Source organism: Jaculus jaculus, chromosome 4 (genome assembly GCF_020740685.1).
Source record: "Jaculus jaculus isolate mJacJac1 chromosome 4, mJacJac1.mat.Y.cur, whole genome shotgun sequence".
In the NCBI taxonomy this organism is placed as follows: domain Eukaryota; kingdom Metazoa; phylum Chordata; class Mammalia; order Rodentia; family Dipodidae; genus Jaculus; species Jaculus jaculus.
This window is the reverse complement of record NC_059105.1, coordinates 41,765,843-41,837,931: the sequence shown is the minus strand read 5'-3', so window position 1 is coordinate 41,837,931 and position 72,089 is coordinate 41,765,843. Positions and strand designations below refer to the sequence as shown.

The following is a 72,089-nucleotide window of genomic DNA, read 5'->3' as shown; positions in this document are numbered from 1 at the left end:
AACCATTACCCTAAGCTAACTATATATGTATACGTCCAAACACACACGCATTCCTTTTCCCTCTCTCTCTCTCTCTCTCTCTCAAACTGGACCTCTAAATAAATGACAGTAGAAACAGGGATTCATTTTTGAGAAGTGAAGTAAGAGGATGACATTTAGTGGCATTCAGTGATTGCCATACTTCTGCCAGTGGATAAAAGTACAACTACTCTGGCCATTGACACATGACTAGGAATGTTCTAGAATTCCTGTTATTTCTAATTGGACACCTTTCTAAAAGAGGCTGACATAAATAGCACCAGATCTCTATTTCAGCCACTGCTTTCTGGCTTAAACTCCATCAGTACTCCAGATCTTTACTTTCCAAATTGTACACACTATCCTTCCTGACTCCATCCATACCCCAGGCCCATGCTCTGCAGATTTGTCTACTGAACACTCTTTTCTGGGTCTGGTGACCTCCTCTGTTTTCTTAATTTTGAGTTCAGTGGTAAGTACTTGCCTAACATACCCAAGATCCTGGCATTATGCATACATGCACACACACACACACACACACACACACACACACACACACACACACATTTTTACTCTGAAAATGACTCTATATCATATCCTTGGTCGGATTGAAAACTAGATGTCCCTCTACCATATTACTTTGTCTGTAATCCTGCTGACACAGGTTCTTAGGTTGCTGGGTACAGTAGCTAATCTGTCTGCTTTCTTTTTGGTGGTCTTTATTCATGCTTCAGTAACTGGATACTTCATAATCCAAGCTGCTCTAAATCTCAAGTCTTAATGTGATAACACCAGTCTCATCAGCTCTCACAAATCTACCAACATTTTTGTCATTTTCTCTTGGTTAGTAAATGATTATGAATGCCATACTCTGATATTTAATCATTTTGCTGTCTTGCTAAAACACCTATATGGTACCTGTGACAACTTCTTACCATCATTGCTTTCTTAAGACTTCTTGGTAGAGGGAGGGCAGTTTTAGGCTCCTGGTGTCTTTATTTATTTATTTATTTTTTTTATAAGGAACTTTGTCCTTTCCTTCTTTTGCTTCCTTTTCTTTTCTTTCTTTTCTTATTTATTTATTTATTTATTTGAGAGCGAGAGACACAGAGAGAAAGACAGATAGAGGGAGAGAGAGAGAATGGGCGCGCCAGGGCCTCCAGCCTCTGCAAACGCACTCCAGACGTGTGCGCCCCTTGTGCATCTGGCTAACGTGGGACCTGGGGAACCAAGCCTCGAACCAGGGTCCTTAGGCTTCACAGGCAAGTGCTTAACTGCTAAGCCATCTCTCCAGCCCTCCTGGTGTCTTTATAGTCTCATGTTCTAAGCCATTTCCTTAGTGATTTGTTTCCTTAGTTGTAAAATCCACTTGATCATTTAACTGTATCTCTTAACTTTGCTTTTAATATTTTACTCTAGTGCCATTGCTTTCTCACTTCCTCCATACCTGCTCAGTGAATCTGCATTCTTTGTCCTCTTTGAAACTTCTCATACATAATTCCCATCACTTTATCTGCTTATTCAGTCTATTTTAACTTATGTATTTGTATGTAACTCAACATTTTGATCTCTGTACTTATATGTTCCCAACTCTTTGTACAGTTCTATTTGTTACATCAATCTGGGACATTTCCACTTACTTACCAATCCATTCTCCCACGTCCTTTGTACCTGTATTTTTGAGCCAGAGTGACCATAGAAGGAAATTACACAACTTGTGTGACTAGTTTTTACCCGTAAGTCCATGAGCATAAATCAAGTAGACATGTAACTTTCCTTCCCTCCTTTAACATCCCATATCAACAGTGAAATGCATATTTAGTTCCCATTTTTGTTTTTTAATTTTTAAATTTTTATTAACATTTTCCATGATTATAAAAAAAGTCCCATGGTAATTCCCTCCCACCCCACTCATTTTTAAAATAGGAAAATATAAATGTAAGCCATCTTATTGGAATGCCCTGTTCTCCTGAGAGTAAACCTATAAACCTCACTCACATATATGCTTCTTTTCCCTCTGTTAAAGTAGAAGCTTTACCCTCTATGGACCAGAGGTAAATTGTTGTTTTTCTCTGTATGGCATACTCCTACCTGTTACAAGTACTTCTATTTTCCATCCATCATACATTTCTCTCCTGCACTAAATCTTTTCTCAAATATAACAAGTCATTCTTACTAGTATCAAAACTTATTTTAGAATTTTGCTTCCTCTTAGCCACCCTTCTACTAACACCATGAAACCAAATCTACTTGTATACCTTAATTTACGTCTTTGACTAAATACATTCCAAACTGAACACTTGTCTTCTTAAGCCAATTGTCTTTCTAACATGTCCTTCTTCTAGCCTTTTTTTAAAAAAAAAAAAAAAAGCAACAAAATTATTTATTTATTTGTTTTGTACTCAGTGAATACAGTCAAGTTGGTACCATTGTTAGGCTCGTCCATGTCCTACCTCTTCCCCCTGGCTCCTCCTTGTTGAGGTATATGGGTCAGACATTATGGAGTTAGCTCACAGTTATGGGTAGGAGAAATGTCTCTGCATATCATGACCCAAAGTGTGCCTCTGACATTCTTTCCATCCCTTCTTCCTCAAAATTTCCCTGAGCCATGTTGGGTTCATTTTGGGTCTGCTTCAGTGATGAGGTGTTAAGAGCCTATGGGTCTCTGGATATCTGATTTGATAGGAGTTGATTTTTCTCTCTGTTGATCGCCTTCACCCTTGTGCTGGTACCCAGTTCACCATGAAAACAGCACCCTTGCTTATTTTGCCAATTATTCTCAGTTTCAGCTGGAGCCCTTTTGAGGTATGGTGGGCTGGTTCTGTCCTTAGGATCTGTGTCTATCTGAAAAAGAGAAGCAGATTCTACAATGGAGAGTAAAGTTAGCACCAGACAAATGGGATAACCCTTGATGGAGATAAGTAATCATACTTGACTTATTTTTTGGGGTTTTTCTTTGTTTCTATCAGTAAGCACATTGATTATATTTTCAAACTATAGTCTTAAATCTCTCTTTTTTTTCCTCTACATCATTACCACTACCCCACTAGTCCAAACCTGGGCACAAAGCAATGAACTTTACCCCTTGATGCTTCTGTTCCAGTTTCTATATAGTAGTCAGGTTTCAAGAATGTCAGTCAGATCCTGAGCTCTGATTGTTTAAACCTTTTGATAGTTGCCTATTACTCTGAAATGACAGTCCCCCTGTAGTCAATAAGACCCTCCATGAGCTGACTTGAACCTACCTTTAGAGCTTCATCAGTTGCTGTTCTGCTCAGTCACTGTGGGCTGCCATTTTTTTACTCTATTTTACTTTAAAAGTCCTTGAGCATACTCTTTGCCACCTTAGAGTCTATGTTTACACTTATCCTTACACCTTGACTAGGTATAACCTTTATCTTATCTTTCAGAACTGAGTCCTTTTTTTTCTAGGCCATTTTTTAGATGTAACTAATTCCTCAGAGAACCTTCTTGACTATAGTCTTCTCTCTCTCTCTCTCTCTCTCTCTCTCTCTCTCTCTCTCTCTCTCTCACACACACACACACACACACACACACACACACACACACACACACCACAGTTTCCTCATATATCTTTGACATATCATGTTGGTCATTTGTTTCTTTATGGGAATATGCTAATTTGTACTTATTTCCTTGGAATTAAATTTGCCAATTTCCCTTTAAAATTTTAAGTTTCAAGAAGTTAGAGAAGTTAGAGGTCTCTTGCTGAGCCAGCCACCAGGGCCTTGCACAGTTCCTGGCATAGGGTAATTACTAAATGGAGTCTGAACTAAATTCATCTTTAAACAAATGGGACTTTTTTCTTACATTTCCTCTTTCTACTTTATTATACCACATTCAGTAAAAAAAAAAAAAAAAAAAAGTTCTCTTTAAAAGAAACATATATACTCCAAAGAGATTCCATGCATTTTTCTTTGGATAATGGTAATCCCTAATTATACATGCTTAGAATAATACTCTATCATTATGTAGTACCTTTTATTTTAGGGTCTCAGAACTAGTTAGAAATCATAATTAATGAGAAAGCAAATGTGGTGGTACTGGGTCATTAAAATAATTTTACATATGGATCATAGCTTGCTTTCTTAAGATGTCTGCTATAATATATATTAGGCCTCTGATTCAAGACCTCAACTTAAAAATCTTTATATTGAAAGAAATTTAAATCAAAAAGTTTTATAACTAAAGATTCAAGATGAGCAGGGGGTCCCACCCCAAGGATAGAGCCATCCCTGGGTGGCTGCCTGGGAGGGAAGGCTAGCGCACAGGAGAAAAAAGAAGAGTGGAGATCCTGTGATAAGATAACAGACTGCCCACCACAAGATTTGCCACCTCTTCCACATCTGCCAGGACCCAAGAGAAGTGGCAGTGGAAGCTCTGCCATGAACATTGCTCTTACTGCTAGCCTGACAACAAGCTCCACGTTAATGTTGGCAGAAACAGTGGTCAAGAACAACCAATCAGGGCTGGAGAGATGGCTTAGCAGTTAAATGCTTGCTTGTGAAGCCTAAGGACCCCAGTTCGAGGCTCGACTCTCCAGGACCCACGTTAGCCAGATGCACAAGAGAGCACAGCATCTGGAGTTCCTTTGCAGTGGCTGGAGGCCCTGGCGCGTCCATTCTCTCTCTTTCTATCTGCCTCTTTCTCTCTCTGTCTGTTGCTCCCAAATAAATAAATAAAAATAACAAAAAAAATTTAAAAAAAAAAGAACAACCAATCAAAGCAGAATCCATAGGCTTTAAAGAACTCAATACTGAAAAAGAATGCCAAAAGTCATGCCATGGCTCAAGGATCATTGTGAAAGAGGGGACAGAAATATTGTAAGAGCCACAGTCTTTGGAAATATCCTGAAGCATGATCCTCCCTATTCTATTGGGACTGATTGAGGCCTTCTTGACCCCACAGTGAACACCTATACAGGAGGGCTCCAGGAAAACAGAAACAGGGGAGAGGGAATAAAAGGGCATCTTCTGTTAGAAATAAATAAATTAAAATAAAAGAGTCATATAATGCATTGATAGTTTTGAAACAAAACCCCACAATTTTTATTCAGAAAAATTTAAAGATAATAATTATAATCCTATTAGACACTAAGTACTTACTATAGTCTAGAAAAAAATTTCTAGACCTTAGAACGATTAATGTGACATGGTCTCTGTAACAATAGGAAATTGTAGTATGGTAAGTACCATATATGGTTATTATATAACATGCTTTGACTCATAAAGAAATTCTAATTTGGGGGCTGGATGTCTTAGCAGTTAAGGCACTTGCCTGCAAGGCCAAAGGACCCAGGTTCGTTTCACCAGGACCCACATTAAACAGATGCCCAAGGGGGCACATGCATCTAGAGTTCATTTGCTGTGGCTGGAGGCCCTGGCGCACCCATTCTCTCACTCTCTCTCCCTCTTTCTCTGTCAAATAAATAAATAAAAATAAAATATTTTTAAAAATTGGGAAAGAATTTATAATTTTGTCTGAAGAAAATTAAGAAAGGACCCACAGGAGAGAGTTTTGTACTTCCAATTAAGGATGGATAGGATTGGCAAGGTAGAGAAAGGAAAAGGGGAAGGATATCGTAGAAGATGAGAGAGAAATAGAGAAGGAAAAGCTTAGAGAACATTACAAAAATTTACACTATCAGTGGCATGCCTTATCAGTAACTGAAAAGGCTGAACAATAGAGAACTTTATCTTGTGCAGATTATTTTCATGAAGGTTTAGAATAATATAATGGCTTTTGAGTTCTTAATCTCAATAGTATTATTCTAGAACTATGTGAGACACCAGACCAAACATTTGCTGCCATTTTTTTCTTTTCTTTTTAAATTTTTATTAACATTTTCCATGATTATAAAAAAAAAAAATCCCATGGTAGTTTCCTCCCTCCCCCCTCCCACTTTCCCCTTTGAAATTCCATTTTTTTCTTTAGGAACAGAAGTCATGAAGTCAACTCAAATATTATGATATTTCTGGATCTTGAGGTTATTTATGGTTTAAATTTTAGGCTAGCCATCAATTTTCAAAGTATTTCAAACCTAAATTAAAAAAAATATATTGGCTGGTTAATGTTCCTACCCATGCCTTATTTTTCACGTATGTAGAGTGGGTGCTCATCTGTGTCCCATGATGGGAGGATTCCAGAAAGCCTTTATGCTCAATATTTTCTTTTGCAATTCATGAGTCCCAGTGATAGAAAAACCTATTAGAAATTTCTTTTTTTTTTTCTAAGAGTTAACAAATTACCAAAATCTAGTTTCTTTAACTTTTATGTTTATGGTACAAATGACTTTCTGTCACATTCCAAAGACATTCTTAAATTTTCAACTTACATGACTTCTGCCAAATTTGAGACTCTGATGCATCTTTTTCTCTCAAGATTTTCTCTTCTCTAAATAGTCTTGGATTCTCTAACCCTTCAAACTCATGCTCTGATGATACAAACTAGGGATTGGAAATGGAGTTTGAACTAATCCCATTTTTATGTATGTTGCCTTACTACAGCCTTCTGCTTGCCTAGTGGCTTCAAGAAAGGAGTTGGTTTATTTCCTTTTCCTTTTTTTTTTTTTTTTTTTTTTCTTGGTAGAGAGCCACCCTTTTCATTCCTGCCTGGGTATAGGAGTTTTTGTTGTTCTTCCTGGCTGAATGAAATAGTGAGTGCTGAAATAGTGATCTGAGTAGAAATCCTCCTTCCAACTGTCAGGCAAGCCTTCCATTTGTGTTTGAAGCCCCTCTCACCTCCACCTTACTTTGTATTTTGTTTGTCGAGGTAGTGTTTCATACCAGCCCACGCTGACCTGGAACTCATTATGTAGTCAAAGGGTGGCCTCAAACTCATGGCAATTCTTTTACTTCTGCCTCCTGAGTGCTTGGATTAAAGGTGTGCTCCACCAAACCCCTTTGTTTTTAACTTTATTTGAGGGGGGAGGGCGGGGGGAAACAGGCAGAGAGAGGGAACTGGCACGCCAGAGCCTTCAGCTGCTATAAACAAATTCCAGATGCATGTGCCACTTTTTCCATCTGTCTTACATGGGACCTGGGGAATTGAATCTGGGTCCTTTGGCATTGCAGCCAAGTGCCTTAAAGCCATCCTCCAGCCCCCAGCTTACCTATTTTTAAAGGTTCCTTTCTACTATCCTTCATGACTTTCCAGGGTTGGGAATGTGTATCTTTTCTTCCCTTCCTGACATCCTCTCTGCTAACACTTAAGTTATTTTCAGTTTTTTAAGTCAATAATCTCTTGATGAACTTCTTTCCATCTTTTATAATATGGTTGATATCATCTGCTGCCATTGCTTCTTTGATATTATAGAATTCTAGCAGCTTTATTCTTTTCTTGTAGGATATTGGGAATAGAATAACAAATGTCTTGCTTTAGGCTGTCATGTTTAATTAGAAGTCTTCAGGATTGTTTCTCTAACCTGTAAGTATGATTCTATAAACTCACTGTTTCATCCTTTTAATACTTTGCATTTTCATATATATATGAAAATAATTATATTATATTGGTTCTATATTGTATATAATATTTTATAATATTAAATATAAAATGTATAATATGTAAAACATAATATATATGAAAGTTATTTTCTATATATTATATATAAAACATATATATGAAAATGATTATATTATATATTGATTACATATTATATATAATATTTTATAATATTAAATAAAAATGTATAATATGTAAAACATATAATATATATGAAAATGATTTTCTATATATAAATATATAGTATATATAAAGCATATGTATGAAAATGATTATATATTGATTATATATTATATATAAAGTTTTATAATATTTAATATAAAATGTAAAATATGTAAAACATATATATGAAAATGATTTTCTAGATATATAATATACAATATATAATATATAGATATATTCTCCTACTGGATGCTTGCCAGGCTTCCTTCTGTGATCCTTATTGACCTATGCCCCTGGAATGTCTTATGCCTCTTCAGCTTGAGTACTGTTTTGTGTGAGTTCAGATGTCTGCCTTTAATGCTCCCTAGTTGAACTGTACAGAAGGTCAAGAGATCATTAGCAAATAAGCTTTCAAACACATTGCACACTGCAGCAAAATTGATACAACATGCCATCTAGGAAACAAACAATGCCTCACATGCAGATAAATCTTAGTAGAGCCCCAAAGAAGATCCAGGCTCAGGTGCAGCAGGTAAAAGCAAGGTCAGAGGAAAATCTGACATAAAACAGAAGCCTTGAGTGAATGCTTGACACACACAGGTATACAGAAGCATTCTCTTTTCCTCTCCTCTGTCCATATTCTCTTCACCAGCTAACCTTCTACTTCTTTTTCTTATACCCACAGTCTCCTTGAAAGTGGTTGAGTTGCTGGCTTAAAATTTTTATTCCATGATAACAATATCATATATCGCTCTGCTCTGGGCTCCTGGTTAGTAGAATATATATATATATATATATATATATATATATATCTATGTATAGTCCCTTTCCTTTCATCCTCTCCTATTACACCCGCTCTCCAGACTTAAAAATCACCATTCATATACTATATCTTTTCCCACATTCTTATCTTAAATGTTTATATCTTCATACTTAAATCGTACTTCTTATAATAGCATATACTTTTAACTAAATGAATCTTATGATCTATACTTCTTAATGAAGTACTTTGACCATCTACATTTTTTTTTTAAACTCAGATCATTAGACTTTTTTTTTTTAAATTTTTATTAACATTTTCCATGATTATAAAATATATCCCATGGTAATTCCCTCCCTCCCCACCCCCACACTTTCCCATTTGAAATTCCATTCTCCATCATATTACCTCCCCATTACAATCATTGTAATTACATATATACAATAACAACCTATTAAGTATCCTCCTCCCTTCCTTTCTCCACCCTTTATGTCTCCTTTTCAACTTACTGGCCTCTGCTACTAAGTATTTTCATTCTCACACAGAAGCCCAGTCATCTGTAGCTAGGATCCACATATGAGAGAGAACATGTGGCGCTTGGCTTTCTGGGCCTGGGTTACCTGACTTAGTATAATACTTTCCAGGTCCATCCATTTTTCTGCAAATTTCATAACTTCATTTTTCTTTACCGCTGAGTAGAACTCCATTGTATAAATGAACCACATCTTCATTATCCACTCATCTGTTGAGGGACATCTAGGCTGGTTCCACTTCCCAGCTATTATAAATTGAGCAGCAATAAACGTGGTTGAGCATGTACTTCTAAGGAAATGAGATGAGTCCTTTGGATATATGCCTAGGAGTGCTATAGCTGCGTCATATGGTAGATCAATCTCTAGCTGTTTTAGGAACCTCCACACTGTTTTCCACAATGGCTGGACCAGATTGCATTCCCACCAGCAGTGCAGAAGGGTTCCTTTTTTTCCACATCCCCGCCAACATTTATGATCATTTGTTTTCATGATGGTGGCCAATCTGACAGGAGTGAGATGGAATCTCAATGTAGTTTTAATCTGCATTTCCCTGATGACTAGTGACGTAGAACATTTTTTTAGATGCTTATATGCCATTCGTATTTCTTCCTTTGAGAACTCTCTATTTAGCTCCATAGCCCATTTTTTGATTGGCTTGTTTGATTCCTTATTATTTAACTTTTTGAGTTCTTTGTATATCCTATGACCATCTACATTTTTGATGATTATTAGGTTTGAGTTTGTAATTAAGTGATTTATTTTCTTTTTGTTGCTTCCCTTGTCTTTTGGTTTATTTTTATCTGCTTTCTTTTGGATTATTTGAATTCTTTTTTTTTAATTTTGTTCATTTTTATTTATTTATTTGAGAGCGACAGGCATAGAGAGAAAGAGGCAGACAGAGAGAATGGGCGCGCCAGGGCCTCCAGCCACTGCTAACGAACTCCAGACACATGCGCCCCCTTGTGCATCTGGCTAACGTGGGTCCTGGGAGTCGAGCCTCCAACCGGGGTCCTTAAGCTTCACAGGCAAGCGCTTAACCGCTAAGCCATCTCTCCAGCCCTGAATTCTTTAAAAAAAAAGTATTATGATTGATTTTTATCTCCATTTTAGATTATTAAGTATGATTCTTTTTTTAAAAATACATCTTTAAAAAAATTTTTTTGTTGTTATTTTATTTATTTTAGAGTGACAGACAGGGAGAAAGAGGCAGAGATAGAGAGAGAATGGGCGCACCAGGGCCTCCAGCCACTGCAAATGAACTCCAGATGCGTGCGCCCCCTTGTGCAACTGGCTAACATGGGTCCTGGGGAATCGAGCCTCTAACCTGGGTCCTGAGGCTTCACAAACAAGTGCTTAACCACTAAGCCATCTCTCCAGCTCTATTATGTATGATTCTTCAATTATTTTAATGGCTGCTTTGGTTTTTATAGTAATGATTTTTGATAATCTACTTTTATGTGATGCTGCATGATATCAAGTTTGGTTATAAACCTTTTCTATTCATTTCTTTTTTTGTTGTGTTGTCCTACATTTAGCTTTCACATATGTTCTAAACCACATACTACATTCATATTTAATGACTTAATGAGTATAATATAAAACATTTACCTAGTTGCCTATAGTGTTATCACTTTGAATATTTGTAATGGTATGGACAAACAAGTTTTAATCTGATAGTTTTTTTCTACATGAAATGCTACATATTAGGTGACATTTTTCTGAGGCTATCCTTTAGCTTTATTATATCTGAAGAAGTCTTTCTTTTATGTTTATTTTTGAAAAATACCTTCACTGTATCTAGAATTCTACTTTGATTTTTTAATAATAAAGAGGTTGTATGCTGGTTTGAATTAGTTGTCTTCCATAATCTCTTGTGTTATGAATGCTAGGTCCCTAGTTGATAGCAATTTTGGAATTGAGCCTTCTGGTGGAGCATTGTTGGGGCAGGCTTTTGGGTGCTATAGCCACATTCCCCCTTGCTAGTGTTTAGAGCAATATCTCACTGCTGTTATCCACCTGAGGTTGGCTGGCCTCTGCTCATGCCATGGTTTCCCTGCTGTCATGGAGCAGGTGGCAATATTAGCCAATTTCCTTTCCTTGCCATATCTGAAGCTTCCCCTTAAAACTGTATAAACTGAGGGGTAGAGAGATGTCTCAGTAGTTAAAGGTGTTCGCTCGCAAAGTCTGATGGCCTGGGTTCGATTTCCTAGTACCTACATAAATCCAAATGTACCAAGTGGCACATGTGGAATTTGTTTGCAGTGGCAAGAGGAGTTGGTGTGCCCATACTTTCTCTCTGTTTGCCTTTTTCTTTCTCTCTCTCAAATAAACAAATAAATAAATAAATAAGAAAAAATTGTGTAGACAGAAATGAATACTTTGCTTCGGTAAGCTGCTTCTGTTTATGTGTTTTCTCACAGCAACAAAAATGTAACTGCAATGCAAGCCAGTATGTCTCCTCTAAACTACCAAATAGCTGAGGACCTCCATGAAAGCTACCTGAAGGAAACTCCACAAAAAGCATGCCGAAATGTTTATAAATATATACAAAGAACTCAAAGAAGACATGGGTAAACGAATGATTGAAATCCTTAATATACTCAAAGAGGACATAAATAAATTCCTAAATGAATTCCAGGGGAACACAAGCAGACAGTTAGATGGCATGAGGAAGTCAAGCAATGGATTCAACTCCCCAGTCAGATGGTAGGTTAACAGGCTGGGTCAGAAAACACCATCCATCCTTTCCTCTCTCTAATGCAGTCATCTCACTGTCAAAGACAAGCTGCACCTTAGGGTGAAAGGACGGAAAACATTATCTAAGCAACCATTTGAGGAAATAAGCAGGTGTTGCTATTATAATATCTTATAGAATAGACTTCAACCACAAGTAATCAGAAGAGATAAAGAAGATCATACTGATTAATGGAATGATCCATAAAGAGGAAATTTCAGTTCTATACATTTAGGCATCAAAAAAAGTGTTCTCCTAATTTAAAAACAAAAAACACAAAGTATACTAAATAAATGTAATACATCCTATAAATAGACTCAAGAACAGAAATGCCATATCATCTCAATAGATACATAAAAGGATTTTGGCAAAATATATCATCCTTTCATGATTAAAAAATAGTAGAGACTTGTATTACTTAGTAGGCCATTCATATATTTGATGTATCTCTTTATCTTTGGTTATACATTATTCGCTGAGTGTTTATTACCAAGAAGAAAGCCAAAATTTAATAAAGGATTAATTTTGGTGGTCACTAATGGCTTTCCAAAGGAGACTTTAGAGACCCAAGCATAGCCTTATAACTTACTGGTGATTTCTGTCTGTTAGGATGAGTCAGGGCCATGCTGGCCAAGTAGTATTCCCTTCTTTGGGAAGCCAGGAGGACTGATTGCTCTTCAGTTGTGACTCTCCAGTTTCATACTGTACATGATTTTGGGGGGTTTCCATTTCCTTCCTGATCAGGAAGACAAGTGACTTACTCAGGGGGCCAGTGAAGTATCCCATTATCTCCAGTGGCCTCATGACCTGGGAGGTGGGGCCAAAATATTTGCTTCAGTGATTTCAATTGGCTTCTATGTAGAAAGGAAGTTTCATCAATATGGATGTATGTACATACAGAGAACATTTGATTACAGAAATAGATTTAGTTAAAGAATGGCATAAGAGCTTAATGTCATTTTGTCCAACCTTTTAAAATTTGGTTGTCCTATGGCAGCATAGGCCATATCTGAGGCATAGAAAGTAGGCACATTTTACCCTTTAAATATCTGATACTTATAAATGCAGGCAAAACATGTTATCAGTCTTGAAAACAATATAAATATAAACCAATTAATTTAACCTAGAAATTGTAAGAAAAGGACAAGTACAATGTCTTAGCACCAGTGTTTGAAAACATCTTTGATTAGTCCAGATACCTATGTGGGTATCAATTAGCCAGGGAACATTGGAAACAGAGCTTGAAATTATTTCTCTCAGATGAGGAACATTGTTTGAGTATGATGCTGTACTCTAAAATAGGAAATATGTCTTAAGAGTTAATTTTGTTATAAGCACTGGACTTGAGATGTCAAAATGAGACAGTTACTTTACATATAATGGAGCAGAATCTGGTCTTTGTTGAGCCAAAACATCTAAGCTGTAACACAACCCTTGACAAATCTGTTTTGAAAGAGAAAACACTATTTGACAACCAATGTGTTTAGCTTAATCTTGATAGCAATTGTTCTTGGGTACCATAGAGATTTTTATTAATATAAAACAATTTTGTGTCTTACCCAAGACTTAAATTTGATAAAGCTTAGGCAAACTATTCCAACATATTTTACTTATCAGAAACATAAGGATACAGTGACTGAAATTAAATCATTTAAACCTAAATAATTAAACCTAGTGATGACCATTCAATAGAATTACTATAAAACAGAAGTTATCTTTAAATTTACAATTATTTTAGGTTTTAGTACCTCATTTTTGGAAATTAAACACTTACATGTGAACCTTTATCTTAAGACTCAGTTTTTCCAATAGTTAAAACCTTGACGAACAGATGAACCTAGTTTATTTTATTGAGAGTCTTAAAGTCAGTTTTTATAACCCTTAAACCACAACAAATTAGCATGATTGAGCTGTTAATGAGTGAGGCCTTAACCATAAGATTCAGTTTTTTTATTATTAAAATCTTGACATCAGGTAAACATATTTTAGATTTTATTCAATTTTTAAATGTCCTTCCCTGAGCAATCTTGCTATCTTGATGTCCTGGTGATATCTACCCTCTTTTTTTAGTCCCTTTTTTATTTTGGCTTTTTGTATAATAAAATAGAAGTTGCCACCAGAAGCAACTGTTTTACAGTTTTTATCTGGTTTGGTTATCAATTTCTGACAAATATCAGATGCTGACTGAGGTAAGAATTTATAAGAGAGTTTTTTTCCTCCATGGTGTTTGCAGTTACATTAGTATGTTGTTCAATTGTCTCTTTAAGTCTGAGGAGAGAAGTAATGGACAATTTTTGTTTTCCCCTGTATTATCTAAATGAGCGCAGTTAATTTTTTTGCAGGGGGGGGGGTGTTGGAGATAATGAAACTATTTCAAAACCAAACCACCAGGAAAATATACCATAGTTTTGACACAGCAAATACACTTCTGTATCTCTGTTTCAAGTAAGAAGTTGGTTAAGACAACAAAAAAGATATTCAAAAGATAAAAGTGCCATCCTGGGGGCAGGAGCATTGCATGGTACAAGGACCCCAGGCAAAGATCTCATTCAGTAGAGGGATTTTTTTTTTTTTTGCCTCCTTTGGCTCTATAGCAGTCCCAGCCTTTCTTATCTTAAGGTGTGTACTGCTTTGGCCTTCTGGTTGTCAGAGGATTACCTCCACAAAACTCTGTTTATTCAGGGGGCTCCATAATGTTGTGCGTTCAGGCCTTTATACTGTGAGATACAGAATTTTTTCCAAGTCCAGTACATCCCAATTTAACAACAGTTCTTATTTCACTGTTTATTCCTGGAATCTGAGGTCTCTAATGTGTGTGTCTCACAACCAACCCCCTTTTCTCTTCAAGGGAGGAAATCTCACAGTGAGATTATTCTGGCACTCTATTTCAGAAAGTCTCCAGGCCCTAGAAGCTAGTGAAGAAAGCTGTTTGCCACCCTCAGTGTGACATCACCATGCTTTTTCAGGGGTCTCCAGATTGAAAAATGCCATGGAAGAACTGAACAGAGAAAGATAAACACAAGGAATCTTTCAATATACTTACTCAAATTGGCCTCCCTCTCAACTCTATACCATTTCCTTGTATGTAAAACAAAGCAACAACCACAAAATTAATATCTAGACACTCCTCCCCCCAACTTTTTTTCTGAGGTAGGGTTTCACTTTAGCTAAGGAATTCACTATGTAGCCTTAGAGTGGCATTGAACTCACAGTGATCCTCCTACCTCTGCCTCCTGAGTGCTGGGTTAAAGGCATGCGCCACCATGCCTGGCTCCTTTTCCGTTTTCTAGCATTTTGTTTTATAGCTTATACAAAATGGTGTGATGATACTTTTGGTAAACAGGTTGGCAACAGACACACCACTCCTCCATTTTCTCCAGATCACAGGCCAGTTGGAGGACATTGCAGCCTGAGAATGTCTGTGCAGTCAGAGACTACAGGATCTTGGTCTCTGGGTTGGAATCAGGGCAGTCTGTACTGTCAGGGACAAGCACTTTTGCCACATGAAATTTAGGATCTAAATATGTCTATGTGCAATCTCTGACCCAACATTTAGCACCAGGTCTTCCCATTTCACTTCCTAGGATCAAAACATAAAGAAACCAGTGTTCGAAGACCAATGAGCTCCTTCAAAATTTGTTGTCACCCTGGGTTTCCCTACTCATAATCTTGGCTAAAAAAGATAACATTTCCATTCTTTTAATACAGATTCCTGCCCTCAGTTCCAATGGTCATTGGAAAAGCTGTTTATTTCCCAGTGGATGAGAGAGACTCCTTCATCTTCTTGGTCACCGTTGGGGTAAGGTGCATATAATCACCCACACACTTGGCCACACAACTGTCCAGCTGTCGTTTTACTTGCAGCTCCCTGTTCCCTGCATCCATGGCGTCTCTGGCTTTGCCATTGCAGTGTATGGCACACCAGGCCAGCTGGTCCTGAAACTTTTCCAGCTCACTAGTCACCAAGGCCTGGGCTTGGGCCTGATCCAGAGGCGCCTGGCAGTGCTCGAAGCCCTGGTGCACCTGGTTCATGGATGCCTGGTTGTCCTCACAGCAGCTGGCGCTGCACCGGAGAATGAGGCCCTGCATCTTCCAGATGTTCTTCTACTCCACATTCTTCACCATGCACCAATGACCTCCTGCATGTGGAGCTGCTTCACCTCCACTGTGTTGGCCCTGTGTACTGCCAATGAGCCCAGTTTTTTTAAAATATTTTTTTAATTGACAACTTCTATATACTTAACAGACAATAACCCATGATATTTCCCTCCCCTGCCCCATTTTCCCCTTCACAACTCTGCTCTCCATCATATCCCCTCCCTCTCTCCATTATTCTCTCTTTTAATTTGATGTCATTGTCTTTTTCTCCTATTATGCATGAAGGTCTTGTGAAGGTATTTCCAGGCACTGTGAGGTCATGTATATTGGGGCTAATTTCTGTTTGAACAGTTGTATTGTAAGGAGTGGTACCCTTCTTTGTCTCTGGCATTCTTTCTGTCACCTCTTCTGCAATGGACCCTGAGACTTATGGGGTGTGATATAGATAATTCAGTGATGGACATTCCTCTGTCCTTTCTTAGCACGATGTTGCCTTTTGGGTCATCTCAGTGGTCATCACTATCTGAAGCTTCTCTAACCATAAGTGAGAGTAGCATTAATTTATGAATATGAACATTAAGTGTAGTGTTTTCAGGGCAATTTGGTGAGATTAATATATGCATTTAGTCAAACAAGAGCAGGCTTTATATCTCTAAGGCTCTTGACCTCTCCTGCCATAGGCTTTTGATTAGGTTTTCAGTACCAGGCATGTATTCCCTCCCACAGAGCAGGCTTTCAGTCCAATTAGAGAGCACTTGGTTTCCCACAGAGCAGACATGTCTCTATTGCACTCGTTGAGCCCAGTTTTTCAGGAGACAGGCTAGCAGAGACTTTTGGGCTGTCTTAGAAGCTGATTATTCCATCTGAAACAAAGTGGAGGAAAATAAAGAGTCTAAGTTATGTCCAATCCTGACTTGCATTGTATCCAAGAAGGGAGGCATCCCTCTGACCACCTTTGGGAGAAGAAATTAGGTTCTTTTATCTCCTTCCTACAGGAGGCCTCACCAAAATTTCTCTGTTTATTCCCCAACCAAACACATAGTGTGGGGGCATAGTTTGGTCTATGTGACTCTGGGAGCAAGGACGGTTTAGGACAGAATATCCATGTTCATCCTCTTGGCCAGCTCCCGAGCTCGAGTACCTGTAGCCCTGCACGTGTCTTACATCATGCCATGTAAGGGCAGTGCCATGGAAAGATAGGCCCAAGTGTGAAGACTTGTGTTTCTACTCCTGTCTTGATAGCCTATGTGTCCTTTTGGGGAAAGGAGTTTCCTGAGACCACTTTTCCAGTTTTACTCTTTGGGAGCCTGGGATATGGGCTCCCCCTGCCATTTGTGAATGTTTTAGAATGGTTTAGGGACTAAAGATGGTTTTAAAGGTAATCTTTGGTTTTATTGCCTTAAATATAAGGATCCTGCTTTTTGTTGATGAGAGAGAGAGAGAGAGAGAGAGAGGGAGGGAGGGAGGGAGGGAGAGGAAGAGAGTAGTCAGGGTTTGTAGCCACTGTAAACAAACTTAAGACACATGTGTCACCTTGTGCATCTGGTTTATGTAGTACGTGGTTGTTGGGGGATCAAACCTAGGTCTTTAGGCTTTCCAGGCAAGCACCTTAACTTGATTTACTTGCCTTTTTTTAAATAATCTGTTTATATTCTGATATATATATTTCAGGTAAGTTTGATGTTTTTCTTATGTAAGGAGTTTGTAATCTGATAAAATACCTTGACCTAGTTTACCTATTTGTCCTTTTTGTCTAGTGAGAAATCTCCTTTAACAGATATGACTTTAGGTGTTCTAAAGGGAGGAACTATAAAGAGAAATAAAGTTATATGTTGTCATTTCCTTTTTCTTATCAGAGACAATTGGCTATTTTGTTTTTGGACAGAGCCCGGGGGACACATGGCTTAAACTTATATGGGGTCTGAGATAAAGGGGGCACCACCCCTTTATCCAGAGTCCAGTTTATCATGACTTTAAATAGCATATAACAGTATGTAAGAGTGAAAGGAAGTAATAGAGCAGAGAGCTAAGCATCCTGACATTTTTTGTCTTACTCTGAAGTTGTTTGTTTTTATCTAGGAAATTTATTTTACCCATTTGTAATATATAATGAGATATGGTCTTGTCTATGTCTATCTGGTTAAACTTCCAAAGAATATAATTGTGTTTATGACTTTGTGACCCACCTAGCATAGGACATCAACTGTGTCAATGTAAGCCGAATTTAGGTTGTTTATTTTTCTATCTAAAATGTTTAGAGTATCCTTAAGATTCTATAACAGTTGAAAAATCTTTAACTTTAGGCATGGTTTAGGTTTAGCCTGAAATTAGCTTTTTTGTTCTTTATAAAAAGAAACTAATTTTAGGCAAAATTTGGTGGTTTTAGATCTCCTATATTACATGTGCACACCTTTATCTACATATTTTAATATTTTCATCTAAGTTCTATTTCAAAAAAGTACTTTTAACAAGCATTTATTGTCCATCATTGAAAAATTCTTTTCCAGTTCCTTTAATCATCTCATTAACCATCTTCTTTATAAAGACTATTAAGAGAAACTACACCAACTTGATTAATCTTATTCACACTGACAAACAGTTAAACAGTTTAGCTTCAAAGAGTTAACCATCTTACTCTTGGAAATTTGTAGAGAAAAAGCTTTAGCAGAAGCACTTACAGATTTCTTAATATTCATGTCAAAAATCTCTATCTGACAACCAGTCTTGTTTTATAATAGCAGTATACATTATAAACTCCATGAAATACATTCTTAAGTTATAAATCTATGACTATAGGCAAAACAAGACAACCATTTTCGGGATAATCTTTACCAATACTTCTAACACACTTGAAAATGCTTTAAGTAAAAGTAACTAAGATAAATTTTTATTTTTGTCTTGAGGCAGACTGGCCTAGAACTCAGGCAACTTGTCTCCTTCTTTTAAGTAACAGGGCATTACAATCTTTAAAACTATATGATAAATTAAAAGTCACTACCTCAGAGAGAATATTGTTGTTTTCAATAATCCTCTATATAAGTTGACGTTGAACTAGAACATAAACTCAGTAATTATATTTATCAGTTCACCATAGGCTTTAGTTAAATCTGACTTTTGAAGACAAAAACCAAAAAAACTTGAAATAAATCAAATTCAACAAAAAGTTGAGGAGAGATCTGTTGGACTGTTTGGATTAGTAAAGAAATGAAAAGGTGTCTATAAACAACATCTTGTTTATTTAAAGACCAAACAAAAGAGAAAATACCAGGTACAATTTAAATTAACATTATGTACTTATTTTTACCAAGCAATTTAAAAGTCTCATAGTTTAAAAATGTGGAGTCAGGCTATCACATTGGAACCTTGAGCTGGGGATCCTTCTGTCTCAGCTTCCCAAATAGCTAGGATAATATGTCTAGCTCATTTTATTCTTTATAAGACCTGTATGAATAAATGATTTACAGTTATATCAAGATGTATTTGTCATGGAGCCATTTAGCAGAAAATCATAGCAGTTAGTGGGCACCATTAGGCATGTCTTTCCCATGCTCCTGCATTTCCCGAGACACAGCATGTTTACCTCCCTGACCCAGTTGACAAAGCCACAGGCCTCAGCTCCATAGGTGGGTGGAAGTATGTGGTTGGGACCCAGGCCTGTTGAAAATCCTTTCCAGCCAAGTGCTTAAGCTCAGGGCTTGGCTAAAGTATTTTCAGTTTCCCCTTCATTTAGCTGGCACAGAGGTTTAGGTCCATGTTTCAGGATGGGCTGAGCCCAGAGCCTGAGTCAGACCTCCATCTTCCCACCCCCCACAGGCAGCAACTATCTTGGGGTACAGTGGATTGTAATGGAAAAAGAAAACAAAAAACAAAAAAAACCTAGAAGACATTCAGGTCAGGGGTCTTTGGTACTGGAGCCTCCATGTGGCCATGAGGTCCCTCCTCCTCAGCTCAGCAGATCCAGTTCACAATCTCTGGAGGAGTTTGGCCCTGGGATCCCTGCAAAAGTTGTCACCTTTACAAAAGAGCCCAGCCTGTCCCTATACCAGTTTGGCCTCAGGTGATAGTGCATTTCAGTAGGGCTTGGATCCCAGCAGGGTGGAGCAGACCAGGCCAAGAAGCCATGGCAACTAGGGGGGAGAGAGAGAGAGAGAGATGGAGGGAGGGAGGGAGGGAGGTAGTGACCAAATGCAAGCCATTTAGTTTCTATCTTCCCCAACGGGAAGCTACAAGAAATGAGTAAAATTTAAAGGATCTGGAGTACCCATGGAACCGATGGAAATAGCGGCTGAAGTGTACCAGTGGTTCTTACAAGTAAAGTGGGGAAACTGAATAAAATGTGGCTATTTGTATAAAAAGCATTCTCAAGAGGTCTCAGTGGGGCCTTCATTATGTAATGGGGAAATTGGAGCCCTGGGGTACTTCCTGTAACCCCAAGCCCTGATTTCATATATGCAAACTAACCAAAAGATTGGCAAGATTAGATTAGATTCAGGAGAACGATTTTTAAAATGCTACATATTTTGCAGGTTTTACAAAAAGGGGAAACAAGAAAAGGATAGCACGTGGAGCCCAGCAGCCCACGTGGGCCGTGTGCAACCCAGGAGTCCATGTGACCAGATATGGATCTGGAGGGGGAGGGGATAGAAAATAGAAAGAAAGAAAGTTCTGGGGGAACAATATGGAAAAGAAAAAGAGAGAAAAGAAAGTCCAAGGAACTCCCAAGTGATCAGAGAGCCAGAGAGCCTGCCCTCCCCTTGCAAAGGCGTTTATCGTCTTAGGGTGGTGGGCTGGCTTTTGACCCAGCTGAACCAAGGGGCCAGTGGGTTAGTTAGGGCTAGGGGCTGTCTCAGGAAGAGGTTAGCTCCCGCATCAGAGTTCTGAGGTCTGAACTTGACCAACCACAATGATTAAATACTATGAAAGACCTCCCTCCTCGAAGGGGTCCTGGCTGTTTGTGTAAAAACAATTGGAGCTAAGCAAAAGATAATAAATCAGATCATCCTGGATTTCTGGCAGATATAAACTTTCCTGCTCTTTTTACCTTCAGGGGTCCAGTCATCCTAACTCTACCCCCTTCACAGAGAGCATGGATGAGAAGAGGGGTTGGGGTATGGTTATCCAAAACTAAAAATGCTATGAAAAATCCACATGAAGTCCTACTTTTTGTTAGTTAATTCAATAATGTAATTAAGATAAATAGAGATAATTTGGACAATACTTCCCCTTAGGTGTTTGTATTGCTGCTTTCTGAGTTCATAGGTTGTTGCAGGAAGACTCCAGTGCTAGAGGTAGAATACCTTCTGGTGAGTGATTGGTTGGGGGAGTCACCTGAGGTCCTCAAAACAATACACCAAGGGTTTTTTTTTTTTTTTTTTTTTGATTGCTCTCAGAACGTGATATTAAGACCCAATTGCTGAAGACACTACATGTGTTGGTTTCAGAATTCTAAACACTCAAACTGGAACTAAGTTGTAAACTTCTTCCAGGCTAGGTAGTTATAATATGGAAAGCGCTTTGTAAGCTTCTGGACCAAAAAAGTCATTAACAGTCTTACCAATGATGGTGCATGGTCCTGCATGCTACAGAACTGACCAGCTAGCCCAGATGTACCTTCTGATGTCATGGTGGCATGACTGTTGAAGGAATAATCAATTGCTCTACTCATTAGAAATGAGGCACTTTTCATGGGAGGGAATAGTTAAAAGTCTATGGTTTGGAAGGTCATAGACCACAGTGGGGAAACTACTACTATTGATTGATGAAATGGTCATATTGTGCCCATCCAACTGCCCAGTCCATATTCATGCTTCTGCCTGTAGAGGAGAGCTGCTCTCACTTTTGATCAGAGAAGCTTTGTTTTGCAGATGGTAATAGATATTGGGGAGACTCAAAAAATAGTCCATGTGCTGAGAAAAAGTGACTGTTGAGTGGTCAGTGCTAAATGAGACAGTTTTTATCTGGACCTCCAAGCCTCAGGGTACATTGCAGAAGAGGAGAAAGAAAGAACCGGAAGAGCTGGAGGGGGAGGAGGAGGAGGAGGGGGATGGGGAGGGGGAGGAGGAGGGGGAGTGCTTAGGGGCATTATCCTCTGACATGAAGAGACTTGCATTTAAAACCTCATAGCAGCTGTCCTCACCTCTGTGATCCCTTCATAATGTTGAGCCCATCAACACAATGCATAATGGAGGAACTAAAAAAAAAAACAAAAACGTAAAAAGACATCAAATAGAACAGGGACTAATTGGAAAGAAGAAGAGGTCAGGGGAGGAGGTACAAAAGCAGCTAATGTCAAGGGGTTGGGATCAAATTACATTAAATTTGCTTATGAAAATTGTCAATAAAGTAGTCTTAATTTAATTCTGAAAAATACTTTTGAACCTTCTGTAGACATCTCTTGATCTTTTTGGATCTGGGTCTTGCATTGCAAAGTGGTTGACAGACCTTGAACCGTGCTCAGCCTCTTACGAGTTGGTACTGTTGAGGCTGTACCCTTTTGTGTTCTCTACCAAGCACTTGTGAACTGTGAGACATTTGGATCTGGATGATTCCCTCTCTGTTCTTATTGGTCTCAGGGACACATTTTTGCTAGTTCTTGCTATTAGTTCTTTCCCTATACCTGGGTAGTTTTCTCACACAAAAGTACTTGACCATGCTGAGCTGAATACTAAAGGGATGCCTCTCTTCAGATCACTATATACCTTATTGTTGAGTGGTTACATTGCATATGATTACATGTTTATGTAGTATCTTAATTTTTAATATCTATAAATTTTATTTAAAAAGACAAGGTAAACTCCATTTGGGAAAGAAAACAAAGCTTCCACACCTAGCAATAATTGGGAATCTATATGCTAACTATTAACTACCTGCTGTCATGTAGATTAGTATTTTCTTCTTTCTTTCTCTCTTTCTTTCTTTCAGACAGAGAGAGGAAGCGAGAATGAGAATGGGCATGCCAGGGTCTCTAGCCACTGCAAACAAACTCCAGTGCATGTGCCACTATGTGCATCTTGCTTATGTGGGACCTGGAGAGTCCAACCATCGACCTTATGCTTTGCGGGCATGCACCTTAACCACTAAGCAATCTCTCCAGCCCAGTATTTTCTTCTTTAACAGTAGGGAAAGAAACCATAATTAAAGTGGCTGATCAATTTCAGATACATCTGAACCTCACATGCTTCATAGCATGCTATAATCATCTTCAAAGTCAAATAATAAGCCATAATATATTTATTAAAAATTTGTTATTTTTACTTGTAGGTAAAAATTTGCTTGAAAATTAGAACAGATCCTAATAGAATTATTTTCAATAATATTAACTAGATAATTTACAAAGCAGAATACAAAGATTTAATCAATGTGATAATCACCATACAGTTAAAAATTATATGAAAACAATGAACAAATAGGTATCATTGTAAAGAAATTATACATTTTAATATCTTCATTTGGGTTATTTCTGTGCTGAAGGTCTGCTGAGACTCACTATAGAAACATTTTTAGGGGCTTTGGACACATTTTTTATCTTTGCAGTATCAGAAAGAGTGTCAGACATAAAAACGCATCAGGATATGTGCTTTGATTGTGTGTGTGTGTGTGTGTGTGTGTGTGCTTGCGTGCATGTGCTTTTAAATTAGGCTGGAAAATCTGTAGGAAATAACAGTAAACATAATAATCTTTGGAAATGGATTCCTTAGGTAACTACCTCTACCAGTTCAGTTACTAGGTTTTATGAACTATTATTACTAGATTTGAGTCTATTAGCCTTGACCAAGTTATTTTTCTCTTGGGTACATTATTTTATTCATTTGTAAAATAAGAATGCTAATGGTATCTCTACTATAGGCTGAAGTATTTGTTTTGTTAATGTTTGATTGCTGTTTTTCAAGTAAATAATTTTGCACGTGTGAAGCATTTAGAAAACCCAGGCATAATGTGGTTCTCCATACATTTACTTATTATTACAGAAAGGTTGATGCATTGTAAACTATCTTTTTGGTCATTATTTAGTTATTTTTTTTGAAAAATATAGTCTTAAGATAGAACATAGAATATGAAATACATGTCACAATCATTTCTCAAAAACTAAATACTAAAACCTAACAAAATATTATAATGAATATTTCCAGGTGACATTGCTTTTTAATTATTATTATTTTTTGGTAAAAGATTTATGAGGGCTTAAGAAATGGCTTGGTGGTTAAGGCACTTGCTTGCAAACCCTAAGGACTAAGACTGGATTCCCTACTACCCAAGTAAACTGGATGCACATGATGGCTCATGCATCTGGAGTTTGTTTGCAGTGGCTGGAGGCCCATTCTGTTTCCCTCTCTCTCTCTCTCTCTCTCTCTCTCTCTCTCTCTCTCCCTCTCTCTCACTCAAATAAATAAAGAAATAAACATATATTTTTAAAAAGTTTATGATTGAAAGCCATCAGTTAAATTAAAAAAAAAACAGAGTTTGAATCTCTTAAGGAGCTTTCTTTAATCTCTTAGAGTTCTGTATTCCCTTCTTAGTTTTCTACTGCTTCCTTTATGGAATTTTGTTATAATGACTTGTTTATGCTTCTGTCTCTATCACTCTACTCTGAGCTCCTTGAATATAGGTACCAAGTTTTGTTTAACTTTTAGCCCTCCTGCTCTGATATACAACAGACCTGTTAGGTATTAAAATGACTTTAAGTAGGGTAAAAGCCACAGCTCCTGTAGCAGTGATTTTCCCTAGGTGGCTGAGGAATTAGTGCTTATGGTTTTCACAAGGCACACATCTTGTAACGTAAGATGCCAATTGCAATAGGCTAAGTTTATCAGACTGGTGTGTTCAGTGGAGAAGGCTACACTGGAAATTTTGCAGAACTGGTAGCTAGAGGAGGCCGTGTGTGTGTGTGTGTGTGTGTGTGTGTGTGTGTGTGTGTATGTGTGTGTGTATACGAGTGAGTATACAGTATTTATACTTAGGGAAAGGATGTCTAACTTTGAGAAAATACTGCTTGTAGGTGTGCATTGGAGAGACTCAGAAAGGGAATGGGCACGCCAGGGCCTTCAGCCATAGCATATGAACTCCAGACACATGTGCTACCTTGTGCATATGGCTTACGTAGATCCTGAGTAATTGATTGGAGGTCCTTTACCTTTGCAGGCAAATGCCTTAACCACTAAGGCATCTCTCCAGCCCCTCCCCCCTTTTAAAGTAGATTTTAGCCCAAACAGGACAAAAATCTTTTCCCTAGGAATTAATGTATCTCTTTACTCCTAGATGGCTTTAGTGAGGAAAAAGAGGAAGCATACAAGAGCATTCTCTAAGGAGCATAAGTTATCTCACATACAAAATGACTTTCTTATTTCACAGAAAGCCAGCTTTATTTCAGTTCCACAAGAGATTTTACAAATTGAATAAAGCCTGGCAGGAAACTGCACTTCCTCCAAATCCTGCCCAAGCATCCATGCCTATCCCATCTGCTCGGTGTTCTACCATGTCTGGCCACTGGTCTAATAGACAGTGTTCTTCCCATCAACTGATGCCAGCAATCCCTAACCTTTGTGGGAGACCCTTGTCTAAAGTGTAGAAATATGGGCTCTGATGCAAATTCAATAGTAGAAATAAGCATTTTTTTAAATGTTGAATGCAGAGTGATTATTCTCTTATATTATGTATTTTGATCATGAAAATAATGGAAAATAGGCATATTTCTATGACCTAAGTATTCATAAACACAAGAAAATACTTTTGATCAACTAATTGCTGGATTTTTATTCCTGGTGTTTCTAGTCCTTGAAACTTTCCAGTAAGGCATTTTTAAAAAATATCTTTCCTTCTTTCTCCTCCTTCTTCTTTTTTTATTTTTTATTTTTAAAAGACCACATTTTATTCAGATTTTACAAAGGAGTTTGGAAAGGGGAAGGCTGAGAGGTATGGGGAAATAAAGTGGGGAGAAGAGAAGTACACCACATGGAGCCCTAAAGCCTATGTGGGCCATGTGTAGCTCAGGAGTCCATGTGACCAGATAGGGATCTGGGGAAAAAAGCATGGAAAGAAAAGAGAAAAGAAAGTTCCAGGAGCTCTTGCCATGTGGGGAGCTGGAGGGGAAAAAGAACCCATACAGAGAGTAAGGGATAGGGGACTCTTTAGGCTAGGCCTGAGCTAAGGTGGAGGCTTAGCCCCTACATGCTGGGCCTGGGAAAAACACACCCACAGCTGGAGGTTCCGAAGTGATCAGAGAGCCAGAGACTGTTTCTTCTCCTCCTCCTCCTCTTCCTCCTCTTCCTCTTCTTCCTCCTTCCTCCTCCTCCTCTTCTTCTTCTTAACATATCATTTTGTATGAATACATCATGTATTGATACCTTCTTTTCCCTCATATTTGCCCCCATTCCATTGGGGACCCTTCTCAGTGGAGTTGCAGGTATTCCTTGTGAGGTTGTAGTTTATGCATTGTGGGAGCAGCAGTCAGCTATTGTTTTGAGGGGAGGGAATGCCTCTAGGCATGATGTCTCAACCTGTGGCTCTTACATTCTTTCTGCCTGCCCCTTTTGTGGCAGCCATCGTGGGTGAGTTTGACAGCTACTTTAGTGATAAGCTGTAAGCTTGAAATAGTGGTTGTTTTTTTTTTTTTTTTTTTTTTTTTTTTGTCTCTGGCCTGTAACTCCCAGTACCAGAAATTGGTTGCTACCCATATTGAGCTGTATATTAGAGAGATTTATGAGGTCCCCAAATCAAGACAGCTTTCTGTCAAATCACTTGATTACCTGCTTGAGGCAAAAGGTAAGATCCTATTGCTGAAGACGCCTTATGCTGCCAACACAGAGCATGGAGAGACCTGGCTGGAATCCAGAAGAAAGCTAGTCCCCTAGACAATCTCTGTCTAGTACTGGAAAGGACTACATGAGCTACTGGAGGAAAGTGTCCAAAAAGGGTTTGAGCAACCAGAAGTCTGAACTACTCAGAAGCAAACACCCTGACAGGATGTACTTGTCAGTACAATAGTGGCACACAGCCTTGGTGGGTAACCAATAGCTTTCTGATTGGCTAAGAGTTCTGCTTAGTGTAAAGGAACTCATATCTGGAATTGGGAACCAGATCAGAATCCTATGGAGAAAAAGATGATGTTCTCCAGTGTCAGGCTGTCACTAGTCTTTGGCTAAAAGAGAGGTTACATACATCAAATTTTCCCCAAACTAATAATGCTTATCCCATTTAAATTATGCTGATTTCACTCTGTTGGAGAATCTGTTCTTTTTCAGATGGTAGTGAGACTGGAGGAGATAAACTACCATTCACACTTCAGCCAAGCTACAGTTGAAACCACAGAGGAATTAGGGAGACAAGTTATGAGTGCTACTTCTATACTGAACCTGATAATCAGTGTTAGGGTGTAGGAGACAAACTTTGAGGATACTCAACAACTACCAAAGAAGAGATCCAGAGCTATCTTGATTTGGGGACCTCATAAATCTTTATGATCAATAGCTCAATGTGGGTAGCAATCAACCTCTGGTACTGGGAGTTATGGGCCAGACATTGGTTACTTCTTCTTTTTGATCTTACAAAATTATGGTCACACAAAGAAGCCATAGCTCAGTGTAGAACAACCTTGTTCTTCTGATTTGATAGATGCATTGGATATACAGAGTAATGTGTAAAGCAAAATAAAGGGAAGAAGACATTGATTGAAGATAGTTTCCTTTGTTTATTTGAATAGTCATGTCATTAGACCAACACACAAATGAATGCTATTAACCAATTCATGTTCCTAAATAGCTAGAAAAATTACACAGTTATAATACAATAAAGGTCATTTAACCTCAAACTTTGTCCTCTTCTTTTAGTCCTAGCTATTTCTTCAGTTGCCATGCCCATGTTTTCTGATTTTAAAAAGTAAAATGTATTAAGATGTTTAAAATCTCTTGATTTCTTTTCCTCTGATAAGCTGACTTATATTTAGCTTGTTCTTATATAGTTGTTATCACGATCCAGTGTCACAAAAAATTCACACCAACAAAACACATGTGTCACTTTGATGAAATATATAGCTAATCTCAACATTATATGAAAATCCAAGATACAGTTATAAAAATAGGCAATAGTATGGGTAGTATGAATAATTATCATTGCTATGGTTAAAAGTATGTCATCATTTTCCTAATGATTACCTATTTCCAAAATTATCATTTTACTAAAGAACTAAATATCAAGGTTTAATGATTTGATTTTTTTCTTAATAAAGACAGGGTTTAGCTATGTAGCATGGGCTGTCTGAAGTTGGCTGTGTGGCTTTGACCACACTTCTGCTTTAGGCTTCTGTGTGCTGGGATTACAAGCAAGTGTTCCCAATACTGATTAGAATATTTTTTTAAAGTGATTTCCCCCTTATCCAAGTTCAGATGTCTGCTGTGGTAGTTGCCTATTTATAGGACTTCTGATTTAGGAACTTCTGGATGGAAGAATCCCCTGACCTAATTCTGTCCTTTGTCATTGGCCAATTTCATGGGTAAGACAGTAGTTCATATCAAAGCTCCCCATTACTGATCTTGCTGGGGTCTAGCCCGGGCTTGAAGGAGGGTCCCCGAAGTGAGGTGTGAAAGGGAGCAGCGCAATAATGACTGGAAGTCAAGTTCTGGTGCAAGCTGACAGGCTGATGCTGAAGGCAGCTGAGTTTTCCCATCTTTCTCTTTCTGCTTCTCTATTTTTTATTCTTTTTCTATTTTTTTTTGTTTTTCTCTTTTTTTTTGTCTTTTTCTCTCTTTGTTTTTCCCTGCTTCTATGCTTCTCTGCTGCCACAGCTCTTAGCCTCAGTCTTTTATTTTCTGATCTCATCATGCAAGAACAAACTTCAAGAAAGGCACAGTTTCACAGAATTCATAGTAACTTTTTGTTATTCCTTTTCATCAAACAATCCCATCATTATTTACCTCAAATAAGGTCATCAGGCCCCTATAATGATTAGCTGTTTTCACACTTTCCCCATGTATGTGCGGTCAAGCACTTGTGATTTCCTGAACTTCTACTTTGAACTACTATATTAAAGGTGAGAGGCAAAACAACCACAAATGAGGGTTCCCATCATTAATCACTGATCCAGTAGATCCATTTACCCTTCTATCATTTATTTTGAATTTTCCTTTTCACATCCCTCCAATACTTAGACTTTGGTCACTCCAATTGAACTCTTTCTGACTTAGATTGTTTTTCTGTAAGGATTCTTGGTAAAGAGTCATAGTTTGCTGTAATTGCCACCATTTAGAAAAATTAGTCATAGGACAATTTTTACATTGTTCCAGGAGGTTCATTATTTCCTCCTCAGTGTACTATACTCCATGCCTGACTTTCTTTAAGGCCTTTAAGGAAAACAATTATCTCAAACCCATTTTCTTTTTTTTCCAATTCTATGCCAGAGCCTCTTTTAGATACATTGACCAACACTTCACCAACACCAATTTTTACTGGAAAAGTAAACTTAGAGATTGGGACACCAAGTGAAAGACAGAGAAAGACAAACATTATACAGAAAACCACAGATATATGTAGCATAGAGAGCCAAAGACTTTTCTATAGAAGGACCACATTGGACTTCAAGGAAGAGACAGATGGGCTGGAACTCTGATCCTGAAATGGTATGCTTGCTGTCTCTGGCATGATCTGTCCCTGGAATGTGCTAGAACTCCTTCAGGTGGCTGCTAGGCCAGCTTGCACTCACCCATCTGACACATTCCACTTGATCAACAAAGTTTCTACAGTGTGTACTGCAGGATTCCATGTCTCCATTAAGACAGAAGCTTTAAGGGGCTAAAACATATTCTTTCTTGTGTTTCCAGAATAAGGGCATAGTAAGTGGTCACTACAATTTCTCTCCCTGAAGGGAGAATTCATCCATCAATCTATTAAGTTGTGTTCATTTGGTCTTTCTACTAGTGACATAACAGTTATAATTAGGAGTTTTATCTGCCTATTGGGAAGAATAGATAAGAATAAAATGCATGATTCTCTGTATTAGCTCCATTCACCAACTAAATGAACTCACCATGTGCAGACTGTTATACAGAAGGTGTTAATTCGCAATGATTCAAATTAACATTAATATTTGCAGACATTGCCTTTCATTTATCTTAGCTCATTTACTTTATCATAAAATAAAGCTGAGTTAAGTATTATTATATGCTGGAGAAATTTAAAGCGACTCTATGGCAAACCTTATAAGGCATTAATCTTCATTACTGATGAGACATCTGATAATTTCCTTCAGGATACAGCACTTGAGTTACAAGATTCTCAAGGGAAAATAGAAATGCTTGTTGATATAAGCATTGTACATGTTACCCAAATAGAGTATCTCCTAGGATAGATTTGAGAATGCAGCCCAAAAAAACACTGATTGAATTGATGGCCCAGATTTTTTCCATTTCCCTCTGTGTCTTTTGGTACCACTCTCTCATATTGATCTTAATCTTGGCCACATGAAATAGAGAGAATTTGACATAAGAACATGCTTGAACATGCTTGTTCATTTCTGTGTATTCTCTGGGCTCACTGCCACTATGAGAGAGAGAAAAGAATTAGGTCAGCAGTGGACGTATGTAAGGGGAAGGAAAGATGCCCTAACTGAGGCCATTTCAGACCAGCTAATACCAGTCCACCACTGACTGACAGACATGAGTTAGGCTAGCTTACATCAGCTGACTGAATATTGATCAGAAGCATGTCTCCTCAGGCCCATAGTTTTGCAAGAAATAATGATTGTCATAGGCCACTGATATTTAGGGTGTTACACTGTGTTATTGTGGCAAGACATACAGATCAAAAGTTGAACAAAAATTAAAATAAATTTGTCTTCAGAATACATAAAGCAAACAGAGGAATTGAGATGATCTTCAATGATTCTATGTTTTAGCAAAACTTAGAATCTTGTAGTAAACTTTGTGAACTTGAGTTCTGGCTCTGACCTTAGTTACCTTGTGAACTTGATGTAGTTATTTCGCATCTTTATTCTTCCTTTTGCTTGTTTGTAAAGTATGAATACCTACTAGTGGTTAGATAGTCATGGAGGTTATAGGGAGATAGCTCAGTCATTAAAGTGCTTGGCTTGAAACATGAACACTTTTTTAAAAAAATTTATTAGAGACAGAGAGGAGGCGAGTGAGAATAGGCATGCCAGTGCTTCTAGCCACTGAAAAGGAACTTCAGATGCATGCACCCCTGTGTGCATCTGGCTTATGTAGGACCTTGAGAATTGAACCTGGATCCTGAAGCTTTCCAGGCAAGCACATTAACCACTAAGAAATCTCTCCAGCCCCTGAGGACTTGTTTTATCCTCTGTCTCCATTAAAAAAGAGCTGGGTGTGGTAGTGTGCACTTGTTATCCTAGCTTGCTGGGGAGGTGGAGACAGGCAGATCCCTAGAGTTTGCTGGCAAGTCAGTTTAGCCTACTTAGTGAGTTCCAGGCCAACAGGAGACCTTGCTTAAAATAAGGTGGATGGCAACTTAGGAGGTCCTCTGATCTCCACATGCATGCGCATACATGTGAACACCACATACACACACACACACACACACACACACACACACACACACACAGAGAGAGAGAGAGAGAGAGAGAGAGAGAGAGAGAGAGAGGCAGAGAGATATTTGATTTGTTTTGGCTCATAGCTTGAGGTTTCAGTTTATGATGGCTAGGATGGTGGGGCAAAGTAGTGAAGCTTATATCATGGTAGCCAGGAACAAGGAGAGTGAATGTCTATGTTAGCATGCTTTCTCCTTTTTATTCTCCTTATTAAATGTAGGACTTTAGAATACTGGATAGTACAGTTCCACATTCAAGATGTCACTTCACCCCTGCTCTTAGCTAATTCTCTGTGGAAGTGTCATTACAGACTCACCCAGAGTTGTGTTTTACTAATCTCCAAGAAATATCTCAATTTAATCAAATTAACAACCAAATTAACCATCTCTTGTCAACTTGATCTTATATCATACTGAGTCTCCAAATAAGATCAGTAATGAGGTTATACTTCCATATATAATGATACAACTAATCTCTATAAAAACAAAATGTATTAATTTCTTTCTTTCTATCAACAGTTCTAATAGTCCTCAACAATTTCTTCTGAGAATCCAGGCAAACTGTTAGCCGTGAACCTTATATAAATTTAAAATTCAGGCAATATAATTACAATATAAAATGGCATGAAGTAAACATTTCTATTCAAAAAGGAGGAATGGGGTCAGATAATGAAGGAATGGGACCAAAGCAAGAGGAAAATCTGACAACATGAAATCTTGGATCCATGTGGGTGACATCTAGTGCTAAGGTGGTATGATATGAGCTCCAATAGCCTTGTCATTTGGAGCCCACAAGGACACTGTCCTAGGCTGCCTCTGCACACCGGCTGCAGCTCTCCTTGGCAGAAGAAACACATCCACTCATTCATTGTATCTCTCACTTCCCAGGGTTTGTCTAGAAATCTTGGCTTTACTCTTCTAGCTTCACACATTTCCATCTTAATGGCTTTCCACAAAAAATCTGGGTAGAAGCTTCCATGACCTTGTGGTTCTTGCATTCATTATATCTGTAAAACTAGCAACACATGAATTATGACAATGTTTGTTGCCAGCTTGAGCAGTAGGCTGAACCCCTTTGGACCATGACTACAGTCAGACTGAACCTAGAGAAATGCTTTGTTAAGTGGATACTGTGCATACAGACAGCTGGAGATTTCTTTCTCTCCTCTCTTTCTCTCTCTCTCTCTCTTTCTTGCTTTCTGTTTCTTTTATGTACAGAGTGTGCTTACGTGTTCATATGTACACAAGTTTTGTGTGTCTCTGTGTGTGTGTGGGCGGGGGGGGGTCCATTTCCATGTGTGTATGAATTTGAAAGTCAGAGGAAAATGTAAATGTTCATCAGGAACACCATCCACTGTTTTATGTGACAGGCTTTCTCACTGGTATAGAAGTCTCCTAATGAGGGTAGACTGTCTGACCAGTGAGCCACAGGGATCCATCTATCTCTGCCTTCCTAGTACTGAGATTATAAATGTATACCACCATGCCCAGCTCTGTTTTACATGAATTCTAGTGATCAAACACAGGATTTCATGTTGCAAGGCAACCACTTTACCACCTGTGCTATCTCCGTACCTACCAGAGCAAAAGCTTTTAAAAGGGTTAAAACCTGGACACTCGAGTCTGAGATGTATGTGCACTGGACACTGGGGTGCCATCAAAGCAGCTCTCTTATTGTCTCAGCACAAAGAACTTTGTTTCTGAATGCTACTTAAGATCTTTGCTCCCATCTGAAAACTCATGGGCACAGTTGTTGCTCTCCACATTTCTATCAGCATTCTGGTCTTCTGAATGACCATCAGGAACCCCCATTAAGCCCCACTGGCAGGATTTCAAGCTTTTCTAAGTAGTTTCTCCACTCTTCCAAATTCTGCCTGAAAACCAGCAAAGGCTTATGGACCATTTTACCAGAAATAGTAACAATACTGTCACTTTGTTCCCTTTTGTTATCAGAGAGAGAGAGAGAGAGAGAGAGAGAGGGAGGGAGAGGGAGGGAGGGAGGGAGGGAGAGGGAGGGAGGGAGGGAGAGGGAGAGGGAGAGGGAGAGGGAGAGAGAGAGAGAGAGAGAGAGAGAGAGAGAGAGAGAGAGAGAGAGAACTGGTGTGCCAGGGTGCCAGGGTCTCAGCCACTCATCATGTTTGTGCCATCTAGTGGACATGTGTTACCTTGCGCTTACCTCTCCTTTGTGGGTCTGGCTAACGTGGGATATGGAGAGTAGAATATGAGTCCTTACGCTTCACAGGCAAGTGCCTTAACAGGTAAGCCACCTCTCCAGCCCAAAACTGTCGCTTTTCTGGTGCCATTTTTCTGTTAGACTTTCATTGCAGGGGCAATAACCTGTGAAAAACAAGTTACAAGGATTTATTTTGGCTCATATTACAGGGCTTTTAGTCCATCATAGCTGGGAGGGCATAGTGGAGCAATAGCTCACATGATAGTACACAAGAAAGGTGGGGGAGAGAGGGAAATGTTTATGATAATAAACTTTTTCCTTGTTTCCTTTTTATTTAATTCAGATTTATAGGCCACATTCATGGTGGGTCTTCCTTTCTGAGTTAATCTTTTCTGGAAATACCAATGCAGACATACCCAGAAGTTTGCTTCATAAACCTCCTAGGAATATCTCAATGTAATCAACTTGACAAGCTTAACCATAACAGGCCTTATCAATTGCTTATTTTTTCTCTGGATCTTTAAAGGCTGGTATCTGTTGAAAATACATTAAACAAAGGGCTAGAAAGTTAAGGAATAAAAAACTCAGGTCTTTGTGTAATTTCTTTATCAGGAGATAAGGCTTTGGTTGAATAAATGAACTTGTAGGAACTTCATACTTAAATTCGTTATGTTTAAGCCTATACCTTTGTATCCATAGTACCAAACACAAGTAACTCATCTTCTGTCTGACTGGGATGAGTGCTTTTCCTGATACTTTAATAGTTTAAGTGGCAAGAAGAATGTGGTAATGTTTTAAGCACAGCTACACATTGTTATGCAACAATGGAGAACATAATGCGTGTTGGCAATGGTCCTGAAGGCCTATGCTAGTCCAGATACTGTGGGAAAAGCTGAGGACTTAGAGATATTGGTTCATTTCCATTTCATAGCTGTGATGTGGTGGGAAGACTTAGAACCAAGTACAGCGGTAGTGAGTACAACAAGAGCCGCAGGGGAAGAGAAAATATATCCTACTTCCTAAAAAACACATTTTATTCTTCAGGAAACATTAGTCTTGCTGATTACCAAGACATGAAATCAAGATTTCTTGTGGTTATGGTCACTATGGTTATGGTCACTAAAATGTAGAATGTCATATAATCTTATTTTACTGTCTTTTTCATAAAGGTATAAAACTGAAGTTTTTATGTCTAGTCAAAAAGGTTTTTCATTATTCATTCCCCAACAAAAATTTAACATTGAGGAGGTACTTATAAAGGTGTTGTCTCTCAATGATATACCCAGCCTTGACTCAGAGGACTCTGCAAGTAAGTGGACTAAAAGAATAGGAAGAAGGAGGGAGAAAGGGTCTGTTCTTTCCTGGCTCTTGTGAGCTTCTGGCTTAGTTACAACAAGATCAAGTTTGCCATTTTTGAACACTCAGGGGACCAACTTTATGGCTTCTCAATGCAGAGTCATCAAGCCAGGTCTACAGCAAGATCGAAGCTTGAGTTTCAGCCCATAGGTCTCACCTTTAAGATTTCAATAATCTTGGCTTCTTTCTTTCTTTTTCTTTTTTTTTTTAAATTTCATTTATTTATTTATTTGAGAGTGACAGACACAGAGAGAAAGACAGATAGAGGGAGAGAGAAAATGGGCGCGCCAGGGCTTCCAGCCTCTATAAACGAACTCCAGATGCGTGCACCCCCTTGTGCATCTGCCTAACGTGGAACCGAGCCTCGAACCGGGGTCCTTAGGCTTCACAGGCAAGCGCTTAACTGCTAAGCCATCTCTCCAGCCCTTGGCTTCTTTCTTTTGATCCAAGTCCTTAGACTGGTAAATATTTTTCATAGTTGTCATTTCTGAGGTAATTCATAGCCTACTTTTTATTCTTTCAATTATGTTTATTGATTTCAATATTTATTGATTCTGTTAATTTTTTGAGTGCAAAAATTGGCATAGTTTCTGTCTCTTGACTGGATCATCCTGAAATAGGAAAGGAAATAAAGTATTATCTATATCAGTGTCCATATCTATATCAATATTATCTGCATATATATGTGTATGTGCCCATATAATATTTCCAGTATACATTTAATTATGTGAATTCTAAATGCATAGAGTGATAAATCTTGTTACGTTAGGCCAACATGTATGTAACTTTTCTAGAACTCACAAACTTCTTTTAATTAGTGCTCCCCCAAAAGGTAACCACTATTGAATTTTATATCAATGGAGTCCTTTAATATATATTTTTATACATTAGATTGGCTTATTTAGCTGAACATTTAGTGTCCTGTATCTCATGGTATTAGTATAACAAGTTATTTATTCATTTTCTAGCTAATAGATATTTGGTTTATTCTTGGTTTTTAGCTTATTACACAAAAGTACTAAAGAACCTCTCCCACAGTCTTTGGTCTCCTAAACACTAATTTTGGGGTACATATCTAGGAATAGAATTCTGAAATAGTTTTCCAATGAGGCTTTATGAGTGTTTGAGTAATCTGTCTGTTATCTACAGGAATCCTGGTGACTCACATATTTGCCATCATTTCTTTGATTCAATATTGCTTCTTTCCCAGTATGTCATCATTCTCATTCTCCCTTTGTCAGTAGATACAGGATGAAATTTGTTCCCTATGTTTCTTAGCATTTTCTGAGTGTTACCTTATCTTCAAATTGAGTATTTTGTATTTATTTATCTTTGAGCTTACTCCTCCAGTGTTCTCTTGTATTGAATGTGCTGTTAGGCTTCTGTAGCAAGTTCTTTTCCTTCATATGTATATGTGTGTGCTGTGTGTTTATGTGTGCTTACATATGTGTGGGCACATGTGGTGTATATGGGTGCATGTGCACATGTATGCATGCATGAGCACGTGGAGTCCGAAGGTCAATGTTGGAGATCTTCCTCAATCACTCTCTACTTTATTAATTGAGATATGGTCTCATACTCGAGCTCCCTACTCACTGATTTGGCTACTCTAGCTAGCCAGCTTTCTCTGGGAATCTGCCTCTGCTGCTGGTGCACTGGGACTCCAAGCATCTGCTGCCACACCTGGCTTGTATGTGGTGCTGGAGATCTGAACTTAGTTCTTCGTGCTTGTGTGCTTAGCTATCTACAGAGCCATCTCCCCAGCTCTTATTTAATAAGTTTGTACTTTCAGAAATTAAATTGTTCATTTGAGGAATTAGATTGTACACTTGAGGAATTTTGGCTATGTTATTTATGTGAAGATTCATGTCTGCATGTATTACATGTGTTTTAAATACATTAGTCATGGCAGTTTTCAAACCCTTCCTTGACAGCATCTTTGTCAAAAACACGTGAATCCATTTTGATTTGTCCATCTCAGGTGAAGTATACACATTGGAAACAGCGTTTAATTAATTGTCTTTTAAATATGGTGCAAGGGATTATTACATGACTTAGTGATGAATTCAACACTGTTTATCAAGGCACAGAAGCCTTGGATATACTTGATATTTGTTTCTTTCAATGACCTACTTCTTATGATTATTGGTATTTTCTATTTTCACTCTCATTGATTTCAGTTCATTAAAAAGCTGTGTGTGTGTGTGTGTGTGTGTGTGTGTGTGAGAGAGAGAGAGAGAGAGAGAGAGAGAGAGAGAGAGAGAGAGAGAGAGACAGAATGAGAGAAAGAGAGAGGGAGAGAGGGAGAGAAAGAAAGAGAGAGAGAGACTTGTGGCTTGAGGACAACTGTGGATGTTAGTCCTGAACTTCCATGTTATTTGAGTCAGGATCCTTTATTGGTAGCAGCTGAGTTGCACCACAAGCTTCCAGGGACACTCTTCTCTTCTCCCCAGTTTTGATCGTTCCATAGATGCAGAGGGATTGCAGATATGAGTTACAGTATCCAGCTTTTACCTGAGTTGTAAGAAACCAAACTTTTTCTCTTCACATTGTACAGTAAGTATTTTATCCACAAAACCATTTTCCCAGTCACATTTCCACTTTTACCACTATTATTTACTTTTTCCGATTGGTTTGTACATAACTTTCACTTTTTCTTGCATTTTTTTTCCTTAATGCAGATTTGAAATCTTTTCTAATATAAGTTCCTTATTCTCCCAAATTTTGTCCATGTAAAATATTATCTCCCAAACTTCTTCCTATATTTTATTTATTTGAGAGAGAGAGAGAGAGAGAGAGAGAGAGAGAGAGAGAGAGAGAGAGAGAGAGAGAGAAAGAGAGAGAGAGAGAAAGAGGCAGACTGAGAAAGAGAGAATGGACATGCAATGACCTCTTGCCACTGCAAAGGAACTCCAGACACATGCACTACTTTGTGCATATGGTTTTATGTGGGTGCTGAGGAATTAATTGAACCTGGGCCACCAGGCTTTGCAAGAAAGTGCCTTTGACTGCTGAGCCACCTCTTTAGCCCCCAAACTTCTCATGCATTGTATATTTTGAATTTTCTCTTTTGAACCATAAGTTATTTAGAATTGTGTGTTTTAATCTCAAAATTAGAAAATTTCTAGTTTTTTCTCTTAAACATTTCAAGGGCATAGTTTATATGTTTTTACTCTTCTGTTAATTTTTGGCTTTATCTATCATCTATTATCTATCATCTATGATCTATCAATCATCATCATGCATGTTGCATGCACGTGTGTGTGTGTGTGTGTGTGTGTGTGTGTGTGTGTGTGTGTGTGTATGACAGATTTTTTCATGAAGCCAAACAGGCTGGCCTTGAAGTCACTATGTAGATCTGGCTGACCTCAAACTTAGTACTTCAGTATCCTGAGTGCTGAGATTATAAACATGTTCCGAAAGACCTAGCAAGATATATGTTTTTTTTTGTCAATTTTTTTGTTTTATGTTTATTTATTTATTTGGAAGTGACAGAGAAAGAGGAAGAGAGAGAGAGAGAAAGAGAGAATGGGCACGCCAGGGCCTCCAGCCACTGCAAACAAACTCCAGACTCATGTGCCCCCTTGTGTATCTGGCTAATGTGGGTCCTGGGGAATTGAGCCTTGAACTGGGGTCCTTAGGCTTCACAGGCAAGTGCTTAACCACTAAGCCATCTCTCTAGCCCATGATGTTGTTGGTGGGTGTCATGTGATTTTCAACTAAATTAAGTTGGTTGATAGTGTTGTTGAAATAATTCAGTAACTTTCTGCTGCCAAAAACTTAGAATTACTAAACTCTTAAATCTGGATATGTTTACTTCTTTCAGTTCTATTAGATTTTTTATTATGCTTAAAATTTTTGTTGCTAGGTACATGCTCATTTGAGAGTCTTATATCTTCTTAGAAAAGCAATGTTTTGTTGTTATGAAATGTTCCTCTTGTCCCTGATAACATTCTTTGTTCAAAAGTTTACTTAACTTGATACCAATATAGCTCTCAGCTTTCTCTTGATTAGCATTTTAATGATATATATTTCTATTCTTTTAATCTATCTGTATATTAATATTAAAAACAGATTTCTTATAAACAGATTATAGTTGGGTCTTATGTTTTTATTTAATTGGATGATATCAATATTTAAATTGGTGGTTTCATCTTGCTAGCTATTTTGTATTTGCTCCATCTGTTCTTTATTTCTTTTGTCTTTTCTTTTCCTCTGATTTAATTGAACATTTTTAGGATTGGTTTAAACTTCTCTAATTATTTATTATTTACACGTCTTGAAAACCAATGGCTGCCCTGGAGTCTATAATAAGCTTATTTAATTAATAAGACTACCATCAAATAGTATGATACTTTATGTATAGTGCAGGGACCTTCTTACAGTATATTCACCATTTCTTTCTCTTTTCTCTGTACTAATGTTGTCATAAGTTTTAGTTGTATATTTTCTACAAACCTATGGTAAGTTGCAGTGCTATATATTCTTTCTCTCTATAAAAGTTCATTCTATATTTGTAACAGATTAGTTTCTGCTGGTACTGGAATTCATTTTACTGAGAAATTATTTTCTTTTGGAAATATATATTTTGTATGCCATGGCATTCTGGTTGACAGTTTTCAAAAGTTCAACATTCTAAAGATGCTATTCATTCTTTTAAGCTTGAATGGTTTCTAGTTGGGAATGTTTAGCCATTTTGTTTTCCTTCAAGTATTGTGTTTGTCTTGTTCTCTTGCTTTCTTTTCCTGGGACTAGATTTACAAATCCTAATGAATGTGCATTTTACTTAAGCTGACGTATGTGATACTGCTTCACAGCTTTTTGGGTGATGGGGTTTTAAAAAATTACTTGATTATTATTGCTCTTTACACTTCTAACTTTCTTTTTTTTCTGTTTTGTCAAATCGCCTCCAGGTGTCGTCTCAGGATGAACTTGTTTTTCATTTTTTATTATACTTTTAAATTTTATACTAATTGCAATTGGGTTATTTCATATAGTTTCTATCTTGCTCTGAAAGTTAACTGATTTTTCCATACCACCCACTTCTTCAATTCACACTTTAACATATTAACTATATCTATTTTACATTCCCTTTCTGGTAACTTCAATATCTGTGCCATACATATCTGAGTGTGGCTGTGATAGTTTATCTCTTAGTTGTGTTTTCACTACCTTTCTATTAGTTTATGAAGTTAGGCATCTTGGATAGGACAGCCAGGCATTTGTAGCTTCTATGTCTGTAAATTGGTCTGTCTCTTCTGTTAAGCTTATCACGGAGAGGTTTTACATTAGTGAAAGGAATGCCTCAGCTAGGATTAGAGTTTTATTCCTAGTGTCAACTCTAGCGTACCACAAACTTCACATTTCTCCAATAACATCTTACGTTTGGTTGATTTACCAAAACATTTCTTTCTCGTTAGTGGGTATGTCTCTCTCATCCTTCACACTCTAGCTTGGAAGAAGGCTTCTTTCAGTCTCCTGCTGCCCTGTGCTTCTCCCACCAGCTAGTGTTCTTTGTTAGTTTGTGCCTACTAGCTTGTCAGTAGGCGTGGTAGTGAGGAACCATCTCTGCATTTAAAGTCTTGGCTGGTATGGTCCAGGATTATGAACTCCTCAGTGGTGCCTTCCACCCACCGGTCTCTCACCTCGAGCTTGTGTGCAGACGGCCTTCTCTCAGGGGTAGGACTTTTGGTTGTTCTTGCTCCTGTCTCCAATCTCCAATTGACTTTCACCAGTAGACTGAGTGCACTTGACCTGTAGGTTGAAGCTTTCCTGTGTAGGGAAGATGGAGTAGAGAGAGCAGCAGGAGTTTGTGGTTTTTGTGATTGACCATGGACCACAGAGGAAAGCTCTGTAGAAGGCATGGCGTCATTTAATTTTATTTCCTAGGAACTTCACGTTTCTTTTTCCAGAGTACACTTGGCTTTCACCAATTTGCTGACCACTCTAAAATTGAATTGTATAGGTGTTCAGCTGTATATGTTGTAAGAAATTTGTGGCTATATCTTTTTCTTTTACTTCCTGTGGACTTTTTTTTCCCTTAGATTCTAGGCTAGATGGTTACCCTGCAATTTATGCTTTGGATATTTTCAAGTAAGCATGTAAATTTGTTTGGCTCTCTTGCATTATATGGGTACAAAAGTCATTCTTTACTGCTCCCTGAAACCTTGGGTAAGACTAATTTTGATATTAATAAGGTGTGATTGTATGAGTAATGAGAGTTTTGTAGATTTTTTTCAAATTAACAACTGAAGGGTTTATGAGACCTAGAAAAGGAAGAGATGTACAAATATATGAAGATGTGTCATATTTCCTTCCTAAAATACTTGCAAAGAGCTTTCTCTCACACTGCAAGCACTCCAAATGAAGGTAGGTTAGAGTGCCAAATTCTTTGGAATAGATGAAATCTTTTCAAAGAAATGAGGAGCTGATGTTCTCAATTCCTGTGTTTCAGAGTTATCATTAAAGCATCTTGTCATGGCTTAAATGCCAAGCAACATTTTTTTCTTTCTTAGTGGTTCATAAAACAATAGCATGTCATATTCTATTTAATTTAATCAGATTCTATGTATTGTTAGCAGCAGGGTGGAGATTACTGTAGTTAGAATGGTAAGAGACTTTTTAGATTAGGCATTGACGTTTAAGTGTCAAGAAATATTAAATATAAATATTTATAAAAGGCTGGCATATTAAGCCTTTGTCACTTGAGATACACTTAAAATAAGTTTATTCATGGGGTTACTAGATGTTTCCTTGGGGGAGGGTGGACAAAGAAGTCTTTGTTGGCTTAAAATATAGATAAAGCATATTTTCATTGGGAACAAACGTGTTGTTTCAAGAGGCATGGTATGGAGTGTGGGTGGCTTAGAGAGAAGGAATCAGAAAGGCTAAAAGAGAAAAGGTCAGTCAATAAAGGCTGGGGAGGTGGCTCAGTCCAGTAAGGCATTTGCTATTCCAGTGTTTTAACCTGAGCTCAGATTCCTAGAACCTGTGTAATGGTGGGCAGCCTTCCTGGAATTGTAGTGCTCATAAAGTGGAGACAGGGGATCCGTGGGGCAAGATGACTAGCTAGAATAGCCTAATAAACAAGCTCTGGATTCCAGTGAGAGGCCATGTGTCAGCAAATAAGGAAGACACCTGATGTCAACCTCTGGCCACCATACATATTCATACTTGACGCAAAATGCACCCTCACTCACATATATGAGCAAATATACATACATGCATGCATATCACACACATACATAGCAATCCTCCTACCCACCCCAAAATTAAAAAAAAATAAAGTCACTGGGTAGAAGTAGGACAGCATCAATACTTTTATTTTATTTTATTTGGGATTTTGAGATCTTTCTCTAGCCCAGGCTGACCTGGAATTCACTATTTAGTGTCAGGCTGGCTTCAAACTCACAATGATCCTCCCATCTTTATCTCCTCCGTGCTGGGATTAAAGGCATGTGCTACCATGCCCAGCCAGTGATCTTATTGATGTGCTGTCATAGTTACCTTCTTGTTGCTGGGACAGAGCACTTGTCTGAAGGCAGCTGATGAGATGAAAAATTTTATTTTGGTTTACAATCTCTAGGGGAAGCTTCATGATGGCATGGGAAGGTATGGCATGAGCAGAGGCGGGACATCACCTCTGCCACAATAAGTGGAAAACAATCACAGATGAATGAGTCAATCTCTGGCAAGGGAGAACTGGCTATAACACCATAAGTTTACCTTCTATCTCCCAAGTTGCCATCAACTGGGGACCAAACCTTCAGAACATGAGTTTACAGGGGACAACTGAGTCAATCCACAACAACTTGTGTCTCAATATTTTTTGAGTCAGTCTTTTTTTTTTTTTTTAAATCACATGTTGGACTGAAAGCAATAAACTGAGTGTAAATATATGAGACAGCACTCTTTACTAAACTTCCCAAGGGAATCAAGCTCTTTGGATAACCAGATCGTATGCATGCACAGAGAATTCTTAAAAATTTGACCCTGTTCATTCTGTATTGTGTAATTTTGTACCTTATGCCTTAAAGAAAAATAGTTTATGCTTAGTACAAAAATTTGTTTATGAAGAGTCTCTTAGGCTCTTATTATATACTTTCTGAATACTACTTTCAAAAATTCAATAAATTTCAAGGCAAAGATGAAACAAAATGAAGAGATATAGGACAATGTTTCATCTTTCAAGAAATACTTAATAACATGAATTCACAATAGTTACTTTTAACCATTGATTATAAATAAGATTTAAGATTTGTGCATGTTACAGGTGAGTGAATAAAGTAAAATTGTTATCAGATAAATGCTTGCTTTCCTTAAGTTCATTTTTGTCATTCATAAAAATTTTAATTGATGAGACATGCCACATGCTAGAATATTTTTTGTAGTGTATTTCTTTGGTAGTATTTTAAATAACAGGGAGTACCAAAAAATTAATCATTATGTAGGGATTTAACCTCAGCTAGCTATTTTATAACCAATGCTTTATTCCAGCTCTATAATTAAAATCTAAAATTAACATTTTTCAACATGATTTCAAACATTAGAGAATCTAAGTATATATAAATACTTAAAGTACTATTGCTTTACACTTTTTAGGCCTTTCAAAATGGGACTAAAGGCATCTCATCTCTCTCCACATGAAATATGGCACAGTACATGATTTGTATCTGTTTTATAGTTTTAAATTTTTTATGCAATTGGGTATAAGTATTTCCATATGCTTATTGAGTGAAAGGAGGTAGCAACATAGATGCTGAAATGTTCTTTTTCATGTCTCAATATTAGCCATATGAAAGAACTGGCCCTTCTTATCTGCAGTCTATTTTCCTTAGTACTAGCCCAAAGATACTAATGAATGAGCCATAAACAAATCTTATGTTTTTTTTTTTTTTTTAACATGGTGAAAATGGTCACAACTACCAATGTTTCTTGCTGATTAAATATGCCACTTCTGTTTACCAGGAAAATAAATAACACATGTTTGCTCTTTTTCTAAAAGGTTCCTATTTATTCTGTGGGCATTTCCCACTTATAATATTTCCAGCTAAATTTCATAAAACAGCTTTTATATGACTTGAATAAGACCCCCTGTATTGTGCATTGCCTGCAAATGTTTTCCCTTTGAACTGTGGACTTTCATTTGTAGAAACATCCAATCACTCATTTTTTCTTGCTTCTTCCTCTCTCCCTGTCCTCGCTGCTGTTGCACTTGGGATCTGAACACGAAATAGCTACAGCTTGCAGAGCGGGAGGAAATCAGCTGCCCAATATTTTTTTCTCTTCACTATATTGCCAGTATTTGTGCCTAATATAAAGTTGTTAAACACAGAAAAATAATCCTTACAGGGCATTTGCCTGTCAGAGGACTAATTAACAAGCATGGAGAAAATCTCTAGCAAGAAAAATCTCATTATTATCATTTCTCAAGACAGTAATACTGTCTATTGCCTCTGTCACAATGGTTTAAAGTCTGTATATAAGTTCAATGGATAAGGCTAAATCATGTCTTTAATGGACACATTTCTAGCATGTCATGCACCGTATGCCAAATGTTTGACATGTATTCAAAGTGAGACTTGAGTTCTATTTTTATGCCACCATACATACTCATGTTAATATGTGAAGTATCTTGGGTACATATTTACAGGCTTCGATCATTTATCTCTATTAAAGAGCTTTCTATTGTCTGGGTTTGTGCTGTGACCCAAAACTCTTTATGCTGGAGTGTTTGTGGGGTTGTCTTATTTCATTCCGTTTACACTGTGTAAGCTTAGACTCCTTTCCATTCATGTTGTCTAACAAGAATCTGTGTGTCCGTAGACAGACACTCCAACCATTAGGCCCTGTCTCCAGCCCAGGAGATTTTATGATAGAGCTTGAGGAAGAAATTAGGACAACCACACAAATAAGATTTCAGGTGGACAGAGAAGAAAATGGTCTTCTCTACAAGAAGGAACACAAATATTTATGACAAAGTGAACAAGACAAGATTGTCTAAAGTGCTCTGCAGAAGGATTAAAATATAGTCCTTGATTATAGCATGGCATATTTTAATTAAAATATTGAAATATGTTAATTGTACAAAACAAGATGTTTCATTGTTGTGACAATTTCATGTGTGCATATTAAGTGCCTTGATTATTTTCATCCTTTCTTATCCACCTATATCCTCTTTCCTATTGGTCAGTCCCCTTCTGTTTCATCTTTTTTTTTCCTAGTTTTTACTTGTGAGAGAAAAATGTAAGTTTCAGTATCTAGTTTACATGTCACCATAGTGAACTCCAGTTGTATCTATTTTCATGTAAATGAGGTAATTATTCTTTTGGCATGATTCTGTAAATATATACATACATATATATGTATATAATGTTCATTCACATTTTCTCAATCCAGATACCTATTAATACACAAGTGTGCATAAATATCTCATATTTTATCTCTGATTTCTTTAGAAGTATAACCAGCATTGATTTTTCTCCCTCAAATGATACTCTAATTTTAACTTTTGGAGGCATGTCATTCTGATTTCCCTAGTGGCTGTACCATTTTACATCTCCACCATCAGTGAATAAGGATTTTCCTTTATCTACATCCTCACACATACTTGTTGTCATTTTTTTTTTAGATTTTTTAAAATTTTTTTTATTTATTTATTTGAGAGCGACAGACACAGAGAGAAAGACAGATAGAGGGAGAGAGAGAATGGGCACGCCAGGGCTTCCAGCCTCTGCAAACGAACTCCAGACGCGTGTGCCCTCTTGTGCATCTGGCTAACGTGGGACCTGGGGAACCGAGCCTCGAACCGGGGTCCTTAGGCTTCACAGGCAAGCACTTAACCACTAAGCCATCTCTCCAGCCCTGTTGTCATTTTTTAAGAGTCATTTTTTTTTTTGTCAGTGATGATAGTTATTCTGACTGACTAGGGGGTGAAGTAGAATCTCAAAGGAGCTTTTCATAAAACACATTTCCCTGATGGTTAAGAATCTTAAGCATTTTAAAAATACATTTATTTGTCATTTGTACTTCTTTTTCAAAGTGTTAATTCAAATTAGGAAGGAAAGAGTAAAAGAAGAAAGTGACATTGTGACAAAGAAACACTATAGAGGAAAAAAAGAGAGGAATGGGCAAGGAGAAATTGCAATAATAAAACCAACAGAGGAATAGCACACTTCTAACATTTGGCCTATGGCTGATAAGTAATTTCTGTAATTCTTAGACAATTACTTGGGTTGGCATAATTATTGTTGCCATTTTACTGACTGTAGAATCCAGAAACAAACTGGCATAATTGGAGGCAAGATCTTATAAGTGGAAAGATGGAGATTCCAGTTGAGCAACCTGGTTCTCATCTCATGACTGTTATTGAAAATTGATAGGAGATTGTATCAGGAGGGTCACTTGCCACTTACTACTGTAAGTTTTTTGTGGCACATATTTGTGTGTGTGTGTGTGTGTGTGTGTGTGTGTCTGTAGTGTATGTGTGGTGTAGCATGTTATATATGGCATATGCAGGTTTGTATACAGATGTGAACTTTGGGTGGTTTTCTATAACTACACTCTGTATGTCCTTGTGAGTGGAGTCTCTCTCACATCCAGAACTGCTGAATTTTGTCAATAAGCCTCATTGATTCTCTAGTCTCCAGAATGGGGTTCCAGACATGTCTGGCCATACCTAGCTTTTAGGTGGGTTCTGTGTAGAATAGAAATCAGGTGATGTCAGGCCTTCCCAGGTCCCATATCTTTAGCCCATAACAACTCTATAAAATTTAAATCACTAGAGGTATTTTTTAAAAGTATTGCTTAAGTTTGGTTGTCCAATTATTGGCAGAGTTATTTGATTTTTTGGTCTATAACATTTTGAGTCCTTTGTATGTTCAGGATATTAATCCCAGTGACACGTTTTTATTCTTGAGTAGATAACTTAGGTAGCATTTCCAGCTAATGTAAGCCAATTTAGCCATGCATGACTATGCATTTTTGTATGAATGTGTGACCCAAGTAGTTAGCACAAAGATCAGTCACCTTTCTATAAATTATAGTGATATATCTTTACCTTTATTCATACAGTCAACCTGTTTGTTTCCTTCCATATATAATTTTTCATCTTCCTTTATAAAGATATTAAATAGTAGATGCTATAAGTTCTCTCTCAAAGACATTGCTTCATAACTTCTTCCTCCTTTCTTTTTCTCAGCAGTATTTAAGTCTCATTTCTTCCTGTTATGTATTGACCCAATTATTACATAGATTAGATGCAGAATAAAATACAGCATAGTTATATATTAAGAAGGGATTATGCACAAAATAAGCAAATATATTTGACATTTGAAACTGATTATAGTTTATAGTGACTTAGAGCTAAAAGTGATTTAAGCTTGAGTAATTTTATATTAAAATTTATGAAAATTTTCATTGAGAAGTAAAAATCTAGTGGCTCTAACAGTGGCATAGAGCTCTGCTCAAATCATGGTTAAAAAAAAAATCCTGGAAGATATACTATTACTTTTATAAAGACCATGATAAGATTTGGGTAATTGGATAATTCTTTTGTAAGTGTGCTGGAAGGGAGTGGATTTCCCCTGGAGCTATTGATTGCCTTGTTTTTAGTGAGTTTAGGACTTCCAATTACTGATGTTGTTAAGATTTGTAGGAGGTGGAAATAACTAAAAAATATTTTAGAATAGACATTGGTGCTTCCAAGATGTGACGGTGATGCATTTGGAACTGAAGCTGTCTGTATATCACACTGAACTACCAACCAGGGGAGGCTGTGCTTGTTATACATGGCCATGAACACAGCCACCTGAAACTTCAGATATTCTGAGAGATAGCATGGCTCCAGAAAACTGATGCCTTGGGAAACTTAATGTCTCAAATGTAGCAGTGGTGCTAGAGACTAAAGGATAGATCTTACTTATATATATAAAAAATATAAAATTATTCTATTTCTCAATCCAAAGATACATGTTGAGCATCTGGATTCAACAAAAAAAGCTGGAAATAAAAATAATTATACATGTCAGTATTTTTATTGAATTATTGTCACTGATGATAAACTTAGAATCTAAATTCTTCAAGATTTATTGAACAACTGTGATATACTGGCTATTCTAGGTCTCTTTCCTTGAATAATCTCATTTAGCTCTTAAACCCAATGTGAAATACTGGTATTACTACCATATTTCTATAGCAAGGAATCAAATAGCTTATCAAAAGTAAGATAATTCCAGCTTTATCAACTTGCAAAACAAAAAGTCTTCAATCTTTACTGGGCCTGTCAAAGCTTGAAGTTTCACACTGGGCAGTGAAGAAAGAAGCCAATCAGCAAGAGAAGTGGAAAGGGACAAGAGGTCAGGATATAAAACGGAAATTGAGGTCCATGAATAGAACAGCCTGGTTGGAAGACAGTTCATGTGTAAAAGCAGATGGAAAGGGAAGTTTAGCCCAAATTATAATGTCCCTATGCAGTTTTAAACACCTCCTTCTTACCTATCTCTTGTCCATCTCGTTTTCCAATTCCATTGAGAGAAAGATAATTTGAGTTTCATATCACCTATTTTGTAGTTATTTGGTTGACAAAAGATCACAGATGAAAAGAGGGTTTTAGTTTCACAGTCTCACTTTGTAGTGATTTGGTTTTATCCAAAGATGCCCAAGCTACACTATTTGGATCTAGTACATAATTTGTGCCTAATATAGTCTACACCTCAGATATGTATGCATATAAAGCCAATTCCAAGCAACTTAAAAGTAACACAGGAAATTCAGGTTAACATTTGTCACAGTTTCCCATGGAAACAGCCTCTTCTATTTAACTTGTGATGAAATGAAAATGCTACACCTCATTTTCTCTCTCAGTGTAATGCCTTCTATGCTAGCCAAAAATCTCACAAACTTGGACATTGCAAAGAATACTCTCTTTCTGGCCTTTATTGTAAGACACTGACGACTGTTTTCTGTAAAGGACTTAAAAAATATGCATTTAAGAGATGATGAATGTTGCTCAGTGGTAAATCTTTGTGTAAAAACGTGTTAAATTTTAGTCATTTTCTGTGGGATTGTAGCATCAGCAACTGGCATGAGATGAATCAGACTGATGATTCCAGTTCTTTGCAAAGCAGACAGCATGATATAATGGCTCTGAAAAAATCTCCCTTGGCAACTTTTGGAGCCATGAAGTGCAAAAGAGGTGTTAGATATTACTATACTTGGAAAGAGCAGGAGTCCTCATTTCAACTATTGAAATTATTTGAAGCAAATTTTTACCATTTCCTTCAGTGCTGACAATGTGGATGTCATCAGCCCTTGTTCCCCTAGGCAAAACAGCATTACTCTAGATTTCCATGGAGTTCTGGAGACCTTCAGAAATCTAAGAACTTTTTCTATAAAGGGCTGTTTGAGCAACATATGTCCAGATATAGTTTTTCTTCATACACATTCAACCATGCCAAGTATCATTTCAAGAATTGAATGTTTAGTGTTTTCCCCCTATATTTGCAACTGTAATAATCTTACTTGGAAGGTCACCTTCTGTGAAAGATGAATTGAAGTAATTTCTTCAGAAAAAAAAAGCTTTAGGTCGGTTGCATATTTATAATTTTAAAGAGACATGCATGTTATGAATTCATACACATTAATTTTTGGAGGTGTAAAATTGTGAAGTTTGTCAGGAAATGTTAATTTAGGAGTTTCAGGGATTAATTGACCACTAAGAACTTTCAATCTATTCATGGAGCTAACTGTAGATATAAGTGACAAAAGCCAGCATAAAAGTGTGAACTTAGTTCAATTAGCGGTTGGAGCAGAAAAGACTAATCCAGGAAACCTTACATAGTTGTGTCTTGCCTGATTATATGAAACTATTAAGTTATAAATGTAGAGACTCTGTCTTTGCCCCCTGTTTACTTCCACAAGCCAGTTGAATTTGTTCCAATTCTAACCAGGCTGAATCTGCAGAAACAAAGTATAGAAACCAGGTGGTTTAGACCACAGCAAACAGCACCTACACCAGGAAGTTAAGGAAATAGACTAAGACAGTATCAGTTGAGAAAGCCACAACTGAGACACAAGAATGAATAAAAACATCGTGTCAGTATCTTCAGTAGACAAGGAGGCCCGGAGGAAGCTTAGCTAATGAGGGTGGAGGGAGCACTACCGTTAGATATCTAGTATGGGGAGGAGGCTTAGGAAATCGTGAGCTCTGAGAAGTCAAAGGGTAAGCTATCAAGAACTCTACTTTGTAAATAATACTTTACATGTTAAATAAATCATTATATATTATATATATATTTATCAGTCATTAAGCAGAAGTTACGTACATTGAAAACGTCAGTATAATAGACACAGTACTTACATATAGTGTGATATGGAATGCCTATGTGTATTTACATGGATTCTTGGTAATTGAAATAGGAAACACTGATGTAAACACAAATATATTTCTCATTTTAAACTATCTCTTAAAGCCCATGGTAACATGCATTTTAACTTTCAAAGAATTATAAATAAAATGTGCTGTTACTCAAATTTCTTTGACCCTGGAAACCTTTATTTTTCCCACTCAAGGAGTTGGTCTCCAGCAAAACAGTATTTGGGTACCAGCACCTGAACCTGCAGAAATAATCTCTACAAGAAATATGTAACTGCCCTGGCTGTCTGTGTGATTAGAGCCGCAAAGAGCAAGGGTAAGCATCCATTCTTTTTCTTCTGTGTAGAAGAAATTAATTCAATCCATGTCTTGTTCCCAATGATACTATAGTGGAGAGATGTGTTTTTGTGGATTATAAATCCAACTGCTATTGAATTAAAAATATTTTTGATGAATGCTATAAGCAACAATCACTAATACTTTGAAGAATGAAGAAAATTTTACTCTCTTTAGTTTTAATAATTATATTTTTCATGCTTTGGGGAAAAAATGATAAACATTTAATTTTCCAGTGAAGGACAAGTCTAGTGTACTTGAAGAAGCTTTTTGGGTTAAAAAAGGAACGCTAATGACTAGTTTGGAAGAGAACAAAATGCTGGTATTCTTTTGAATGTACGTAAAAAGGTTTTGGTGAAGGATTTCAAACCATATGCTATTTGTAACCAAAATTATAGGAAGTGACATTAAAACATTTTTGACCTACAGTATAATTTTAGGTCCTACTCCTTTTAGCTGTATATCTTATATTGAAGTAGAATTGTTTAAACGATTAATCTTCATCTTCTTCACATGCAGAATTATTATAAATCAAATTCATTCTTTGGTCAGGAAAAAGTTGTCAATATTAGACAGTGAAGTTTATGTGATTCAATTTGAGAAAATACTGAATTGTAACCTTTTTTTTTTCTTTGTGACAGTGTTCATACCTTTCTCTTTAATGCATTTTCCTAACTTTTATCTGGATTGAAGATAATATATATCTGAATAAAGATGAATATTTGAAGATGTTTTTAAAACCACATACTGTAATTTCACCAGCAGGCTAAATAGAGTATGTTGGACAAAGCTTATCCCAGGGCTATAGATCTTGCATCCCATCAAGACAAAAGACTAAACAGTGGAAACCACTCCTTTGTTAATTGATTGGGCAGAAAAGAGAACAAATGATAAACTGAAGAAGTATAATTTGTTTGTTTTTGGACAGCTATTGATGATATACCAGTAAAACTGGGGCATTTTAAAATGACATGTTTGTTGGCATCACAGAACCTAGGGAAAGGCTATGTTATTTATGTGACAGGGGCCTGTTAAACTGTGTATTGCTAACTTAAATTTCATTCTATTCACAATGTTCAAAAGAGGAAACATTGCTGATTTATTTATTTCGTTAGCATGGTGACAATGAAGCAAGCATGGCTTTTCCACATATAATTTTATATCACTTACATCCTCATTGCTAAGACAAAATATCTGACCAAAACAGCTTAAGGAAAGAAAGTTGATTTTGTCCTTCAGTATCAAGGAAAATTATTCATCATGGTGGGGGAAGCATGGCAGACCTGAGCAGGAAGGTTTTGTCACATCTTCACATCATCAGGGTAAAAGTTAAGATCAGTGGGGCTAGCCTATAACACAAGACATGCCCTGAGTGACATACTTATTCTAGCAAGGCTCAATCTCTTAAAGTTTCCATAACCTTCTAAAATAGTGTCACTAACTGGAGGTTAAGTATTCAAACACACGAGTCTATGGAGAAATTTTACATTCAAACTATCACATATTTATACTTTTTTTTTCCATGAGTGGCGTTATTTATGTTTTTTAAATAAATGACAAACTATTTGTTAAATGTAAGCAGTCAACTCTTTTTGCATATAGGTTATGTTCTTGAGTAAATGGTCACAGACTGGTGAGTCCTTAAGTGACTAGAATAACAATAACTGAAAAAGCAGATAGGGGCTGGAGAGATGGCTTAGCAGTTAAGGTGCTTGCCTACAAAGTCTAATGACCTGACCTCAATTCTCCAGTATCCATATAAAGTCAGATGCACAAAGTAGCATATGCATCTGGAGATTGTTTGCAGTAGCTGGAGGCCCTAGCATGCCAATTCTCTTTGTCTTCTCTCTCTCTCTCTCTCTCTCTTTCTCTCTTTGCTTGCAAATAAGTGAATAAACAAATAAATAATTTACAAAAGAAAGTAGCTAAGCCAGAATACAGAAATTCACTAGAATGTCACAGAAATTTTAAGAACTACTATATTTTTATACTTCATTATTAGTCAAATATTTAAAAATACTATTATTTATTCATTTGAGAGAGGGTGGGGAGTGAGAAATAGAGGAAGAAAAACGGGGAGAAGAAAGAGATAGAAAGAGAGAATATGAGTTTCTTGCTATTGCAGGTGAACTCCAGATGCAAGTGCCACTTTGTGCATCTGGTTTTATGTAGGAACTGTGGAATTGAGCTCTGGACATTGAGCTTTTCAAGGAAGCACCTTTAACCTTGAGGTATCTCCTTAGCTCTAGCCAAATATCACCAGCTTTTGAATTTGGTTATTGGAATTCATAATCCCATTTTATCTGGTGCTTATTTAGATGCATTTTTTCCCAGAAATCTTATTTATCTATTACCTGTTTTTCCAGAAAATTTATCTTCCAGATGCATAAGACCACCCTATCTGGTGCTTGCTTAACTAGATGTATTTTTTTCTGATATTTTACTCTATTGAAGCTTTAGAATTTTCTTCCCCCAAATAAGGAATTTTGTCTTCATCTTCTTGAGGATTAGTATTAGAAAAGAAGCAAGATTTGCTCAGTACTATGTTGGGACAACTGTTTCTACCATTGTCAGATGGTAAAGCAAGGCAATGTATATGTGTATATCCATCCACCCATACATTTCCATATGTACATATTTGTATTATAGTAAACACAAGATTATATTGATATTTACAATACAATCCATTGTAAAAGAGATCATTCTACACCCATTACCCTGCGTCTTATTTATCTGATAACTTCCTACTTTGAAAGTGTTTAACCTGGCTTCTTTGCTTCATCATGTACTGTAGCATACATGTAGTGCTTTAAGAATTTTTCTAATGACAGACAATCTAATCAGGAAGAAGCGTGTTTACAAGCAGTTCCTTTTACCTTCATCTTACAACTACATTCATGCCCAAAGTTAATTTTCCCCACTCATGTCATTGAGGTAGTTCCATGAATTTTTAATGTTTGTCGTATCGTATTCTTTTCTCATATGCCATATTTCATCTTGTAAAATTTTGCATGTATTAAGACTCAACATTTTAGGTATAGAATTCTGTACAGTTCTGTGCATTTTGACATAGATGTGTATCCACCATTCTTATATTATACATAATTGTCTGTAACACTGAAAAGACCCCTATGGATGGCCAAGTCAATCTTCCTGTCTACTCTGACCACCCCAGTCTGCTGAAACCCTGTTTCTTTTTTCTCTCTGTGGTGAGACTCATTACAGCAGTCAGATTTTCCTGAGAATGTGAGACCATGCAACCCACCTGATCTGTAAAGGCCTACAATGTCTTCTACCCTGCCAATCCCCTGATGTTTGTTCCTAATATTTTTCCACAAAGAATTTCCCCTAATCATTTTGTCCTCCTGCTTTTTTGTCATCAAACAGCCTACTCTGGCTCAATCTTAGGCCTGTTCTCTCTGCTTTGGGTACTCCTTTAAATGTCTTCCTTTACATTTTTCAGCTCTTGCTTTCTCAATATGTACTCTGACCACTCTATTAATGCAAACTGCCCTCTGACCCTTTATGTCCAATTTTCTTTGTTCTGTTTATCTTTTTCTCCCTGTGTGACATATCAGTTATAATACAGTGCACGATTATCTGATGATTCATCTTTTTATTCTATTAGAATATAAGCTCTATTTATTAAACTCTTTAATTTTTTTTACTGATATACCTCAAATATCTAGAAAACTGCCTGATATACAGAACAATTTAATTCATATTTGTTTAAAATGTGCTATTGAAACAAAAAAGGCTTGTGATACGATACAGCTATACAATAAAGTATTTAGCTCGCATGTGGACATTGCTTCATTCACTCACACTGCAAAAATAAATATAATAATGCATAAAGTTGAACTAGAGGGATGGCAAATCTTTATATGAACTTTTTACAAAGGAAAACTGATTTTAGAAAAGTAATAAATCTATAGTTTAGAAAAATTATAATATCAAAAATGATAAAAACAAAACAAAAAACATATAACCACAATCGTGGCTGATAACTGAATAATCATCAAAAGAATGTACATATATACAACCAGAGAGAATCAAATGATTCATAAATTGTAGATTTTTTTCAAAGCCACATATATGTGAATCTATATTAACATAAACTAAAAATATTTTACCATATTCCTTTTAGTTTAATGCTACATCTTTCATTTAGTTAGCCTAAGTTTTACCCATAATTTAAGTGACATCATTTACTTGGCTATTCTAGTTTATGCCTTGCTGGTCCTTTAGGTTATCTTATTTAGCTTAATCATTGCGCTATATTTTCTTTAGGATACATTTCAAGCAATGGAGTTTCAGTATCAATTGTTTCCTTAAAGAAGCAAAAGTATTTGTTTGGGAGAGGTAACTTTGTGGTGAGAGAATTCAAGCTAGATCTGACCCAGAAAATAACCAGATCCCGAAGCCCCCACACCCTCCCCATCCTCCACCCTCTGACCAAGTCCTGTTTCCACAGTCCTTGCCCCAAGGCCACCCATATTCTGTTTTGAAATTTCTTTTGTTTTTCCTTGCAGCATTTTTCCTTTGTAAGCTTGGGTATTACTAAAGAATTTCCCTTTTGTGGCCCCTACTTATGCAACTCAGAAATTTAAACCCACCAATAATGTAAGGGGTCCAGAAGGATGTCAGACTGCCCATATGAACTCTCAGTGCCTGCTGCTCAAAGTCCAACATCTCTGATGCTTGGTTTCTTGATCTGATCTCGAGTTTCTGCAGTGACTTATAAAAAGTAATATATGCTAATGTCTACATATTAATGGAATTCATGACACTTATGGGGTGCTTTAAGCTTTAATATGTCTTCTTTGTATTCTGCTTTAAGCTAGGTATGTGAGCATTGCAGTACCTCAGTTCAGCAACTAACCTGAAGCCTTAAGCAATGCATCTTGTAATCAGCCATCCTCAGGGAAGATGCATTGAGACATTGGTTCTCCTCTTTCATTGGTCAAATGATTTTCAGGTGGCAAAGTCATCAATTACTACCCATGCATGTTTCACTGGCTAGATGCTGTCAGGATGGATCTATGTCAAAGGAGTCAGAGCAGATGTAGAATAGATCTTCACAGGTGTGACTGGGATAAAGATGTTAAGTATAAGAACAAATTGAAGCAATACATAGTTATCCAATATATCAGGGAAATAAAATGTTAAGTTATTTTGGAATGATGAACATGTAATACATAAAAATGCAATACATTGTAATAAGAGTTATTTTTGACTAGTCAATTACTGCCAATGACATTTGACACTTCTTTTGCTTACATTAAACCAGAAATCACATTTAGCTACATGCATTAAATGGGGTGCCTAAGAATATGGTACTCTAGATATTCATTTTGCTTTTCATTGAAGCCATGCACTTAAATGTTAGGCACAGTGTTTTTATATTTGGTGCCCAATTTTCCCCACCAAATATGATCAATAATTCTAGATTAGAAGGGTGTCTGGAGTATTTGTAGGTTAAAAGTGAGTTTTAGGCTAAATTAACTTCATGTTGTTGAAGCACTTTTAAACTTAGTCTGTGACAGGGAAATAGCAAATGACAGCTGTTTTATTATGAAAAGCATTTTGTGAGAGAATAAAGCCTAAACAATTATTTTCTTTAAAACTAGAAATAATAAATTTCATTGAATCTTAATAATTTTATATTATTTCATCTCAATATAGTGTGTGTGTGCACACGCATGTTCGTGTGTATTGTAGTGTATGCATGTGGTGCAGGTGCATGTACACAGGCACACATGCATGTGGAAGTCAGAAAAAGATATACCTTACTTCACTGAGACAGAATCTCCCACTGAACCTGAAGCTCACTGTGTTATGGTTAGACTAGCTGACCAAACAGCTCCAATCATCCTGTCTGCCCCCTCAGAGCTGACATTACAGGCATGCATGGTCATGCCTGGGTTTTCAATGTGGATGCTATGGATTGAAATCGGGTCCTCTTGCTTGTATAGAAAGCACTCTTAGCCTGTGGTCCATCTCTCCAATCCTATGCTCATGTATTTAATGCCTAACTATTATGAAATGAGTGCAAGTTAGGGAAGTATTACATATACATTTTTATGTCACACAATACCATCCTCTTCAAACTGATATAACTGGTGGTTGAGTTTTTTACACTTTATCCTCTAGGTCCACTTTCATAGAGACTTTCCACCCTCTCTCAGGGAGTACAGGTCTTTCTTAAGATGGCAAAAATATTAGAGTAAATGCAATGCAGCTTTTCATGTTCATGTGGCGGTTTTGTCTATTCAACTCCCACTCTCTGTAATATTAAGCACAGATCTTGAAGTAAATTTGTTCTAGTTCTCAGTCTTAAAAATTTTAGAGCAGATTAGAGTCTCTAGTCTTTCAGTGCTCTTGCAAATATGCTTCCAGAAGTTTACTCCACTGAAGGTGGTTTGGGAACACCTACTACCTCTCTAACATAAATCTTATAAAAGACAGAATAGCTGTAATCCAAATCATGTTTATTCAGGTGAAAATTAATATTTGGGAAAGTATAGAATTAAAGTGTTAATAATTATTTAATTAATTTATTGCCTAATATAATGTAAATAATTTTAATTGGTAACTAAAAGATTCTTGCATCTTATTATGCATAAAACTTGTTCAACATTAATAGCTGGACATCTAAGCTTCTTGTAAATGTTATGTACTCAAAGACATTTGTTATGTCCACTTATAATTTGAATTTAGAGGAGTAAGGATTATTAAAATTAATATTTTTCTTAAGAAAAAGATTATAGCCATCATGTAATAGCTGGCTCTCCATATTAACATTATGTGTACTTTCTGTGCAATTTCTTCTCATATTATTTGACACTGCAATTAGTGTTGAGTCAAACCTGGAGTATATTGGTATAAGATTTTCATTTTTTGAGGTAGGGTCTTTCACTAGCCCAGACTGACCTGGAATTCACTATGTAGTCTTAGGCTGGTCTTGAACTCACTGCAACCCTCCTACCTCGGCCTCCTTTGTGCTGGGATTAAAGGCATGTGCCACCATGCCCAGCAATATTATTTTAAAATGAATACAATATGTGATTGGGAAAAGTTTCAAAGAGATAGTAGGATTTTGAAGATAATATAATTTTAAACATATATTTCTATGATTCTGTAAAAGAAAACTGGAAAGCAGGCAATTCAGGAGAGTGAATCCCAAGAGACATTACCCTGGCTGAAATTGTTGTAGCTCATTTTCATTAGTAGTGATGCCATCTTGGGAAGGGAACTCCACGAAGTCCTAGTGGTTTCTGCAAGTTGAGGATATAAATACCGGAGAGACTCCAATGGCTAGCCTTGAAGCAGCTTGATGGGGAAAGGGAGTGACATGCAGAGATAGACTAGGAGGAGCGACATTACTGGTACATGGATGTAAAGAAACAACATGAGGTTAAAGATCTTTTGCAAGGGGTCAACACACAATCCTTTAAGATCAACTATGGCTAGGAATCATGTGTCTTGTCTTTGCCAAAGTGTAAAGTATTAACATACTGGATGTTGAGTAGGGTGCTGAGCTGCATATTACCTTAGTTGTGAAGCAAATGGCTCTTGCATGAAGGGTTAGGAAACCACAGCTGACATGTCAAATCAAGCTTGAGATATAACTTTGCATAGCAGACTAAGAATGGCTTATGAATGATGAAAAGACCATAGAAGAGGAAGAATATAAGCAGGAGGATGAAAGAGGAGCTACAAAAACAAGGCTGGGGAGAAGTATGAAGAGAACGAGGAGGAAGAAGATGAAGAAGAGGACTACAAACACTCAGTTGAAGCCTTGTTATGTTCCAAGTAGTAAACCACACTTGTTTTACTACTAAGTTTGTAATTCATTAATAAGCACCATTTTACTGGTACAAAGAGGAACTACTTAACTACTTCCTAAATTATTCTATAAGGTCAATGTAACCCCGAAGCCCAAAATGCAGAAACATCTATGTTAAAATAAAAAACAGAATGTAGAGCAATATCCTTTGTGAACTTAAAAAGAAAATCCAAGCCAAATTCAATAATATAACAAATCATCTTGACCATGTAGCATTTATCTTAGAAATACAAGGCTGTATTAATTTTTGAAAAAGATTCAACACAATATGGCGAACTCATGATACTGACAGACTGAAAGAAAAAAAAGCATATGATCATTTCAATTGATACAGAAAACTCTTTAGACAGAACCTAATATCCATTCATGATAGAAAATATGTCTAAGGGAAATAAGTGGCAGCCACAAAAGAGCTCATAGTTAACATCATATGTTATCAGACTGAGTTCTTTCTGCCAATGTAAGAGAAAGGAAAGGATGTATGCAGTTGCTACATCTAGTCAACATTATACTGAAGGTGCAGCCTTATACTTGTATGCCAGCTAAATAAATAGAAGTCATTCACATGCTGAATGTCAATGTTCTTAAATAAATGAGGATAGGGATAAGATAGCAATATTTTTTGTTTAGTCATACCCTAACATGTTTCTAGTAGAGATAAATGCGATTTCCCTTTTTTATTTTCACATTTAAATTTCATTGTCTTTATTAGATAAAATAAAGAGGAAAATTGGGCTGGACAGATGGTTTAGTGGTTAAAGGCACTTGTTTGCAAAACCTGATGACCTGAGTTCAAAACCTCAGTCCCCAACACAATACCAAATACACAAAGTGGTGCATACATCTGTAGTCCATTTGAAGTGGCAAGAAGCCTTGGCATGCCCATTCCTTCTCTCTCCCTCTCTCTTCATCTCTCCTGTTTGAAAGTAAGTAAAAATGGTTTGAGAGGGCTTAGTGGTTAAGGTGCTTACCTATGAAGCCTGGGAACCCAGGTTCAGTTCCCCAGTACATACCTAAGCAAGATGCACAAGGTGACACATGTGCCTGAAGCTTGTCTGCAGTGATTAGAGGTCCTGCCATGCCCGTATTCATTCTCTCTCTCAAATAGATAGTAAATAACATATTTAAACTAAAAAAAGAAGAAAATTAACCACAACCAACTCTTTCTCAACCAACTCTTTCTTCTACGAGTGCAAGCATTTGAAAGGTTGATGTCAAATAAAGTCATGTTGCATGGGCTATTTCAAAATCTTGTTAATATTAATCAAATAAGTATTTTCATATTCTTATATGGCAGTTAGCCTACTAATTTTTTGGCTAGCACTCTAGTATCCTAGCATATTCTTATAGACATAACAACTGCCAGGAAAATGTTTGGCCAGACCTCATTCAAGTAAGGAAAGGATATTCATGATTATGTGACATGTATATTTAGAATATAATATTTCAAGTTAGATTTGGCAAGAAAACAGTCATGAACTAAAACATGTGAGATATCTTGAGTACTTTTGGAAAAACCCTCAAAGGAAAATAAGAGTTACTAACATTTCTCTTAGCTCTGACTTCTCAATAAACTTTTGGTATGACATTTGCATTTTACTTGACTAAATTTCATTCCACATACATTTTCAATAAATATACTTTTATTTCCATTTGTTTCATTTCATTGCTGCAAAGGACCAGATGACATACATATACTGAACAATGAACAATGATCATTTTCCATATTGATTATCATGGTGTTAGGGAACTTTCATCCAATTATGTAAAAAATAGCATGATGTGCATAGTAGCTAGCAACATTTGTAGAGGTGCACATATACTTAAAACATGATATAGTGTTGCCTTTTTTTTTTTTTTTTTTTTAGTTGGCTACAATTAGAAACCTAGCCCTTCAATGGTCCTGCAGGCCTGCCCTTCTTCCTTCTCTGAGGTATTAATCTGGAACCAACTTTGGGGAATGTCTTTGCAGTGTTTCATACCATATTACTGCTTGTGATGACTTTTCTTTGGTAAAATACAAAGTAATTTGTTATATAGTAATTAACTGGAGTTAACAAAAAAAAATCCAGCAGTCCTATTTTAATGGTTTGATTCCTCACAACTAGTACTTACAGTTTGTCATGTCAAAACCAATTGTGATTAATTTTAGTTAATGAGTATGACCAAGATTCACAGAGACACTGGTCAGAATTCTGAGGTTGGTGAGCCAGCCTTGAGATGACTTCCTGGTTTGTAGGTTGAAAGGTAAGAATTAAGCCCATGCCTATCTTCTCTTTATTGTTTGTTTCTGGAGACAATTCTTTTCGTTCTGGTAACATTACTCAAGAAAATGCCTGGGGAGTCTATTCTTCTACGAATCTCTGCCAAAACAGCTTGGGAAACAGCTGGTGATAATTCTGGCTTCATTCCCCCCGCTCGACAGCTGATGTCAGGAGCAGGGAGACAATTGCGTGGGTGTGTTTTGCTTCCCACTCAGCTGGTTCTACTCCCACGCTGAGGAGCGGGCTGATAGACTGGCTTCCTAGGAGTGTTCCTTGCAGTGGCCTCAATCAGCTGCCTGGGCTCCCTTTGCCTCACCTGGAACCAGTCAGGATGGCGCAGAGAAGCTCTTCCTCGATGGCTCTCCTAATACTTGCTTGGCTTCCATGTGCAGGCAGTGGCAGGTGGTGCCCTCTAATATTACAGCTCTTTTATAGGCTTTGGGCAGAAGAACTCTTAGATATATGGTGACCAGTGTTACAGCTCTTGTGCGTTTCCGGGGTACCCAGGCTGTTAGCTCAGCAGTATTAGAGTTTTGGTGTAGGCTGAGCAGGTTGAAATTCACAGCTTTGGCATTGGCTCGCTCCACAGCATATATATGTGTGTGTGTGTGTGTGTGTGTGTGTGTGTATGTATGTATGTATGTATGTATGTATGTATGTATGTATGTATGTATATAGCTTCCCCAGCCCCAGCCATTGACAAGGACTAATGCTATAGCTCCTGGGCCTAGAGAGCCTGAGGTGCTTGTCATTTAATGCCTGGCAACCTTATCTGCATCTCTTACAGCAAACAGGGCCAGCTACCCTTGTTAGCCTCAGCAACCTGACCTCTCTCACTGTATTTCTCTGCTCCTTTCCTCAGGCCTGACTGCACTCCAAACTTTTCATGTCTCACTGCTAGACTGCTGAAATGCATGCCATTGCTAGATAGCAGCTACAGCCTATTTTTGCCACCGCTGCTGCCACTGTCTGTGCCACTGCTCCCCTCACCCTGCCTCTGGTCGCTGCAGCTGCCCCTGGCTGCTCCCATGACTCCACCTGCCAGCGGCGGCTCTCATGCCTCCACCCCTGCTCCTGTGACGACTGGGCTGCCATCGCCACCCCACTGCTGCTGGACACTTCTGGGGTTTTGCCACCACCATTGTGCCATGACCATGGCCACCACTTCTTTCTTCTGTTTCCAGATCAGCCCACTGGTCTAATGATGGATATTCAAGGAAAAAAAAAAGGGGGGGGCCAGTGGAGAAAAGCCTCATTTCAGTCTAATGTTACAACCCCCCTGGAGTTAAGGCTTCATCCTTGTGCAACAGTCCCTCTGTTGGGCCGCCGGGGGAAGAGATCTCCTTCTGGTCTCGGTAGATATGGTTCCCGGGACAGTCCAGCACAAGCAGTTTGAAACAGTCATGGTTGGGGGGTCACAACTTGAAGAGGTGGCTTTCCACTAAGATGGCAAGCCACTGCGGCCACTGTACCATTTCCACAGGCTTCTGCGGGCTGTTCGTGATGGGTAATGCTGGCTACACGGGCATCTAACTGGCTCTTTGCTTGAATCCTTAACTCAAGACAGCCAGGCCATGAGGAAGGAGTCCAACAGCTACCAATTAAGGGGCCAAATCAACCCATGGCCTAAGAGGTTGTTTATAGGAAAAAGAAACACAGGACTGAATAGGAGGAAAATAGTGATGACATCAAAATAGAGACTAGCTGGAAAGAAGAAGGTATTTTAGTGGAGGAGGTATTTGGGAGGGGAAAAAGAAACAGTTTGGGAGGGGATTATGATCATGGTTTATTGTCTAAATTTATAAAGGTTTTCAATAAAATATTTAAAAAAAATAAGAAAAGCTTATTGAGATTAATAGTGTTTTTTTCTTTCTCATACCCTTTTATTGAAATACTTTTTTTCCTTATACTTCTTTAGCTAGCTGAGCATTTCACTACATCATTATTGACTAATAGTGATTTAATCATGTTTAAGAGTGCTTTTCACAGTGTCTACCAGGGAGAGGTGGGATGGGTCTTTCCAATCACTCTCACAACAGCTTTAGGTGCTGAGTCTTTGGTATGTATAAGTCAGGGCAGTAGCAGAGAAGACCAGGTACTTCTATCGCCTGCAGAGGAACCTTGTTTAAGATCTGTAGATTCTATTTGTTTAAAATGTAATAGGGACAAAAGTATTGAATTTAGTAATTTACCACCTAAGTATAAAGCTTGTTTTTTTCTTTGTGTGTGTGTGTGTGTATGTTTTCTTTCTTCCTCCCTCCCTCCTTCCCTTCCTTTCATGTTTTGAAGTAGGGTATTAAAATAGTCCAGACTGACCTGGAACTCACTCCATAGGTCCTTCCACCTCTTCTTCCCAGGTGCTGTGATTAAAGGCATATACTACCACACCCAGAGGGATAAAGTCTTATAATTAAGTAAGGTGATATTAATAATTTTTAGTAAGTTGCCTTAAAAACAAAACAAGCCATAGATCCTGTTTCTGGGAATTAAAAAACAACAACAGGGCTGGAGAGATGGCTTAGCGGTTAAGCACTTGCCTGTGAAGCCTACGGATCCCGGTTCGAGGCTCGGTTCCCCAGGTCCCACATTAGCCAGATGCACAAGGGGGCGCACGCGTCTGGAGTTCGTTTGCAGAGGCTGGAAGCCCTGGCGCGCCCATTCTCTATCTCTCTCTCTATCTGTCTTTCTCTCTGTGTCTGTCGCTCTCAAATAAATAAATAAATATTTAAAAAAAGAAAAAAAAGAAAAAAAAACAACAACAACTTGGCTTTAGATATGGGAACAGTTGTCTGATTTCCATTTTAATAGTTTAAAGAAAAGAGAGCACTTTCTGCAACTGGAATTTTTGAGAGATAATTACTACTTTCAGCTTTACCAGTATCTAATGTGACTGTGCCTTTTCTCTTTATAGCCTCATTTTCTTTCTATAAAATAAGAGGAAAAGGTTCTAGTAGATTTTATTTACTGTCTCCTGAGCTGAAACAAACCCATTACACTCAGTGTGTAGAACCAGCAAAGAATGGCTATAGCCTCTCTTTGCCTTGATAGGGTTTCCACTTTTAAGATTGTACCCATGTCCATCTTGCTTATTTCTTCATGTAAGCTTACATTATCTTTTATTTTCATGACTCAATTTTAGTCTTAACATGCTCAATAATATCAAATTTCATCTTAGACATGGCTTCAAAAATTATGCATAATGTTGCAGAAGTGGTTTGGGCAATTCAGAGTAGCATTGATTTTGTTGGCAGTTGCATAATTATTATTATTATTTTGTGCTTGGAACCAACTGAAGTCACTAAATCTTTTCAACACATTGTTACCTTTCTGTACTGTCTCCCCACAGCATTCTTTTAAATTTATGTCAGTTTTCTTTTTGAGTTGATATGGAGATATCTTCTTTTATACATAATCTCCATTTAAAGAGGAACACAAATTTTTGGCCAATACCACACATTTTGTTTACTGAATTAGTGTTTAAATTCCATCTCTGACACTTGTAACTTTGGGGCATTATTAAAGTCAGCTATAGGTTGCTAAAGTCCTGGTTCTCTTACCTGGAAAGCAGGAAAATATGATTTATGTAATTGTTTCATGTGAGGTATTTATGGAAAAGTTGAGCATTCAGCCTTTCCCACAGCATCAGGAATACAGAGAGTCAGGAAAAAAACAGTTATTGTTATTCCCTAAAGCCATCTTCCATTGTAGATGTCATTTCATCAGAAATTGACTTTCTTTAAGTCTGTAATAAAAATGTTTAAGTGGAATGATCTGATATATAAATCCTAAAGTAAAGTACTTAGGTCTGGTTTCTAAGAAATAGATATTACTTGTATTTTTTATTCAGTGTGCCCTATACAGTTATATTACATTCATTTAATATTATTTTTTCTGGCATTATGTCTTCATCTTGTCTATAACAAGCATGTGAAATAATGTACTGACCTAACTTATCCCCCTGAGGTTATTCTGGTGTGGGGTGATTACCTGTTTTTAATGATCTCACAAACAATATTTTTGTTTGTTTTAAAATTTTATCCATAGCTATTCCTTTTACTGACGCTCATACACTTGAGAATCCGGATCTCCAGTTTTAGTCTTGTCTTGCACGTCATCTGTTCTGAAAGACTGCTGGTAGTCAGGTAAGTCTCCCCACTGCATTCTTACTTTAGCAGTGATTAGCCAGGAGGAGGGCCTTTGACAAAATGTCAATATCTGTGCCATATGCTGACTGAGTTTGCTCTTCAACAATGTGCAATCTGGTTATAAACCCTTAGGATTTATTTATCTATTTATCTATCTAGAACAATTCTGTTTTGTGAGGTTTGGAAACCCTGAAAGCAATGCAATGGAAATTAGTTAAAATTCTCTTGGGTTGTAGTAACAAGTATCCAGTCCCAGGGGATTTGTGGGACATGACTGTCCAGTTATGTCACAGACGCCGATACATGGTTTCAGGACCAAATCTCTCTCCTCCTGTATGGGCATTTGTCTCCTGTTTGATGTTGTCTGCACTTGCAGGTATTAACGTCTGTGCGTTAGTGTCTATTTCAGGTCCTCTTAGGGTCAGTGCAAAGAATCCCCTGGCCTCCTGGTAATGGCCTGGTTTAGGTCTTCTGGGTTTGCATGCTATCCCTACACCAATCCCTGTGGTCAGGGAAGTGTAAGGTGCTGTTGGATGTGTTTGTATGTGCTGTGTCCTAGATAACAAGGTCTGGGACATGCTACCTCAAAATATAGTGCCTTAGCATTTGACAGAACAAAAATGGCAGGGTAGTCACTTTTAGCTTCCCCTCACCTCTTCTCCATTTATCAGGCCACAGACCTGTTTAACTTTCTCCTGGAGTAGATAAGACTTTTAATTCTACAAATTCCCTTGTTAGACTTGGAGGAAAGACATGCTCTTATGTTGGAAGAAAAATAAATCTGAACAAACAAAGATTTCCAAACCCCACCCTTCAGTTCATTGCCATTAGATTGTAATAATATCAAATAAGCAACTTGACCTTTCAGTATGACAAAAGTAAAAATAATTAAAAAAAAATGTTCCATTTTAGCACAGATTTCAAGCTAATTGGAAAAGTGATGATGGAGTGACTCTATCCACCACCAAAACACACATCACTTTCAAATACCCCCAAACACATATTGAAAACAATCTTGCCCTGAGCCCTAAAGAAATTCTTGTGAAATTTAAACTGTCATATGGTGCTTATTTTCTGAGAACAACAGAATTAAAAATCAGCACTGGAATAAACCTTAAAAATTCTCAAATAAGACTGGAGAGATAGCTTAGTGGTTAAGACACTTGCCTGCAAAACTAAAGGACCCAGGTTTGATTCCCCAGGACTCATTTAAGCCGGATGCACAAGGTGGCACATGTGTCTGGAGTTTGTTTGCAATGGCTAGAGGCCCTGGCATGCCCATTCTCTCTTCCTCTATCTTCTCCCCCCACCCACATCAAATAAATAAAATAAATAAATTTTAAAATATTTTTTTAAAAATTCTCAAATGCTTGCAAACTAACATGTTTCTATATAGCCCAGTGATCTAAGACAGCATTAAAATGGAAATTAAAATGTATTTTTCTCTTATCTAAAATAAAAAGTTACCACACCAAAGCAAAACCATGCAGCACTAAATGTTTATTAAATAATCAATTATTTCTTAGCATTGACCTTAAAGAACTTAACACTTATAAAGTAAATTAAATGTAAGCAGATGATAAGAAATAATAAATATGTGAGGTAAAGAAAAAGAAATACAAATGGAAAATCAATGAAGAAAAACCAATGAGTCTATAATTGGACACTTTGAGGTCAATAAAAGCAATAAACTTCTAACTTAACTAACCAATAGCCACAATGAAAGAAGTGAAAGAACAATGGTTAGAGAAAGTAAAAAAAAAAAAAAAATAGGGGCATCTTATTAAACAACTTTATGCCAGTAACTTGGGGAAATCAACATGGAAGCCACAAACTACCCATGTTCATTCCAAACAAGAGCATTTGTATAACTAACTGTTAAGGAAACTCAGTTACTAGCTAATAACATTTCCACTAAAATGACTCTTATGCTAGGCATGGTGGTGCAAATCTTTAATCCCAGCACTTAGGAGGCTAAGGTAAGGGACTCACTGTGAGTTTGAGGCCAGCCTGGGACTACATAGGGGTTGAGGTACTTGCCTGCAAAGCCCAGTGATTCAGATTCGCTTCCTTGGTACCCATATGAAGTCACATGCACAAAATGACAAATGCATCTAGAATTTGTTTGTGGTGTCTAGCAGCCCTGGTGCGCCCTTTCTCTATCTGTCTCTCTTCTCTCACTGCTTGCAAATAAATAAATATCTTTAAAAATAAATAAACAAAAATAGTAGGAAGAAATATTGGTTTTAGGAAGCAGACAACACACAAACAATAGAGGTCACATTCATAGATTGGAAAAGTCAGTATAGCTAAAATGTCCCAGTTATTCAAAGCAATTTACAAATTCAATGCTACTGCTACCAAAAATACCAATGACTTTCTTCAAAGAGCTGGAAAAAAATGCTAAAATTTTATGAAAACACGCCCCCCCATACACCCTAAATACCCAGAGCACTCTTGAACTGAAAGAACAAAGCAAAGTGTGGTTCCTAGAAGAACGACACATGAAGTAGAAGGAAAGGGGTCATCCTGAGTTTTCATTTCCTGTGGGTAGTTATTAAAAGATCCTACTTTCTCATGACTCATATAATTGTACAAAATATTTGTGCTCATGAATATCAACACTATAATTACACAGTTTCATAAATAGAATTAACTTAAAGTTAAACAATATAGAATATTGTAAAAATTTCAGAATATCAAAATAGTTCTTAAAAATTACATAAAGTACATATCCCAAAAGAAAATATTGACAGATCTCTTTCTTCTTTTAAAAAATATTTTAGGGCTGGAGAGATGGTTTAGCGGTTAAGCGCTGGCCTGTGAAGCCTAAGGACCCCAGTTCGAGGCTCGGTTCCCCAGGTCCCACGTTAGCCAGATGCACAAGGGGGCGTATGCGTCTGGAGTTCGTTTGCAGAGGCTGGAAGCCCTGGTGCGCCCATTCTCTCTCTCTCCCTCTATCTGTCTTTCTCTCTGTGTCTGTTGCTCTCAAATAAATAAATAAAAAATTAAAAAAAATTAAAAAAAAATTTTATTTCTTTTACTTATTATGGTGAGAGAGAGACATATATATATATATATATATATATAATTTATTTATATAGCTCTCTATATAGATATCTATCTATATCTATCTATCTATCTATCTATCTACACATATGGAGAGAGAGAGAGAGAGAGAGAGAGAGAGAGAGAGAGAGAGAGAGAGAGAGAGAATGGGTGTACCAGGACCTCCAGCCACTGCAAATGAACTCTAGATGCTTGCACCCCCTTGTGCATCTGTCTTACTTGGGTACTGGTGAATCAAACATGGGTCCTTAGGCTTCGCAAGCAAGCACTTAACTGCTAAACCATCTCTCCAGCCCCAGATTTATTTCTTTTTTTTATTAAATTTTTTTTTGTTCATTTTTTATTTATTTATTTGAGAGCAACAGACACAGAGAAAGACAGATAGAGGGAGAGAGAGAGAATGGGCGCGCCAGGGCTTCCAGCCTCTGCAAACGAACTCCAGACGCGTGCGCCCCCTTGTGCATCTGGCTAACGTGGGACCTGGGGAACCTAGCCTCGAACCGGGGTCCATAGGCTTCATAGGCGAGCGCTTAACCGCTAAGCCATCTCTCCAGCCCCCAGATTTATTTCTTATAAATTAAAATTTTCAGTTTATCAATATAACATTAGTAGAATTAGAAAAAAGTCACAGATGAATACAGAATAATTAAAGATTGGGCAAAATGTAATTAAATGGTTCTTATATTTTAAAATTTATAAATAAATTATTAAATTTATAAGAAAGCCATAAAAATCATCAAAAATGATATTACACAAAAGAACAAATTCTAATTTTAGTAAATATATGTAAAGGTATTCAACATCATTAATATTCAGATAAACCCAATACAAAATCATGATAAAATACCATTACATAGTTACCAGGATGACTAAAGTTAAAAAATTAAACCACTGGATTAACATTACTGATTTTTCCTTTCCCTCAGACTCCAATATGGCTTGGCACAGAACTGTCACTAATTCTGTCTTTATTTAAAATTTTGATATTTTGGTCATCATGGGATTTTTCCATTACTTTTTATTTGAAAAAAGTATTTATTTAAATTTTTTCTTTGTTATTTATTACACTTTTTAATGTACCTCTAAATTTTGTGCCCCCAAAGAGTGCCTCAGTTACTTCACCCTGGTCCTGACCCTTCTACCAGGGGGATTTTGGTGAGTGGAAATTTAAAGAAAGGAATACCATACACTTATTTTATGTTTTTCTACTCTCTGGAAATGCAGTGATAGATTATTTGAGATACTTGTCTTTTTATGTAGATGCTACTTGATAGAAAAACCTCTGTTAGTACTATTTCTCTAGCTCATAAGTTTTGGCATGTTCTATTTTTATTTTCATTGGCTGAAAAAATAAAGTTTTTAAACGTTTTCTTGATATTTTTCAGGCATAAAGTGATTAATTTTCATGTTCTGTACTTCCACAGTTTTTCTAATTATTTTTCTCACTTTATTGCATTGTGGGTACAAAGGCATTTGATATGATTTTATTTTTAACATAATTTGATATGACATTTTGTGGCCAACCATATGCTATAGTATCTCCATTTATTTATGCTTGTGTGCTATTGAAGTCTTTGGGCATACACAAGACTTTAAAAGCTCAGTCATTGTTAACCTTCTTGCTTTCCATTTTCACTTTCCTTAAATTTCTCCTTTTTTTAGATCAAGAATTTCTCTTTATCTTTTTATTTTTCAGTTTAGGGTGTCATTACAATCAGTTGTCTTAGTGGGGTTATGCTTTTAGTTTTGGTGTATGTGTACATGATGTCTGTCTTTGTGTTCATATGTGTGAGTATGGGTGTCTTCTTACCTCAGCGTGTGTGTAGAGGTCAGAAGATAAAATCGGGTATTGGTACTTCCACTTTGAGGCAGCGTCTCTCTGTTCATAGCTGTGTTTCCAAGGTTAGCTGGCCTGGCCTGCAAGCTTCCAGGCGCTTCTCCTGCCTTTACATCCTGTCTCACAGCAGGTGCTCTAGAATTACAGATGCTCTAGAGTGTCCATGGGTTCTGGGGATATGAACTTAGATACTATTGAGTAGTAAGTGCTGTCCCACGGAGTCATTTCCCTAGCCCCATCTTGGTTTTTATACATTCAAAACTCTTGATCTCAGAAAGTTATTTTCTGAATGCACAATTTTAGTTTTGCAACTATTTCAGGATATAGAAAATTTCACTCTAGGTTCATTCTGCTTCAAAAATAAAGTGTTACCCTTTTTTTTTCCCCTTTGTATAAAACTGGTTTCCATCTCTCTTGCTATGGGTTTCATTCTCTTAAGTGAGTATGTATAGTTTTCATCAGTTTTAAGGGTTTTTTTCTGGATTTATTTCTGTAAGTTTTGCTTTATATTATGTCTTATCCTCTATTTCTGTCTCTAAATACCCACAGACTATAACTTCTCATGTCGTCTCTTTTTTTTTTTTCTCTTCTAGTTTTCCATGTTTTATTTCTATTTTTTATTCCTCAGTTTCTTCTTCACTCATACCTACATGAATACATAATATGTTAAAACTGTCCACTGAGTTCTTAATTTCATTTACTTTGCTTGCATTGTTTATTTATTTGAGAGAGGGAGAGAGAGGGAGAGAGGCAGACAAATAGAGTGAATATGGGTGCGTTCAGGCTTTCTGCCACTGCATACAACTCCAGATGCATCATCTCTATGTGGGTACTGGAAATCAAAAATCTGGGCTGTCAGGCTTTTCTAGCAAGCACCTTCACAGATGGGCTATCTCTCCAGCTCCTCATTCATTTTTTTCTATCATAGAATCTTGTTTATTTATTTTCAAGTTTGTCATAAGTTTTTATAATTTTTCATTCTCTGCCTAAAATTTAAGGCCAGATTTTATCTATGTGAATGTATAGTAAGCATAGTTAGTTGTTTTAGTAGCTTCAGACCTTGTGTATCAACAGCCTGAATTTTACTTGGTCTTTCTTTCTTTCTTTCTTTCTTCTTTCTTTCTTTCTTTCTTTCTTTCTTTCTTTCTTTCTTTCTTTCTTTCTTTCTTTCTTTCTTTCTTTCTGTCTCTCTCTCTCTCTCTTTCTTTGTTTCTTTCTTTCATTTTTGGTTTTACTGTATTCTGAGGGAGTCCCTGTTGTTTGTTTTGCCAAATGAAAATATTCTTCCTCTATTTTACTATTAATTATACTCCATTCCTCCAATGTCTATTCAGTTTTGTTCATCACCATTGATAACTGCATAGGCACTGGGCTGGTTAATTCTTAAGGCATCATTACTGTCACTATGTTTTGTCTCTCATGGCTGCTCTTGAACTATTTAAGTTCTGCTCATCATCCAGACCTTATTTATGATACTCTTCCTATGTGTAACTCGTTGCAACTATTCCAGCTCATACACTTCTTATGTGCAAGCATTTTCCAGTCTATGGGTAAGCTACAGGGACTCAAGGAATGCCAAATGGAGAATTTATTGGCTGCATTGCATCCTTCAAGTTATGCTGAACACACAGACTCAAAATCATCATTGATTCATCTTCATTCTTTTCCTTTTTAGAAATTTCTTTCCCTGTTTCCATGTGATTAATTCTGATAGCTCTTATAGATTCTCTTACAGTTGTAACCCACTGCAAATAAAATTTTCTACATAATTAGTACAAAAAGCAATCGTGGAATTAAGTTACACTTGACTATTTTAAAGTTCTATTTTTGTTATCATTGTAAGAAAAATGGAGGAGAGTGATTGGCAACTTCTAAGTTATAGTCTGTCTAACTTATGCAACCTCTAAACCCTCTGACACATGTGCTAAAATGAGTCTAGTTATGTTTCTGCAAAGCAAAATGAAGTTGTTTTTTAATATTTTATTTATTTATTTATTTACTAGAGACAGAAAGAGGGAGAGAGATAGAAAAAGTGAGAATGGGCACGCCAGGGCCTCTAGCCACTGCAAATGAATTCCAGATGCATGAGCCACCATGTGCATCTGGCTTACGTGGGTCCTGGAGAATTGAACTTGGGTCCTTAGGCTTCATAGGCAAGTGCCTTAACCATTAAGACATCTCACCAGCCCTTTTTTATTTCAATGGAAGAAAGAGAAATGTATGCTATGCAATGTCTTCCTTCTTTTGGCATTTTGAAGTGTCAGTCATTAGAAATATGGTGCTTATTTTTAAAAATTTTATCTATCTTTGTT

General features: G+C 37.2%; 1 pseudogene; it reads right to left on the bottom strand.

Moving 5' to 3' along the window:
- Positions 1-15,475: 15,475 nt before the first annotated feature.
- LOC101594923 lies at positions 15,476-64,887 on the bottom strand (annotated as a pseudogene).
- Positions 64,888-72,089: the final 7,202 nt, after the last annotated feature.